Below are 72089 nucleotides of genomic sequence, written 5' to 3' on the forward strand. Positions count from 1 at the left end.
TGGAGATCATATCCCCCCTTATGTATTATACATGGAGATCATATCCCCCCTTATGTATTATACATGGTGATCATATCCCCCCTTATGTATTATACATGGAGATCATATCCCCCCTTATGTATTATACATGGAGATCATATCCCCCCTTATGTATTATACATGGAGATCATATCCCCCCTTATGTATTATACATGGAGATCACATCCCCGCTATGAATCCTGAGCTTGAGTGTATGGCGCATGCAGTGCGGCAGCAATGTGATCCAGCATGAAATCATCCAGCGGGTTCATGCGGGAGAAATAAATGAATGAGGAGCTTTTCAGGCTGGCCCGTGACAGATCATTAGCACCGCGAGGGGACAGATCGGAGAGGCGGTTTTATCTGGGGACCTGTCGGACCCCCCAGGTATATCGGGGAAGGAAGCAAAGTTACTGCTCAGCGTGTTGGAGAATGTTTGATAGCGGAGGGTGAGTTGGAACCCATCCCCCCTCAGGAACAGTGGCTAGATTGGGGATCCCAGGTGGAGAAGGAGGACGCTGGTGCCATGGAATTCGTGATTGCATTAGAGTCCCCCCTGCATAGATGGCAGTTCGCATTTTTTATCTGATGACAGGTATAGCTGCGGAAGATGAAGGGCAGTTATGACTGTGTGTGGAGCAACAAGCGACAGGCAATGAGACCCGAGCTAGACTTGCTGGAGCTTGTTGTCCGCCAGCAGAGCTCCCTTGTCACGTCTCTAAAGCAGGCAAGCGGGATCCTCCGCAAAAAGTATGTGAATGAGGACCGCTTCAGGCTTGCTCGGGAGTGGTCATTAGCCGCGGCCAGGGGGCAGCCTGGAGGAGAGACCTCATCCAGGGATCAATTGGATCCCCCTGGTGTGTCATCCCCTGCAGTGGAGTGTACCGGCGGGAGGAGACCAGCGAGCGTGGAGGAGTTGCAGGGATCCATCCCTGCTCATCAGCAGCAGCGGGAGAAACAGCCGCAGTGGGGGACCCAGGAGGATCCCAATGAAGTGGCGAACGGCTTACAATTCATTGCGGAAATGGAGTCCCCACTCAGTGGAAGTCAGTTTGTGTTCACTTCTGAGGAGTCCGGGGAGGATGAGGATACCTGCCCAAAGCCTGCCAAGCTGATTCCCAAGGACAAAGCGATGTTCGTGCGGCTGGAGTGGATCCCCAGCTCAATGATCCCTAAAGACCAGGCGATGGAAGTGGCTGCAAAGCCAGCAGGAGAGTCACATGCAGGGACTGTTAGTAATGTACCTGATCAGTGTGCGGTGCAGGTGGGGGCAGATGTCAGCATATCAGTTAGTGCAGGAGTCAGCTTGCCAGTAATTGCAGATGTCAGGCTGCCGGTGGGTGCAGGGGCCGGCTTGCCTGTGAGTGCGGACATTAGCCTGCCGGTCAGTGCAGGGGCCGGCTTGCCTCTGAGTGCGGACATTAGCCTGCCGGTCAGTGCAGGGGCCGGCTTGCCTGTGAGTGCGGACATTAGCCTGCCGGTTGATGCAGGAGTCGGCTTGCCTGTGAGTGCGGACATTAGCCTGCCAGTCAGTGCAGGTGTCGGCTTGCCTGTGAGTGCGGACATTAGCCTGCCGGTCAGTGCAGGGGCCGGCTTGCCTCTGAGTGCGGACATTAGCCTGCCGGTCAGTGCAGGGGCCGGTTTGCCTCTGAGTGCGGACATTAGCCTGCCGGTCAGTGCAAGGGCCGGCTTGCCTGTGAGTGCGGACATTAGCCTGCCGGTCAGTGCAGGGGCCGGCTTGCCTGTGAGTGCGGACATTAGCCTGCCGGTCAGTGCAGGGGCCGGCTTGCCTGTGAGTTCGGACATTAGCCTGCCGGTCAGTGCAGGGGCCGGCTTGCCTGTGAGTTCGGACATTAGCCTGCCGGTCAGTGCAGGGGCCGGCTTGCCTCTGAGTGCGGACATTAGCCTGCCGGTCAGTGCAGGGGCCGGCTTGCCTGTGAGTGCGGACATTAGCCTGCCGGTCAGTGCAGGGGCCAGCTTGCCTGTGAGTGCGGACATTAGCCTGCCGGTCAGTGCAGGGGCCGGTTTGCCTCTGAGTGCGGACCTTAGCCTGCCGGTCAGTGCAGGGGCTGGCTTGCCTGTGAGTGCGGACATTAGCCTGCCGGTCAGTGCAGGGGCCGGCTTGCCTGCTAGTGCGGACATTAGCCTGCCGGTCAGTGCAGGGGCCGGCTTGCTGGTGAATGCAGGTGATAGCTTGCCGGAGTGTGTAGGGAGGGGATGGTTTGCCGGTGTGTGCAGATGTCAGCCTACCGACTAATTCATATGTCAGCCCGCTGGTTAATACTGATGGTAACCTGCCAGGTAATACAAATGTCAGCCCGCTGGTTAATACTGATGGTAACCTGCCAGGTAATACAAATGTCAGCCCGCTGGTCCATACTGATGGCAGCCTGCCAGGTAATACAAATGTCAGCCCGCTGGTCCATACTGATGGCAGCCTGCCAGGTAATACAAATGTCAGCCCGCTGGTCCATACTGATGGTAACCTGCCAGGTAATACAAATGTCAGCCCGCTGGTCCATACTGATGGCAGCCTGCCAGGTAATACAAATGTCAGCCCGCTGGTTAATACTGATGGTAACCTGCCAGGTAATACAAATGTCAGCCCGCTGGTTAATACTGATGGTAACCTGCCAGGTAATACAAATGTCAGCCCGCTGGTTAATACTGATGGTAACCTGCCAGGTAATACAAATGTCAGCCCGCTGGTCCATACTGATGGCAGCCTGCCAGGTAATACAAATGTCAGCCCGCTGGTCCATACTGATGGCAGCCTGCCAGGTAATACAAATGTCAGCCCGCTGGTTAATACTGATGGTAGCCTGCCGGCTAGATTTGTTGAAACGACTTGCGCTTGCGGGAGACCTCCGGCGAATAATCAGCAAACAGTAAAAACTTGTGACCGTCAAGTTGCAGGGAACGTGAGTTGCGAAACGAATTAAGAATGGCCACTCGATCAGCGTAGTTAAGGTATCTGGCAATAGTAGACCGTGGTGTGCGTCTATCGTTCGAGGGGGCACCCATTCGGTGTGCCCTTTCAACCAGACAATGTGTTGTGATTCCCAATGCTGCGGGTATACGTTTAGCGCATATGTCTGATAACTGGCCTGGGTTGTACGATTCTGGAAGGCCCACCACCCGTAGATTATTTCTGCGCGAGCGGTTTTCTCAGTCGTCCAATTTTTCTAGGATGGTCTGTTGCTCGCGTTTGGCGTGTGTAGATCGCGCTTGCATAGCTTGGAGCTCATCCTCTAAGTCTGAGAGGCGATGTTCAACTTCGGTTATGCGCCTAGCGCTTTCTCCCAAATCTCTTCTAAGTTGTTCTATGCCCTGATTTACTGCTTTGTCTACAGCTTGTGTAATAGTGGGCAATATCAGAGAAGCAACAGCCTGTGCAATTTGTGTATACTGATCCGTGGCACTACTGTGCTCAGCATGTCTGCTCGGTAGAATATGAGGCGGCTGTGTTTCTCCCCTACCTTGTCCTGGCCTGGGATCCTGTGCTGGCTCCTGCTCTGTCTCCATATCAGCCAGCAAGGGAGTAGAGCTGGGGATGCCGTGTTGTGTGGCCGTGGCTGTGGGGCTGCTATCAGCAGCATGCTCTCCGGTGGCCATTTTGGCTGCACGGATGGGAGACCTGTCCCTCTGTGCACAGGGAGCGGGATCCTGGCCGGGTGCCGCAGGCCGCAGGTACCGTTCCATGGGTGGTCGGGAGCGGCAGAGGCAGGGGGCACTCCCATGCCCTATAGGTATCACCTCTGGTGCGGGAAGCTGGCTTTATAAGCCGAAGTGTTCCGGAGCCGCGGGATGCCTTCCCTATCTCATGCGGCGCCGGAACCGGAAGTCTGGTTGTACCTGTTACTTACATACACATATTAAAATTTTCCAAATAAGCTTGAAAATAATGCTGACATTTCTTATATCATTTACTTAAGACATCATAATTTCATCTACTTAAAGCATCACTCTAACTCTTATCACAATGCAAGCATAATGAACACAAAACGGTATACCTGAATCAATAGCCCTAGCTCATATTTCCCCACAAGTAAGGCACATGTACCAGCAGAGAAGATAAAGGAAATACCATCGATGAGACACAGCAAAAAACTAAGAACAATAATAATAGACAAACTAGGAACAATACAGTGGAGAACATAGGTATCCGTAAGGATATATACTTGGGAAAAACATCAATACCCAAGTCGTCCAGGCAAAGGACTGGACGGGATCGGGGACAACATGACAACCGGATCATAACAGTCATCAAACCCGGCTAGAAAAAAAAATGAAAAAAACCCTGACAAATGAAAGCACCCAGCACAGAAGGGGGAAAGGGAAGGGAGGGGGAGAGAGGAAGGGTAGAGGGGAGGGAAGGGAGAAAGAAGGATGGTGTAGGGGGGAGGGAGAAGGGAGGTAGGAGGGGGGAGAGGGGAAAAGGATATAACCCCGAAGGGACCACAGATGTACACCCCAGAAAAAATTCAGGCCGGGTCATCGCCAGGACAAGGGGGACGAGAACGTTGAGGTGTACGTGAAGGACGAACTGGTGTCCAAATCTTATTGGGGGTAACGGAAGGACGAGATGGAGTAGGTGGTAGAGAGGAAGCGTCGCCTGGTAGTGGAGGTAGACCCAATTGCTTCAAAAAGTAGTCCGCCTCGAGAAGATCACGTAGAGTAACTTGGGAGTTATCTTTGGAGGCGACCATCTTGAAGGGGAAACCCCAGCGATAGGGGACCCGGTGATGTTGAAGATGCCTGGTAATTGGCTTCAGAGCCCTCCGTTTAGCCAGGGTTTTAGGAGAGAGATCACAAAAAAGCTGGAGTTTGTCCCCCTTAAATTCCAGGAAAGGCTTGTTGCATACGGAGGCTACCAATGCTTCCTTACTCTCCAAAAAATACAAGCGAACAATGACATCACGCGGTCTGATGCCATCAGCAGGTCTGGGGCCCAGTGAACGGTGGACCCTGTCCAGGCGCCACTCCGCCTCTGGGACCATGGGGGCAGTTGCGGTGAAAAAAGACAGGAGATGTCGACGGAGGTGGGAATCTGCAATAGATTCGGACATACCGCGAATACGGATATTCTGCCAGCGTTCCCTGTTTTCTAAATCCTCTTGTTGGAGCTGAATTTGGGAGATGGTGCGCTTCAAATACGCGTTATCTTCTTCTAGGACATGGACGTATTGCACTAATTCATCAAATATATTCTCCAATTGGTCTGCACGTTCACCGATCTGGGCAATTTCCCCTCTATGATCCAAAGGCAATTTGCCCACTTCAGCGGATATAGAGGCGGTAATGTTGTGTAAAAATACCTGCAACTTTTCCTCCAACGAAGATACCGTGAGAGTTGCTGACACAAGCAGGCTGGCAGGAGCTGAGGAGGGGTGGCCCAATGAAGATTGCTCTGATGCCCCCCTTGTCAGTGTCAGGGGCTCAGCATCTGCCATCTGGGGATTGAGAGAGGATGGGGAGGCTGGCTGCAGATTTGTCAATGCAGCTGCAGTTCCTCCGGCCGTCACTGGGGACACGGAGCTCGTCCTCGGGGACGCGGCCATACTTGAGGCCGGACATTTGGCCTGTGGAGGAAGCGCTGATCTAGTTGATTCTAGTGCCCGATCTTCCCCATTTCTGTCCCCTTATTGTGCGGGGCGGACTGCAGGGCTGATGTAACTCACCCAGGGATGCCTGGAGGGCAGCGTAATCCCGTGGGTGAGTCGCTAATGCCGGGGGATGGACGGAGCTCTATTGAAATGCCATCGATCCAGGCCACGCATGCGCCCCCTGTTGCTGATGTTTGTTCCACATTTTGTGCAGTGTGTGCTAAGAAGTTGTCCTCAAGTTCTACAGTTCCTTGGGCATCCCACATACCCCTAGACCCCATCCAAGTTGTTGTAGCGCTACACATACATGATATATGGAAGTGATCACTTACCTGTGTATACGGATACAGACTGAGCAATTGGGCCATCGCATTATTCGTATAGAAAGAACTGTCACCAATAAAACCGGCCACTTCTCCGTCTCCCTTACAGTAATAGTTGGGAGCTTCCTTCTCTCCAGACAATATCTTCATGACATATCCCACAGATTTCATTGGATCATTACAAGTACTATATATATGATAGCCCAGGGTGACATTGGGCAGGAGATCGGGGTTCTGGTTTATCTCATCGACAGCAGTAATCATCGCCAAGATGCTTTTGTACTCTTCAATGTCAACACTGCCAGATAATGAGAGGTTTTAAAAATGAAAATGGTTACTTCTGAGAGTACAGTTTGGCCACAGCCCACAAAACTAAAGCCCCGTATACACAATGAGAATATTGGACGAACGATCTTCTGTTTTTTTTGGGGGGTTGCGTCCTAGTCTCATATCGAAAGTGAAGAGGCTGCCAACGTTACGAACATTCTTGTACAACAGAAAGAAATTTCGGGAGTGATGTCATGTATTTGTATTGTATTTTCGGATGAAAACTGTACTGATTAAATCTTATGATCTGATATCGTATGAGACACATTTCATCCCTTCATATAGCTGTGTACAGACGATCAGATTATCGTACGATCGCTTGAAAAGCAGGAATTTCCATACGATTTTCTGATCATGTGTGCTAAGCTTAGCACTTCTTAGAAAACCATAAAAAACATAGTTTGATAGGCAACTGCAGATCACATAAATGACAAACAGCAGACTGCAGATGATATCCTGTAAACATGTTCCAGTTCCCTGGAGGTGCAGAGTTGAAAAGTGCTGGAAGAGGGGTGCAGAGGGGGGAAGGGGAGAGCAGGGTTGCAAAACGAGCAATTTTGGAAGAAATTGCATGATGAGCAGTGCTGGATCAGGAGTACTCAAAGAGGATTTCAGGGGGGAAAATGGGACAGTATTGAAGGAACATTGCAGCAGGTGCAGAGGTGAGAAGCGTTGGAAGAGGATTGCAGGGGGAGCAGTGTGGAATTAGGGTTCCAGGGGGTGCAGAGGTGAGAAGCGTTGGAAGAGGATTGCAGGGGGAGCAGTGTGGAATTAGGGTTCCAGGGGGTGCAGAGGTGAGAAGCGTTGGAAGAGGATTGCAGGGGGAGCAGTGTGGAATTAGGGTTCCAGGGGGTGCAGAGGTGAGAAGTGTTGGAAGAGGATTGCAGGGGGAGCAGTGTGGAATTAGGGTTCCAGGGGATGCAGAGGTGAGAAGCGTTGGAGGAGGATTGCAGGGGGAGCAGTGTGGAATTAGGGTTCCAGGGAGTGCAGAGGTGAGAAGTGTTGGAAGAGGATTGCAGGGGGAGCAGTGTGGAATTAGGGTTCCAGGGGGTGCAGAGGTGAGAAGCGCTGGAAGAGGATTGCAGGGGGAGCAGTGTGGAATTAGGGTTCCAGGGAGTGCAGAGGTGAGAAGTGTTGGAGGCAGGAGGTACAAGGGCGAGCAGATTTGCACAGTACATTGCTGCTACTATTGTATGTTACATTCAGGTGTACCTCGGTTTACGAATTTAATGCGTTCTCCGGGACATTTAATTTTGCAAAAAAATTGTAAACTGAAATGTGGTTCCCATAGGAATGCAGTGAAAACCAATTAATCTGTTCCGGAGGTCAGAAAAAAGTAGAAAAAAGTTGATGTCACTATAGGTCAGTGCCGGTTTTTAAATGTAATTACTGCTTTTTTTTCCCTTCACTATAGCTCAGAGATTCAGCTGTCACTTCCCCCCAGCTAAAAGAAACAAAAAGTTTCCTTCTAGTTTATTTCTTGGAGTTGAAAGAAACAATGTTTCCTGTAACTCCGGGGAAAGTGACAGCAATTGCATTTAAAAATCGGCACCGACATACACTTCGTATTGTGAAAAAAATCCATAAACAATTTGTACACGAGGAGTTATTTTCAATGGATTTTCATTCATAAACTGAAAATTACACTAACCGAGGCGTTGGTAAACCGAGGTACACCCGTACTTCTATAAATTGTTTGGCATTTTTCCTGCTTCTGACCACAGCACTCCCTACACTGGGCTGAACATGACATGCTCCTGATTATTGCTTACTTTACATTATAGACAGGTGTGGTTCGTTTTGTTCTGAATCAAAATTCAGATCAATTAATCATTATTCGGAGATTCAGATGTATCCGAATTTCTGAACTACAATAGTAATGTATTTAAATGAATCCGAAACAACAATTCAAAATTTTGTCTGAAACTTGAATCCGAATACAAAATTGAATTTGAACACAGGAGTAAAGTCAAATTGAATAGAAAAGAATGGAGGAAAACAGAACAGAGTAGAACAGAAAATAATGAAACAGAATAGAAAATAATAGAATAGGATAGAGCATGAGGTTTTGATTCATTGTATAAATAATTTTGTTTTGCTAACTTTGTTTAATTTTTTTTTGGAATTAGTTTAGTTTATTCATTTTTAAGTTTGATTGAAGTTTTCCAAATTCGTTCAAACTGAATTTAATTCGACCAAATCGAAAAGCATTGAATTCTAATTTGAATGTATTCTTTTCAAAATTCAAAGTTCTATTTTATTCTGTTGTTTATTTCTCTTCTCTTCCACAAGGTATCACAAAGTTTCAAGACTAGTTTTGTAACACGCCAACAGATGGCAGCACAAGGCTGCACGCACAGTCACAGGGAGCACCGACCTTCATAAGTCAGTGTGCCAAAAGACATTGTCCTGTGTACATCGGGAGTTGTGCAACTGGTGCTATTCTGACCACGTGTGTTACCATGTCTGTTATTTCATCATGGATCATGACTTGATGTTTTGCTTTTTGAGATCTTTTATCATGCTTCACTTTGTCAGACAGTTTCTATTTAAGTGATTTCTTGATTCAACAGGTCTGGCAGTAATCAGGCCTTGGTGTGGCAAATGTAAGTCAGCTTTCCAAAAATGTGGTTAATCACAGTACATTCATGATTTAACATGGAGGGGGCAATTACCTTTTTTTTTACATAGGGTCAGGTGGGTTTGGGTATCTTTTTTTCCTTAATAAATGAAATCATAATTTAAAACACTGCATTTTGTATTTATTCGGGTTATCTTTGTGTAATATTAAAATTTGTTTTGATAATCTGAATAATTTAAGTGTGACAAATATGTAAAAAAAAATCAGGAAGGGAGCAAATACTTTTTCACAGCACTGTCGCTGTCACAGTCTAGCCTGTAGTTTCCAGTTTGTGAAATTCTTACCTCCTTGCTCCGGTGGTTCTGCTAAACCTGCGATTTCATTCACATGCGCTGCTGTCTTCTGTGTTCACCTATGGGCATCGCCTGCTCTACTGTGGATTTATATCCCCTTCCCTTCTATCACTTCCTGTCCTGCTTCCCCTGTATATAGGCATGTTCAGTGCAGCTGGCGTTTCCTGAGCGACTTCCTAGTTTCTCTGTGATTCTTGTTTTCCTTGTATCACTTGTACAGTGAGGAACAGAAGTATTTGAACCCCCTGCGATTCTGCAAGTTCTCCCACTTCTCCATCATGGAGGGGTCTGACATTCACATTGCAGGACATTCCCACTCTGAGAGACAGAATTCAGGAAATCCCATTGTATGATTTGTAAAGAATGTATTTGTCTCGCACGGCTGAACAGAAGTATTTGAACCCCTGAGAAGATCCGTGTTAATATTTGGTACAGAAGCCTTTGTCTGCAATTACAGAGGTCAGACATTTCCTGTAGTCCTTGGCCAGGTTTGCACTGCAACAGGGATTTTGGCCGACTCCTCCACACCGATCTCCTCTAGATCTGTCAGGTTTCGGGGCTGTCGCTGAGCAACATGGAGTTTCAGCTCACTCCAAAGATGTTCTATTGGATTTTTTTTTTTTTCCAAAAAGAAAGCCTTTATTAAGAAAGAACATAATGGTACAAAAGACATGTACAGGGTGCCTAAGCGAAACAGCAGGCACAATCTACAGCGATACAGCAGTAACTCAAACAAGAAAATACAGATAATGATAATGCAATAATACAAAACCCGAGTACAATAAGGTTATGCTTGCAACAAACCGGAGCCAATATAGTATAGTATGGGGTGTAATTGCATCATATAATATCCCCTGCGCTCGTGCTTCGCCAAGCAGGGCTGTAGCGATAGGAAGAGTGGTCATGGCATCTGAACGTAGGAATTGGACAAAAACTTATGGCAAGGTGGAGAGTTACAAAAACCGGCATACGTTGCGGTAGGAGCCGTTGATGGAAGTGGGGAGAGTGAAAGGATGGCATGTCTAGTGTTCCAGGTAGCATAGCAAAGCGAGAGGCGAGAAGAAAAGAGAAAGGAGAAAAGAGAGAAAGGGAAATAGAGAGAAAAGTGATAGAAACAGAAAGAGGGGGATGGGGGTGGAAGGTGAAGAAAAAAAAAAAAAAAAAAATTCCAAAATAAATTAATAGTGGGGGGGGGGGGGACATATGGGGTGAGAAATGACAGCAATATCTGGGGTTACTCATGCATGGGGATAGGAGTTAAGCTAACGCCAGAGTCGCGTGGGAAGGGATACATTGTCGAAAAGAGTCTCAGTGCCTATCACAAAAACTACTGTAAAGAAGTAACATCAGCAGGAAAGCCGGACCAAGTCAGACCTGATGGTCCATAAGAGACCTGTACGTAGGAGTAGTTGTGAAGTAGATCCAGCAGGCCCAAATGTGGGAAAATTTAGTGGGAGTGTCAAGGGCCGACGCAATTAGTTCCTCCATGTCTGCCATTTTACCCACACGGACAAGCCAATCACGAACAGAGGGGGGGCGAGAAGAGCCCCAAAGGACGGGAAGGCAGAGTCTGGCCGCGTTGACCATATGCATGGCCAAAGATCTATGATATTGTCCCCTCGGAAGGGAGGAATGATGGAGGAGAAACTGGGCCGGAGACAGATCCAGAAGCACGGTCGTCACCGATACTACAATCCTATGGACCTCTTGCCAAAACGGTTGAATGCTCGGACAGGACCACCAGATGTGTAAAAATGAACCGTCCGCAGCCCCACACCTCCAACAGGTATTGGGATAAGAAGGATTGAAATGAGAAATTCGTGAAGGGGTGCGATACCACCTCGACACCAATTTGTAACCGTTTTCCTGCGTCGAGACATTAAGGGAGCATTTATGAGAATATTTGAATACACGTGCCCAGTCGGAATCCGCCAAATTATCATCCAAATCTCTATTCCAGGCCTGACAGGAGGGCAGGGAGTTATAGGCCCTATTCTCAATTAAGAGAGGGTAAATTTCTGAAATCAAATGCTTACGCGGTTCTCCTTTCGAGCAAATATCCTCAAAAGGGGTAAGAGGGCGGGTCCAATCACGGAAAGGTTTATGCGAGAGCAGATAATGCCGTATTTGCAAATAAACCCAGAGAGGAAAATTGCGGGTACCCAAGCTGTCACGCAGTTCGTGGAGTGATTTCATCTTGCCTTCGTGGAGAAAGTGTTTGGCCAAAATCTGATCATGCGGCCAATGTTCAGATAGAAAGTTCTTGTGCATTCCAGGGGGGAAGTCAGGGTTGAGTCGGATGGAAGTGAGACAATTCGGAGACGCAGAAATAGATGCTGATTTGCAGGTATAGCGGAAGGCTTTCAGGGTAGGGCCTACCAAAGGGTGAGTAAGAAGGACCTGAGGCGTATGCTTCAGCGGCAGCCAAGGGATCGAAATCAGGGGTGCGGACGAGAAGGCGTGTTCTAGTTGCACCCAGTCCTTAGAAGCAGAGTGGACATGCCAATCCACTACACGGCAGAGCTGGCACGCCAAATAGTAACGGTGAAGGTCAGGAAGGCTAATACCACCACTAAGTTTAGGGAGAATCAGTTGGGAATAAGCAATGCGCGGGCGTTTATGGTTCCATAGGAATAGAGAACAGAGCCTCCTACAGGATGTGAAGAAGGCAAGCTGTATGTTGATGGGCAGAGTTTGAAAGAGGTAGAGAAGGCGAGGAAGGATGTTCATTTTAATTATCGCAGCTCTTCCAAACCACGAAAAGCAAGGACGGTGCCATTTATTCAGATCCCCTTGGAGAGAACGAAGAGTGGGTAAAAAATTCTTAGCATATAAATCGTCGGGGTTGCGGGTAAGCTGTACACCTAAATAAGAAAGTGAGTCCCTTTCCCAATGAAACGGGAAACGCGACTCACAGTCAGAAACTACTTCCGAAGGCAAGGTGATGTTGAGAGCGAAAGACTTGGAAAAGTTAATCTTAAAGTTCGACAAATAACGAAAAAATGCAAAGTCCTTTAGTAAGTTCGGCAGAGTAATATGTGGTTCGGCAAGGAAAAGAAGAATATCGTCCGCGTAAGCCGCAAGCTTATATTCCTTATCCGAGACCGCAATTCCTTTGATGTCGGGGTTAGAGCGCAACTTCCGTAGAAGGGGCTCCAAGGAAAGGACGAACAAGAGTGGAGGAAGGGGGCAACCCTGACGCGTACCGTTGCCCAAAGGAAAAGAGTTTGACAAATGGCCATTGACCCGGACACGCGCAGTAGGGCCTGAATACAGGGTCATTATAAAATTGAGCATCTTCTCACCCAGACCCAATTGCACCAAAGACTCCTGCAGATAGTCCCAGGCGATCCTATCAAAGGCCTTCTCCGCATCCAGGGAAAGGAAGAAACCGGGAAAGTTAGATTTACAGAGCCAATGTTGGAGGTTGAGGGCCTTAATGGTATTATCCCTGGCCTCCCTACCCGGGATAAATCCAACTTGGTCCAAATGGATCAAGGAGGGGAGCAGAGGAAGAAGTCGATTGGCAAGGATTTTCGCAAAGATTTTAATGTCCACATTCAGCAGGGAGATGGGTCTATAATTAGAAACCTGTGTGGCATCCTTGTCACCTTTAGGAATAACTGTGATATGGGCTTCCAGAAGGCGATTTTGAGGTTGAGGGTCTTGAGAGAAAGTGTTGAATGCCGATAGGAAAGGGGTACCCAGGATGTCAAGGAAAGATTTGTAATAGGCCGCCGAAAAGCCGTCCGGGCCCGGACTCTTACCCGGTTTCATCCGTTGCAAAGCACACTGTACCTCATTTAGTGTCAGGTCTGTTTCCAACGATGCAGCCAAGTCCTCCGAGAGGGCCGCCGGGCCGTGACGGCGGAGAAACTCGGAAATCAGGGAGGCCCTGGAATTGTCAGTGGGCAGAGGGGGATGTTCCGGAGGGAGATTATATAAGGAAGTGTAAAATTGTTCGAAGTGGGTGGCAATGTCAGGGTTAGATGTGGCCATAGTGCCATCAGAACCCCTAATTCTGTGCACCGTCATGCTGGATCTTTGTTCACGGAGAGCTCTGGCGAGAAACTTCCCACTCTTATTAGCAAATTCATAATACAGCTTTTGTGAAAGAATGAATCGTTTCTTAACCACTCTACCCAGTTCAGTAAGAAGTTGTGAGCGTAGACTCGTTAGTTCAGATAAGGTCGACGCGGCCAGAGACCGTTTATGCGCCCTCTCCAAGGAGTGTATCCTGTCCGTGAGGAATTTCAAATGTTCTTGTCTATCTCTTTTGCGCTTTGTCGCCGCTGCAATGAGGAAGCCACGGATAACACACTTGTGGGCTTCCCACAGCGTGAGGGGGGAGATATCAGGAGAGGAATTTAGGGAAAAATATTCCGTCAGATTGGAGCGTAACTCCTGTAAAATAGCGGGATCTGCAAGAAGGGAAGCATCCAGGCGCCAAAATTTCAAGCGAATGAACACATCAGGGAACCGCAAGGTCATGGTGATGGGGTGATGGTCGGAAAGAACCATAGGTTCTATCGAAGCAGCATGGAGGAGTGGGAGATCCGATTGCAACAGGAAGAAATAATCTATCCTGGAATATTTATTATGGGGAGCAGAGTAAAATGTGTAGCCTTTCACAGAAGGGTGAAGGGTTCTCCAGGAGTCATACAATTGTAGATGTTGTAGTTGTGTGCGTATTTGTTTAAGGGCCTTGAACGGCAGAAAGGAGCTACCTGAAGAGGAGTCTAACAGCGGGCTAAGTGGGACATTCAAGTCGCCCCCTAAAATCAACATTCCGGATTGGAACCCAGCCAGGGCGGTGGTAATTGAGCGCATGAAAGAAACCTGCTTGGTGTTAGGAGCATATACATTGGCCAGTGTAACAGGCCGCTTAGCACAAAAACCCTTTACAAACAGGTATCTGCCTTCTGGATCAACAAGGGAGTCCGACACCGAGAAAGGACAATGTCTAGCGAGTAAGATGGCAACACCCTTTGATTTGGCTAGAGGGTTAGCAGCATGGATAACTGTAGGGAAATGGAAATTGAAAAGTTTGGGTATAGAATCCTGGCGAAAGTGCGTCTCTTGGAGGAAGACCAAATCCGCTTTTTGTTTACGCACGTAGGAGAGCAACATGGAACGCTTCTCGGGCACGTTCAGGCCCTTGGCATTGAGTGAAAGGCATTTCAAGGACAATGGTCCTGAGACTGAGGTGGAGGCCGACATGGTAACCCGTCAGTAAAATGCACTAGGGATGAGGGGAAAGGGAAGGAAAAAAAAAAAAAAAGGGGGGGGGGAGAATAAGAAGAAAAAGTGGAAAAGATAAACGGCTTGGGGAAGAGACCCGCTGTTCCCTATGAGAAGAAAAAAAAAAAAAAAAAAGGGGGGGGGGGAAGATAGCTAGGAAAGAAAGTAAGAAGGAGGTGGAAAGAGAAAGAAAAGAAAGAGAAGCAAGAAATGGAAACAAACTATATAGTGAAACGCGCCGTATAGACGATCAGTAGGAGCTCACAGAGCCCACTGTGTGGGGAACGAGGAGGACGCCGAAACGAGAATAAACGCCACCGCCGGCCGGTGGTCACGCCAAAATATGGAATCAGGTGAGAAAATATGTGAAGAGGCGGGAGGAGGTCGGTAGTGACAGAAGGTTTAGGAGGTTCTAGAAAAAACGCGCATAGGAAGGGTCGCATACCAACTCCATGAAGTGGCAAAGTGTAAGTCATGTGTGGGGCACTAAAGCGCAGGCTGGGACAGGAATAAATTCTGAGAGGTATAAATCAGGTCAAAAAACCGTCCCCACGCTGTCCAAGCCCGAGTGTCTGGTTAACTCCAGAACACACATATAAGGGAAGGGTTGGAGAATGTGGAGACGGTCGCAAGGCCTGAAACGAGGGAAGACAAATGTAGGAGAGTGGAGGGCCAAGACGAGTATTGCAAGCATCTCCTTAACAAAAAACAAAGTTATCAACGGGTTAGCAGAGGCAAAACAAACGAAAATCAAGGCATTAACAATGAGAAACACAATGGAGCCCCAAGTGGTTAGCAAATACAGACTAAACATCCCAGGGTCAGCACCAGTGAAGCCGATACTAAACAAAACACTGACCCTATACTGCAAGTGTTTATAAGTAACATAATCAATGCCCCCATCATCACAAAAGGGACGAGCATCACCTCCCCCACAACCGCACGGCAACTAAGATCCTTAGAGCAAAGGGGAAATGAACCTCAAAGGGGACCCCGCCCAAGCTATGATCCCTAGAAGCCGCTTGACAGCAAGAGCAGGAAGCAGGAATAACCCAATGAGAAGAAGGCAAGGCCAGGTGGGACAACCCTATAGGAAGCAGGGAAGGGGATGCTCAGTCATCTAACCACAGGCAAGAAGCATTAACCCCAGGAGCCACCCCACAAACTCCCCCCACCACACCCAACCACAAACCCACCCCCCATCCCGCCACCCGCCCACCTCCACAGACCCAAATACAGTGCATAGAATATTCAGCCCTCTTGCGCCAGCACTGAAGAAATCAACTGGGCATAGCCGATCACAGAACGCCAGGGAGAGGCTGAGTTCAGCTGGGAGCTTCTTCAAAGATAACAGAGCGTCAGACATTGAGGCAGGATGAGGACCCTTGGGTACGAAGAGGATGCAGCAAAAGGAGGGCGGACAATCCGGAAGCTGACCACTAAGGCGGATACTTGAGCGACCAGTTCACTGGGCGGGTTCCAGGTGAGGAGGGGACAGAAGTTCAGCTGGGGGATCCGGGGAGCCAAATCGCAGCAGTAGAGAGCGAGCCGAGGGTCAAGAAATCCACATCGGAGCAACCGACTATCACTCGCAGCAGGTTCTAGAACCAATGAGGCAGGGGTACAGTGGAGACACCCGCAGCCCTAAACCTAGACAGGAACAAATTGCGCACTATTCTACTGCACACCTATGACACTAATCTCCAAAAAACGAGGACTAAATTCTATGCTCTCAGCAACAAAGCTAACTCACTTCTCGCTAAAACTGTTAAACAAAAGCGACTTAAAACCAAAATTTTCACAATTCAGCACCCCACCACACACTCTCTCCTTACAAACCCCCAGGATATAGCTAACGCCTTTGTGTCTTACTACCAGAACCTCTATAACATAAACGACGACCCTAATACTGCCCAACCTACAGTTCTCCATTGAAAACTTTCTACTTAATACCATACTGCGTTCCTGTTCCTGTTCCTGTCTTGTTGCTGACCCTGCTTGATCCTGACCTCTGCTGACTTCTCCTGTTCTGATCCCTGGCTTGTGACCCTGACCATTCTCTCCGCCTGCTCCTCCTGTACCTACCTGCCCGATAGTTATCGACCCGGCCTGCCTGATCACGTTGTGCTCTATATGTGTATGTACCTGTGTATCTGTATCAGTTTAGGTTCGGGTTTGTTTTACCTTGTATGTATTTGTGTTAGCTTGGGGTTTGGTGCACTGCGTTTATGTTTGTATTGTTAGTCTTTAATAAATGATATTGTTTATAACTTATCTGAAGCCTACGTTTCCCTGCGTCAGTCACATACCTCTGGTCATACCCTGGAGCCCTGACATTACACCAAGGCCAATCCTGACCAGAAGTGGCTGCACAGGGAAGCCATCTTGGCTTGTTGCTGGGAAGGATGGATCCTGATGAGGTTGTGTATTTATCTCTGCTAGTGTTTGATGACAGAGAGTATGCTTATCAGGCTCTGAGGGAGTATACCCGGGATGAACTACTAGAATGTATACGGATCGCTCATGTTCTAGTAGATCAGGGCACAGAATTCTCTGAGGTGCAGCCATTGATTCAGGTTTGTGCTGAGATGGTTTCATCTGGTACCCCCGAATGCAGGGATGAATTTTTGCCGCCATTTAGTGCCGACCAGGTAGAGTCCCTGGTATGGTTATTAGAGGATGATGTGGATTACTTTCTGGAGCGTTATTCTGCATGTTCACCACAGGTACTAAGAGATTGCATAAACGCAGTGCAGTCATTGGTCAGACAGGCTTTGTGTAAGCTGAGATTTGTTCAACCCATACTGCAGACATGGACAGATTTGTTGCACCCAGCCTCAGTCAGCTTACAAAGACCCAGTCCTGCTTCTAATCTATTTCCTCAAAGCCCTATTCCTGCATTCCCAACAGCACCTCCAGTTACAGCCCAGTATACCCTGCTATCTACCGCATGTCAGTACCCTGTTCCCTGCACCTATCCTGCCTTTAACCCTGTAAAAAAGCCCTCTGTAGCAACTGTTCCCTCCCCTGTTCCATCCTCCAGCTCTTCTCTGTCTCCAGCTGCTCCATTCGTTTGCAGACCTGCGTTTACTTGCAGTGCTCCAGTAGTTAAAACCAGAAAGAAGCGAAAATTCTTTCCAACCAATACCATCCTGCCTGTATCCAAACCGGTGAGCCTGCCATCTGAGAACCTGCCTTCCGTGGTTCAGCCTGGTGCCTCGGCACCCGCACTTCAACCTGATGTCTCTACCCAGCCTGATGTCTGTACCCAGCCTGATGAACTGATCCAGCCTGATGATCCTATCATGCCTGATGCCTCGGTGCCCGTTGTCATGCCTGGTGACCCGATGCCCGCTGTCGAGCCAGACGATCCAACGCCTGATGACCCAGTGCCCGCTGTCATACCTGGTGACCCGATGCCCGCTGTCGAGCCAGACAATCCAATGCCTGATGACCCAGTGCCCGCTATCATGCCTGGTGACCCGATGCCCGCTGTCAAGCCAGACGATCCAGCACCAGATGACCCGGTGCCCGCTGTCGATCCAGACGATCCGGTACCTGATGACCCAGTGCCTGCTGTCATGCCTGGTGACCCGATGCCCGCTGTCGAGCCAGATGATCCAATGCCAGATGACCCGGTGCCTGCTGTCGAGCCAGACGATCTGGTACCTGATGACCTGGTGCCCGCTGTCGTGCCAATTGACTCAGAGCCCACTGTCGTGCCTGGTGACTCGGTGCCCACTGCCTTGCCAGATGACGCGGTGCCCGCTGTCGAGCCAAATGACCTGATGCTTGGTGACCCGATGCCCGCTGTCCAGCCAGACGATCCAATGTCTGACCCAGTGCCCGCGGTCATGCCAGTTGACTCGGAGCCCACTATCGTGCCTGGTGACTCGGTGCCTGTCGCTCCGCCTGGGGGCCCGAGACCTGTCGCTCCGCCTGGGGGTCCGGCGCCCGCCGCTCCGCCTGGGGGCCCGAGACCTGTCGCTCCGCCTGGGGGTCTGGCACCCGCCGCTCCGCCTGGGGGCCCGAGACCTGTCGCTCCGCCTGGGGGTCCGGCGCCCGCCGCTCCGCCTGGGGGCTCGAGACCTGTCGCTCCGCCTGGGGGTCCGGCGCCCGCCGCTCCGCCTGGGGGCCCGAGACCTGTCGCTCCGCCTGGGGGTCCGGCACTCGCTGCTCCGCCTGGAAGCCCGAGACCTGCCGCCCCGCCTGGGGGCCCGGCGCCTGTCGCCCCGTCTGGGGGCCCGGCGCCTGTCGCCCCGCCTGGGGGTCCGGTGCCTGTCGTCCCGCCTGGGGGCCCGAAACCTGTCGCTCTGCCTGGGGGTCCGATGCCTGTCGCTCCGCCTGGGAGCCCAAAACCTGTTGCTCCGCCTGGGGGTCCGGCGCCCGCCGCTCCGCCTGGGGGCCCGAGACCTGTCGCTCCGCCTGGGGGCCCGGCGCCTGTCGCCCCGCCTGGGGGCCCGATGCCTGTCGCCCCGCCTGGGGGCCCGAGACCTGTCGCTCCGCCTGGGGGTCCGAGACCTGTCGCTCCGCCTGGGGGTCCGGCGCCTGTCGCCCCGCCTGGGGGCCCGATGCCTGTCGCCCCGCCTGGGGGCCCGAGACCTGTCGCTCCGCCTGGGGGTCCGAGACCTGTCGCTCCGCCTGGGGGTCCGGCGCCTGTCGCCCCGCCTGGGGGCCCGATGCCTGTCGCCCCGCCTGGGGGCCCGAGACCTGTCGCTCCGCCTGGGGGTCCGAGACCTGTCGCTCCGCCTGGGGGTCCGAGACCTGTCGCTCCGCCTGGGGGCCCGGCGCCTGTCGCCCCGCCTGGGGGCCCGGTGCCTGTCGCTCCGCCTGGTGGCCCGATGCCTGTCGCTCCGCCTGGTGGCCCGGTGCCTGTCGCTCCGCCTGGTGGCCCGGTGCCTGCTGCTCCGCCTGGTGGCCCGAGACCTGTCGCTCCGCCTGGGGGTCCGGCGCCCGCCGCTCCGCCTGGGGGCCCGAGACCTGTCGCTCCGCCTGGGGGATCCGGCACTCGCTGGTCCGCCTGGAAGCCCGAGACCTGCCGCCCCGCCTGGGGGCCCGGCGCCTGTCGCCCTGTCTGGGGGCCCAGCGCCTGTCGCCCCGCCTGGGGGTCCGGTGCCTGTCGTCCCGCCTGGGGGCCCGAAACCTGTCGCTCTGCCTGGGGGTCCGATGCCTGTCACTCCGCCTGGGAGCCCAAAACCTGTTGCTCCGCCTGGGGGTCCGGCGCCCGCCGCTCCGCCTGGGGGCCCGAGACCTGTCGCTCCGCCTGGGGGCCCGGCGCCTGTCGCCCCGCCTGGGGGCCCGATGCCTGTCGCCCCGCCTGGGGGCCCGAGACCTGTCGCTCCGCCTGGGGGTCCGAGACCTGTCGCTCCGCCTGGGGGTCCGAGACCTGTCGCTCCGCCTGGGGGCCCGGCGCCTGTCGCCCCGCCTGGGGGCCCGGTGCCTGACGCTCCGCCTGGTGGCCCGATGCCTGTCGCTCCGCCTGGTGGCCCGGCGCCTGTCGCTCCGCCTGGTGGCCCGGTGCCTGCTGCTCCGCCTGGTGGCCCGGTGCCTGCTGCTTCGCCTGGTGATCCGATGTGCCTCTGCCCGGAGTCCGGCCCGATGTGCCGCTGCCCGGAGTCCGGCCCGATGTGCCGCTGCCCGGAGTCCTGCCCGATGTGCCGCTGCCCGGAGTCCAGCCCGATGTGCCTCTGCCCGGAGTCCTGCCCGATGTGCCTCTGCCCGGAGTCCTGCCCGATGTGCCTCTGCCCGGAGTCCAGCCCGATGTGCCTCTGCCCGGAGTCCAGCCCGATGTGCCAGTCTTTGATATCCCGCCAGTTACCAGACCCGGGCGGTGGAACATTTTGCCCAGCTAGGACTGTTTGGAGCGTCCTGAGGCCGCTCCTTGAGGGGGGGTACTGTCAGGAATGGACTTGCCAGTAATGGTGGGACTCACCTGCCTTGTGGGCTGCAGTACCAGGGCTGGCCAGCGGGTGCTCCCAGCAATCAGAGACTCAACCCTGCAGCCAGCCAAACACCTGAAACTGCTTATGCAGGTGTATTTAAGTGATGGCCAGACCTGCAGTCTTTGCCTTGGTGTGTGTGTTTTTCCTGGGCCCTGTATCTTGTAAACCTGCGTTCCTGTTCCTGTTCCTGTCTTGTTGCTGACCCTGCTTGATCCTGACCTCTGCTGACTTCTCCTGTTCTGATCCCTGGCTTGTGACCCTGACCATTCTCTCCGCATGCTCCTCCTGTACCTACCTGCCCGATAGTTATCGACCCGGCCTGCCTGATCACGTTGTGCTCTATATATGTATGTACCTGTGTATCTGTATCAGTTTAGGTTTGGGTTTGTTTCACCTTGTATGTATTTGTGTTAGCTTGGGGTTTGGTGCACTGCGTTTATGTTTGTATTGTTAGTCTTTAATAAATTATATTGTTTATAACATATCTGAAGTCTGCGTTTCCCTGCATCAGTCACATACCTCTGGTCATACCCTGGAGCCCTGACAGTTAAAATGTGCATACTTCCTAAAATACTCTACATTTTCCGTACACTTCCTATCCAAATTCCCTACACCTTTTTCTTTAAACACCAAGCGATATTGAACAAATTCCTATGGAATTCGAAAAGACCTAGATATACCACAAATCTCCTAATACACCCACCCTCCAGAGGTGGAGCCGGTCTTCCACACCTAAAATCATACTACCAAGCGGTCCTACTGGATCAACTCTTTTACTGGTGGCACCCCATCGCTGAAAAATCTGGACCGTCATGGAAACATCCCTGTACCTACCACATACTATAACTGATTTGCTATTCGTACCCCGATCAGCTCAAGCTAAGACTCTATGTAAACACCCCTGCATACAAGCCTCCTTAATAGCCTGGCATGACTTCGTCACCTACAACCAACTACATAAAGATAATCTGCAAACCTCTACTCCACTCTCATCCCTCCACTTTCTCATTCCCCATTTAAACCTGACAAAGTGGGAAACCCTCGGCATACTCCACATTCAAGACATTTTCACTTCTTTTAAACTAGACTCTTTCCATGCTACTCAAAGGAAATTTCATCTCCCTGACACTGAACAATTCTCCTATATGCGCATAGCCCACTCACTCCATAAAACGAGTATACCACTCAAAATGGGAATCCCTGCAACCGCACACCAATTTTTTCACAGGACTACCTACCCTAAGAAGGGAATTTCAACTTTTTACACACTTATTACTGACACAAAATTAGCTACACATACTTCCTCCCTAACCAACTGGGAAAATAATTTCCTTCAACCGCTAACCCCGCACATATGGGAAAAGACTTTCACCATCACTTTCAAAGCCTCGAAATGCTCCTCCCATTGGGAAACATACTTGAAAACCCTCCATCAATGGTACTTAACCCTCGCCAAACTATCCTTATTCTACTCGCAACAATCACGGGCATGCTGGAGACTCTGTGAAGACACTGGCTCACTTCTCCACTCACTAAATCACTCAAATCCTATTGGAACAAGGTTTTCAAAATAATCTCCTCAATTACGGGAACGTCTGTAGCCCCAAATCCTGCCCTAGCTCTTCTACACATCGGCATTGATAAATTCCCTGCGAACTCACATATCATTATTATACAAATCTTAGCAGCCGCCAAAACCAATATTACCAGACTATGGCGCTCTACCACCACTCCTTCATTACCCCGCCTCTTATCAGATCTTAATCTCCAATGTGAGATGGAAAGAAGAATAGCCTTCCACAACTCCTCCTACCATAAATTTACGGTCCAATGGTCTCGATGGCTAAAAAACCCCAATTGCACAATAGATTCATTACGGATACATACCAAGATAAAATACTCTACCCCTTACTGCACCGGTGCCTTCCCTCACCCCTCCCGTTTCCCCCTATCTCTTATCCCCCCCCATTTACATGTTCCCAGTTTCCAGTAAGGTTCACAAGACACCGAGTATACCTCTCATATAAATATAATCAAACCTTATAGTTTCCCTAGCCAGTTGGTGGGGATCCTTCATTATCGTTTTTCCCTCTGTTATGCATTACGCCTATCAAATATGAACCTTCTCATTTCCATATCAATGTCTATATACCCTTTTTTTCTTTTTCTTTTTGTATGTTAAAATCCTTCAATAAAAACTATTTGAACTAAAAAACCTTCATCACCCCCCACAAGTAGTACATTGTGACACTGTACTGCTAGGGTGACAATATGTAAAAAAAAAAAATGAATAATAATATAAAAACATAAAATGAAAATGTAAAAAAAAATTAGAAAAATTATAATTTTTTGTTATAACCTAATTTGTTTTTTTTTACTAAAAAGATAATTTAATATATTTTGGCCAAGATTTCTGAAGAAAGATTATTTATTTGCAAACTTTTATAAGAAAAACACTTTTTTTCAAAATGTTTGGACATTTTCATTTATATAGCAAAAAAGAAAAAAAAAAATCCCAGTGGTGAATAAATACCACCAAAATAAAGTTTTATCTGTCTCAAAAAAATGCTAATATGCTCATATGAGTACAGTGTTGCATGACCGCGCAATTGTCATTCGAGCTGGTGGGAGGAGCCAGACATCATATCCACAGAGCATCCGTACACCTCGACAATGGGTTCGGGGAGCAACAGTGCCAGATCGGCGTCATGGGAGGCCTCCCAGCGGATGTTCTGCTCGGCAACGACCTAGGGGAGCTACGATGCCAGTACATCAGGGCGGTGACCTGGAGCCAATGGCTCCAGCATGGACTCGGTGAGTAAACCCCCACCTGACCCCGACCTGCCCCTGACCTGGAGACCTTCAAGCGGGAGGTAGCCACAGACCCCACCTTAGCTAAGTTTAGGACACAGGCTGCCGCAGGGCGGCAGGAGGGGGGTGGAGACCAGCTTTGGTGGGAGCAGGGGCTGTTGTACCGCGAGGCAGGCCCAAGCCACCCGGGTCAACCCTCTGCTAGCTCCAAACAACTGATAGTGCCTAGACGGTTCAGGTTCCCGCTACTCCAGATAGCCCATGACATTCCAGTAGCAGGCCACCTGGGTAAAAGGACAACGGGGCTGCGGCTGACCCAAGCCTTCTACTGGCCGGGTATCACCCAGGACGTAGCCCACTTCTGTCAGACCTGTGACATCTGTCAGAGGAAGGGATGCCCAGGGGATCACCCCAAGGCCCGCTCTGCCCCTTACCTATCATTGGCGAGCCCTTTCAGCAGGTAGCTGTAGATATCCTGGGACCCCTGGCCCGACCCAGTAAGTCCGGAAAGCGGTACATTCTCTTGGTGGTGGATTACACTACCCGCTACCCCGAGGCTGTTCCCCTATCCAGCATCTCTGCCCCTAAAGTGGCCGAGGCCCTAGTCACCGTTTTCTCCCGGGTGGGTTTCCCCAGCGAGATCTTGACCGATCAGGGAACCCAGTTCATGTCCGAGGTGGTCCAATCCCTCTGGCGCACATGCGGGGTACGGGCGATCCGCACCACTCCCTATCACCCCCAAACCAATGGCCTCTGCGAGCGCTTCAGTGGCACACTGAAGAGCATGCTGAGGTCCTTCGTTGACGGGGAGGCGGACTGGGAGAAGCTCCTCCCTCACCTGCTGTTTGCGTATCGGGAGGTACCGCAAGAGTCAACGGGGTTCTCCCCCTTCGAACTCCTGTATGAGCAGAAGGTCCGTGGTCCCCTAGTCCTGCTTTGGGAGCATTGGGAAGGGCATATAGAGGACATGGGTACCCCCGTCGTTCCCTACATTCTCGAGCTGCGGGGAGGCTGACCCACCTGGCCACCATGGCCCACAACCACCTCCGGGCAGCCCAGACACGCCAGAAGGTATGATACGACCGCAAGGCATGCGGTCGCGAGTTCACTGAAGGGCAGCAGGTGCTCAAGATCATCCCCAACCCCCAGAACAAGCTCCAGCACACCTGGGAAGGGCCCTACAAGGTCCTTCACAAATTAGACGAGACTAGCTACGTCATTAGCCTCGACGCCCGCGACTGCAAGCAGCGCACGGTCCACATCAACATGTTGAAAGAGTACCACGACCGGACTCTACCCATGCTAGCCATCTGCCCTGCCTCCACAGGCGAAGAAGCTGAGGGAGCCCTGCCCGATCTCCTACAAACCACCAAGGTCACCACTCCTCTAGATCAGATTCACACAGGAGCTCAGCTGAACCCCCGCCAGATGGACCAGATGCAGACCGTGCTAGCGGACCGGGCCGTCACCTTCTCGGCCACCCCGGGCCGCACTGGGCTAGCCCTCCACCACGTGGAGACCCACAGTCAGAAACCCATTCAGCAGGCCCCATACCGGGTCCCCGAATCTGTGAGGTCGGCCATCCAGGCCGAACTCTCCGAGATGCTCCAGCTGGGTATCATCCGACCCTCCCGCAGTCCTTGGGTGTCCCTGCTGGTGCTGGTTCCAAAGAAGGATGGGACCACCGGCTTTTGCGTGGACTACAGGAGGTTGAATGACTACACTGTCAGTCACGCCTACCCCATGCCCCGCATAGACGTCCTGCTGGACCGTCTAGCCGGGACCCGCTACGTTAGACCTCAGCAAGGGTTACTGGCAAATCACCCTCACAAAAGAGGGTGTTGAGCGCTCCACCTCTATTACCCCGTTCGGCCTGTACAAATTCCTCGTCATGTCCTGCGGCATGAAAAATGCCCCCGCCACCTTCCAACGGGTTGTGGACCAGCTACTAGAGGGATGTCAAGGGTTCACATGCGCCTACTTAGATGACATAGCCATCTTTAGAGACATGTGGGAGGAGCACCTGGCCCACGTGGGGGCCATCCTAGACCGCATCTGCAGGGCCGGGCTGACAGTGAGACCAGACAAGTGCCAGTTGGGAATGGTTGAGGTACAGTACCTAGGGCAAAGAGTAGGGGGGGGGGACAATGAAACCTGAACTAGCCAAGGTTCAGGCCATTTATGACTGGCCCACCCCCCAGACCAAGAAGCAAGTTATGGCCTTCCCCGGCACTGCCAGCTATTACCGTAAATTTGTGCCTAATTTCAGCTCCACGGCCCAGCCCCTGTCCGACCTGACCCGAAAGAACAGTCCTGTGAATCTGTCTTCCGTGACCTCAAAGCTGCCCTGGCGAGCAAACCCATCCTGGCCGCCCCTGACCACAACAGATGCTTCCTTGTGCAGACAGACGCCTCCACCTATGGCCTAGGGGCTGTCCTCAGCCAAGTCAACGAGGCTGGGGAGGAACATCCCGTCGCTTTCCTCAGCCGCAAAATACTGGACCAGGAAGTTGCCTATGCTACGGTGGAGAAGGAATGTCTGGCCATAGTCTGGGCCCTAAAGAAACTACAGCCCTACCTGTACGGCCGGGAGTTCACCATCGTCACCGATCACAACCCCTCACATGGCGGAACCGAGTGTCCGGGGACAATGGTGGAGCCTCGCCATCCAGCCTTATAATTTCACTATTCGATATAGACTGGGAAGCCAACACCAAAATGCAGACGTCCTTTCCCGCCAACAGCATCCACAGTAGCTAAGTCAGGGCCCACAAGTGCCTTCAAAGGAACCCGGTTGGGTCCCCCTTGCTGGCACTTGTGAAATGGAAGGGGGAGGAGTGTCACAGCTGCTCCCCCCACTCAGCCCCTTGCTCTGTCCCTGCTCTCTCTGCCGTCTTTCATCCGTGCCCCTCTCTCCTCCTGCAAACATGAAAGGCATCCTAAGACAAGCTGGAGCTACGCTACCTCCGGGGCTCCCCCCTCCCCCGGTTGCCTAGGTGACTAGGGGGTCCGACCAGTTTTAAGAAGCTGATGCCAGAGCTCCCGAGGTATTCACCGCTGTGTAGCTACCGAAGTAGACTGGGCTGCGGCTGGGACCTTTTGTAGCCAGAGACTCAAGGCTGCCTAGGACCCCCCTTCTCCCAGAGCTGGGGAAGACTCTCTGCTAGACACCTGAGATCCGTGAGTACATGCTCCCTGCCTGCTTCATTTGAACTGTTCTTGTGCTGACCTCACACCAGCCCCCCTGTTGGAATACTTGCTACAGAGACTCACACCAACCTCCCTGTTGGATTACTTGCTACAGAGACTCTGCCTTGGCTCTCGGTGTTGGACTTTAAGTGTGTTGGTCCTTCCATGTCGCCCTGGACTGGCATATTCGCCCTCCCTGCGAACTCCCTTATTCGGTGACTGTCATCTGTTTGCCTCAATAAAGCTTTGTGCATTTACTCTGTGTGTTCTGTCCTGTTTACGCTTCTGTCATAATCCCATACACCTCGTACATCTTATACATCCCACACAGCCCGTACATGCTCTACTCCACATACAGCCCATACACCTTTAACATCCCTGTACACCTTGTACATCCCCCACACCCCCATACATCCCATACATCTCCATATACCCTGTACATCTCGTACACCTCATACATCCCACACAGCCCGTACATGCTCTACTCTATGTACAGCCCATACACCTTTAACATCCCCGTACACCTCGTACATCCCCCACACCCCATACATCCCATACAGCCCGTACATCCTGTACTCCACGTAGAGCCCATACATCTTTAACATCCCCGTACACCTCGTACATCCCACACACCCCATACATCCCATACATCTCCATACACCCCATACATCCCATACACCTCCATACACCCCGTACACCTCGTACATCCCCATACATCCCCGTTTATCCCCATACATCCCCGTACATATTATACATCCCCGTACATCCCATACATCATGTACACCCCGTACATCCTGTACATCCCATACACCTCGTACATCCCATACACCCCATACATCCTCTACACCCCGAACAGCCCATACATTCTGTACACTTTGTACATCCCCGTACACCTCGTACATCCCATACACCTCATACATCCCCGTACATCCCATACATCCCATACATCCCCCTACATCCCATACATCCCCGTACATCCCATACACCTCATACATCCCCGTACATCCCATACATCCCCCTAAATCCCATACATCCCCATACATCCCATACATCTCATACAACTCGTACATCCCATACACCCCGTACACCCTGTACATCCCATAAATCCCCATACATCCCATACATCTCATACACCTCGTACATCCCCGTACATCCCATACATCATGTACACCCCATACATCCTGTACATCCCGTACACCTCGTACATCCCGTACATCATGTACATCCGATACATCCCTGTACACCCCCATACACCCTGTACATCCCCATATACCTCGTACATTCCATACATCTCATACATCCCGTACACCTCATACACCCCAACACATCCCATACATCCCCATACATCCAGTACACCTCATACATCCCCCACACCCCTACATCCCCGGTTACGTCCAGGCAGGGGATAGATACAGGCAGATTCACGGGGACAGCAGAAGATTCCTCCACAGTGCAGGGATTCCAGGCAGCACAGACAGTCCAGTAGATGAGGAGGAGGACGGGGGATGGTTGGGGAATGGTCGGATGAGAGAATCTGGCACACTCAGCACAGCCTTCCCTCACACACAGCCAGGAGAACAGGGAGGGGGGGGCTATAGAGCTATGTGCCTAGTTGGTAACTGGATACTTCCTGTCGGGTTACCATGGCAACGGGCCCTGTCTCCAGACCTGCCCAGGGAGCTCAGAAATTTGTGCATGAGGGGGAAGGGAGGAGGGGGCCTGTTTGTGAAGTCCTTCAGCAGGAGGTCAGACTGCAAACCAGGGGGGTGAAGGGCTGCTGAGGGCTGCCTGTGTCAGGGACACGGAGGACTGGAAGTCCCAGCATGGACGGGACAGAAGAGTGAGGGGCTGCTGAGGGGTGGGAGGTGGCAGCCAGCAAACCTGGAGGATGGGGTAGGAAGGACCAGCTCCGTGACAACCCCGTACACCCTGTACACCCAATACATCCCATAAATACCCGTAATTCCCATACATCTCGTACACCTCGTACATCCCCGTACATTCCATACATCGTCTACACCCTGTACATCCTGTTCATCCCATACACCTCGTACATCCTGTACATCCCATACATCTGTGTACACCCCCATACACCCTGTACATCCCCATATACCTCGTACATCCCATACATCTCATACATCGCATACACCTCATACATCCCGTACACCCTGTACATCCCATACATCCCGTACATCCATACATCCCTGTACACCCCTACATCCCCATACATCCCTGTACACCCCTACATCCCCATACATCCCCATACACTCTGTACATCCCACACATTCTCATACATCCCCGTACATCCTGTACATCTCATACATCCTCGTACATCTCGTACATCCTGTACATCCCATACATCCCTGTACACCCCCATACACCCTGTACATCCCCATATACCTCATACATCCCATACATCTCATACATCCCATATATCCCTGTACACCCCCATACACCCTGTACATCCCCATATACCTCGTACATCCCATACATCCCCATACATCCCCGTAGATCCCCATACATCACGTACATCCCCATACATCCCTGTACATCCCCATACATCCCCGTACATCCCCATACACTCTGTACATTACATACATTCCCGTACATCCCGTACACTCCATACACCGTGTACACCCCGTACATTCTCATACACCCTGTGAGTACGTAGGACAGAACACACAAATGGTAAACACACAAAGCTTTATTGAACTATGAAAGACACTCAATCAGGACAGTTCATGGCACTCCGTGACATGCGGCCTATAGGGACACCCATGGTAAGCAGGCTCACGGGGACTCAACAGGACCTTGGTGATGGGGTCTGACCTAAGCACAACCCCCACACAGCTTTCTAGGGACAACATCAGGCTCACAGGGACTCAACGGGACCTTGGCTGTGGAGTCTGGTCTCAACACAGCTCCCACACAACTTACTAGGGACAACATCAGGTTCACAGGGACTCAACGGGACTTTGGCTGTGGAGTCTGGTCTTAACACAGCTCCCACACAGCTTAGTAGGGACAACAAGCTCACAGGGACTCAGCTGGACCTTGACTAGGGGGTCTGACCTCAGCACAGCTCCCACCCAGCTTTCTAGGGACATTAGGCTCACGGGGCTCAACGGGACTCTGGCTGTGGGGCCTGGCCTCAGCGCAGCTCCCACACAGCTTTCTAGGGACAACAGACTTACGGGGACTCAGCAGGACCTTGACTGGGGGGGCTGACCTCAGTACAGCTCCCACCCAGTTTTCTAGGGACATGGGGCTCAATGGGACTTTGGCTGTGGGGCCTGGCCTAAGCACAGCTCCCACATAGTTTTCTAGGGACATCGGGCTCACGAGGCTCAACGGGACTTTGGCTGTGGGGCCTGGCCTCAGCGCAGCTCCCACACAGCTTTCTAGGGACAACAGACTCATGGGGACTCAGCAGGACCTTGACTAGGGGGGCTGCCCTCAGCACAGCACCTACCCAGCTTTCTAGGGGCATTGGGCTCATGGGGACTCAGCAGGTAGCGATGGCTCACGCACTCAAGGGGGCAGTCCATGTAGCTATACCCTGGGCATGCCATGGGGCGGTTCAAACAAGGGTAGTCTGAGCACACAATAGGGGCAGCTCATGACAAGGGTGGTCTGTGTGCACAATAGGGACAGTTCATGACAAGGGTGGTCTGTGCGCACAATAGGGACAGTTCTTGACAAGGGTGGTCTGTGCGCACACTAGGGACAGTTCATGACAAGGGTGGTCTGTGCGCTCACTAGGGACAGTTCATGACAAGGGTGGTCTGTGCGCACACTAGGGACAGTTCATGACAAGGGTGGTCTGTGCGCACAATAGGGACAGTTCATGACAAGGGTGGTCTGTGTGCACTCCAGGGACAGTTCATGGCTTCTAGGTACACTCACGGTAGGCGTCTTGCAGATGCTCAGCAGCAGGCGGCTTCCAGGGGGGGTATGCGACTTGCGGAAGCTCAGCAGCAGATGGCTTCTAGGGAGGTAGGTGAATTGTGGACGTTCAGCAGAAGGCAGCTTCTAGGGTGGTAGGTGGCTTGCAGACGTTCAGCAGCAGGTGGCTTCCAGGGAGGTAGGTGGCTTGTGGACACTCACGGCTCTGACAGGAAGGTCCTGGCTCACAGCAGGCGACAGGAACACAAAAAGGGGGGGCAAACTTCCTCAGCACACAGCATAGAGGATAATCCAGGCCCCAGATAATTAGGGGGATGGCAGCAGATACCCCCACCCTGGGCTCTTGCAGAGTGGCAGCGGGTAACAGTCCTGACCTTTGGGGTCTTGTAGAGTGCTCAGCAAGGATGGCTGCGGAGGCCCGGTCCCCACCCAGACCTCCCATGACAGCGGTGGCCCCAGGAACAGCAGCGGGAGGAAGAGAGCTGCCAGCTCCCGTGCCGGCCTTTTAAAGCTCCCAGGACGCTTCCGAGTTGCCCCATCAACGGCTGGCCCAGCGCCGCGTTGCCAGGGCAATGAGGCACGCCCCCTTGACTCGGCTGCGCTTTTCATGAGCGCGGCCTTTGTTACTGCGGGGCGCAGAGCATGGGAAGCCCCAATGCCCACGCTGCGTCCACCAGAGGCGCGCAGAGACATCTCAGCGATCTGCCGCTGGGGTCTCCTGGCAGGGGTCAAAGCTCCTCCGCCTAGATTGTCGGATGAGCTGAGATCCTTGCCGCAGGGGTCCCTTCCCCCCATCCTGCACAGCCTGGCTTCAGAGGCTGTGTGCAGGATGAAGATGCGGCAAGGGGGAGGAGGGGGAAGGGTGAAGGCACACCGTGACACACCCCGTACATCCCGTACACCCTGTATATCCCATACACCCTATACATCGTGTACACCCCGTACATCCCCATACACCCCGTACATCCCGTACACCCCGTACATCCCATACATAGTGTACAACCCGGACATCCCCATATACCCCGTACATCCCATACACCCTGTACGGGCAAGCAAATAATACTGGCAAATCTGTATCAGACCTGCACCACCATGGTGTAATGCTTTCTAAGCCCCTGCAGACAACAATAATAAATGCACATTTTTTTACCTGCAAAATATGTGCATTTATTATTTTTTACTAAAAGTTGAACTTATCCTTTAGAATTGCTGGCAAATTACATTTCATTTTCAGCTTCTTAAAAAAAAAAAAGCACAAAACCCAAAAGGCATGCTATGTATTTTGGAGACCATTGGAAATGTCTTAAAATAAGGAGAAAGGAGGGAGAAGATTGATAGACTTTTAAATGATATATTCGATCTGGAACAGGCTCATAAAAAGAATACATCTAAGGAGATAATGCAGAGAATTATAGAGAAGAAAGAAGAATTAGAGAAGGTAATGGAGGAGAAAAAAAGCAGAGTTTTCAATAAAGTAGTAAGTGAAAGGTATAGATGGGGAGATAGGCCGGGAAAATATTTAATGAGGGCCTTGAGGAAAAAGAAAAATAGGAATTATATAGAAAAAATAAGAAACTCTAAGGGTGAAATGGTACATTCAACTAAAGATATTTCTAGAGTATTTAAAGATTATTATAGTGAACTATATAACATCATGCCCCAGGATACTCTCAATAGTGCTGACACAGTGAATAAAGAAAAAAGAAGAACTTTTTAAAAAATGCAGGTTTAACAAAATTAAGTGAAACCCAATTGAATTCTTTAGAGACAGAAATTACGTCAGAAGAAATAGAAACAGCATTAAAAGACACCGCGGTGGGGAAAAGCCCGGGCCCAGACGGGTATACTGTAAAATACTATAAAAAATATAAAGAGCTATTAATACCCAAACTGAAGACATACATGAATGCTTTGGGAGGAGAGACTGAAATAAGGGGAGAGTCCTTACAGGCTAATATAGTTTTAATTCATAAGGAAGATAAAGATCCCTCTCAATGTGCAAGTTATAGACCAATCGTGCTGTTGAATGTAGACACCAAACTATATGCAAAGGTCCTGGCAAATAGACTTAAGGTCTGGATGCCAAAATGGATACATGGGCACTAGGTGGGGTTTGTCCCGGGAAGAGAGGGTAGAGACAACGGATTGAGATCACTGTTGCTCATACAGGAAGGGAAGAAAGGGAAAACCCCAGTAATATTACCGTCAATAGACGCTGAGAAAGCATTTGACAGAGTGTGTTGGAGATTTATGATGGACACCCTGGAGGAGATAGGACTGGGGGATAGAATGAGGAAGTGGATTGGTAATTTATATAGAGGACCTACTGCCACTATTATGGTTAATGGGGGAAGATCAGAGAATCTCAAGATGTCAAACGGAACAAGACAGGGATGTCCTCTTTCTCCACTGCTGTATGTCTTATCGTTGGAGCCACTGCTGTCTATGATAAGAAAGAACATAAATATAAAAGGAATAAAGATAGGAGATAGAGAACACAAGATAGCGGCCTATGCGGATGATTTGATGTTCTATGTTGGAAACCCTCGGATATCACTGTTGACTAGAACTAAAGAGAGAGGTGGTTTAGGACTCCCAGATTTTAAGAGATATTATAGAGCGGTAATAACTGGGAGAATTTTTGACTGGACCCATAACCCAGGGAAAAGCTGGGTTAAAATAGAAAACACACTGAGTGGGACAAATTTAAGTAGGATTTTATGGGTACCTGCACAATATAGAGGATTAGATGTTAATACAAGTGTGTACACTATTACTGTTTTGAAAGTTAGGAAATGACACTCAGACAAAATGGATGGGTTTTTAACTCACAGTTAATGCCACTAAGAAATACAGATTATTTCGCTCCTGGGAAGGAAGATATTACAGGGAAATGGATCATAAAAAAAATGCGCAATTATGAGATATAACGGTGGGTGAGGAAATAGGAACATATAGAGAGTTGGAGAAAAAAAAGGGGGAGGTTTTTAGTAGAATGGACGAGATACAATATTATCAATTGAAACATTTCTTTGGGAGCCTCCCAGAACCTGTGAGAACTAGAAAGGAGTGGAATCTATTTGAAAGATTACTAGAAACATGCGGAGATGGGAGACACGGTGTTGCAAAAATATACAGAATATTAACGAATTAGACACGGGCACAAAATTAATGTTGAGAAATGGGAAAAAGATATAGGAAGGGAAATAGATGAGGAGCAGCAGAGGAAAATGTTTAGAATAATACACAAACATTTTAGCATGTGGGAAGTGGAGTGGAATTATAAGTATTTGGTTAGATGGCACATTGCACCGATTGTGGAACACAAATTGAACGGGGAGATATCACCACTGTGTTGGAGAGGGTGTGGAGAAGCGGGTACGACATATCATATATGGTGGGAGTGTCCAAAGATACAGGTGTTCTGGAATAAAATTCTTGATTGAATAAGAAAAATGACTGAGATCGATATTAGACTGGATCCAGAGTTCTGTCTTCTCCATATTACCGAGCTATCAGTGAGGTCATACAAGGATTCAGGGATAGGGCATATCCTGAGCGCAGCGAAGAGTCTGATACCTAGGTTCTGGAAACAAAGAGAGGTGCCAACAGAGGAGGATTGGATGGTCAGAATGAATCAGCTTTGCGGGTTGGAAAGATTATATTATATGCACATATAGATAAGATGGAGAAGTATTATATAAAATGGAAAAAAATGGGAAGAGTATAGAGAAAAAGTGAAATATATGATAATGTTTTATACCCCTTGAAATAAATTTTGATTGTAGAAATAGTTTTTTGGGTTAGAAGAGAAATGCAGAGTGGGGGGGGGGTAGTTGCGAGGGCGGGGGGTAGGGAGGGGAAGGGATAAAGGGATAGGGTTGGTTGGGGAAATAGATAAAGTATGTTAATAGGAAGATATTGATTTTATGTTCATCTATTTTTATCCTTTTGATAAAGGAGAAAATGATTGTGATTTATACTTGTATGGAAAATTAATAAATATTTATAAAAAAAAAAAAAAGAAGTCAGTATCGAAACGTCATCAACCTGCAATTTAACTTTTTTGTTTTATTTGTAGCGCACCCTACACAGTGTTTGAGTTTGGTGTGGATTTTAAGGGGGACCTCACACCTAAAAAAATGATTGGGGTTTCCCCTAAAAATCAATTTCAGACCCTTAATCAAAGCATGCAGCCTGGTTGGCCAGGAAAGGTGGTGGGAGCCCTCCTGAACCATACAAAAGAGAGTGGGCCAGAACAATACCACCCTCTGGCAAAGTATCTTGTCACCATGTTGATGAGGACAGGGCCAACGATTCCTAGGAAGGTGGCAGGAGCCAGCACCCACTGCTTCCTTAGTGACCATTAACAGAGAGAAGCGGCCATATAGAAGCAATAGAAATACCACGTCTGTGTATGATGCTTGGCTCCAGCTGACCAGTCTGAACCTAGATTTGCTCATCCATAGTGAAAGCAAATAGTGAGCATGAGGAACAAGAAGCCATACTTATAAAGCAGTAAATGTGACTTTGGCAATCTTTCACCGCTGGTGAATCAATCACTATCATTTAAAGCAAATTTAGCAGGGAGAATCACCTGCAGTGAATATTTGTTGAATGTCATATTCATTGCTTTATATGTATACCCCTAAGTTTGCACCAGGCTGACTTACTGCTGTGTTGTGAATAGGTTTGACTGTGACCATGTCAAACAACAAAAAAGACAAATTCCCGGCTCTAAGTTACCAGCCAGCCTGCAAACAATCCGAATTAACCTGTCTAGCAGTATGTGTTAGAAACAGGGGTTTAGTTATCACACATTTGCAAACACATGCGTAAGCTACAGAGGCACGTCACGGCACCCCAGTATTCTTTAGTTCATAACTCTAAAATTTTAAGAGCCCCCATAGTAGAGGCACATGTATTCAATTTATAGACCAAGGCCACTGAGGGAGCCCACCTTAAAGGTACAGGAGCAGACTGGACACCCAGCATGTAGAACAATGGCAGCCAAGGTGTCCAGTGCGCCCCATCGACCAACAATTCAACAGTACAAACAGTAAACTACAGAGCCTCATCATGGCACCCAGTATTCTGTAGTTCCTAACTCTCTGATTTTAAGAGCCCCCATAGTAGAGGCACAGGTATTTAATGGATTAACCAAGAGCAGATGGACCTGAGGGAGCCCACCCCACCTTAAAAGAATAGGAGCGCACTGGACACCCAGCATGTAGCACAATGGCAGCCAAGGTGTCCAGTGCGCCCCCTCGACCAACAGTTCAACAGTTCAACAGTACAAACAGTAAGCTACAGAGCCTCGTCATGGCACCCCAGTACACCTGACCTTGGTCTATCCATTAAATACATGTGCCTCTACTACGGGGGCTCTTAAAATTGGAGAGTTAGGAACTACAGAATACTGGGGCTCCATGACGTGGCTCTGTAGCTTACGCATGTATTTGCAAACATATGCTAACTAAACCCCTGTTTCTAATGCATACTGCTAGACAGGTTAATTTGGTTTGTTTGCAGGCTGGCTGGCAAGTTAGAGCCGGGAATTGTTCTGTTTTGTTGCTTGACATGCGTCACCCTTCCATGTGCTCCTTGCTGTGAAGGCCAATTATAGACTGGGGCAGCGGCCATTTTTTGTACTGTTGACTGTGACCATCCCTGAATAGTAGGAGACTATACAAATAGGCTATTAAATGACAGCACACCTCCCTCCCTCCTGGCAGAAAGAGAGACATCAAGATTTTCATTCTGCTGGAGCCATCAATAGGCACATGACATGACTATCTATCAGAAATCCCAGCACAGCCTGAAGACAAAGTATTATGCAAGCCATAGTTATCACATTTATTTTTTGGTGAAACACAGACTGGACTCAAGTAATCAGAAAATGTATAAAACATCATTAGAAACATTTGTACATTTTCATAAAATATTACAGTGAAAAGGAAGACAAAGCATTATTTTTTCTCTTTGTTGAGTCATACAGACAGAGCAAAGATGATGAAAAGAGACTTACAAGTAACAATAAGTGCTCCATAAAAATGAATCAAAATAATCGCTTTCATTAAAATATGTCAGAAATTGACTAGTAAAGTGAGCAGAAATCAGTCCTCCGATAATCACATCTCCCTTCTGGTAATATTCATACTCAAACAATGGCTTTTGCATGTTAAGTCTACAACGAGGTGCTGAGCTCCGGGTCAATACGATGCCATAGTATGTGATGTGAAGGATGAGGATGAGCAGGTAACAGACACAGAAGAGCAGAGAACATCTCATGGCACACAGCAGATCCTCTCAGTCACCGGCAGATCTGCCCAGGAGGAGACACAATCACCAGAACTTTATACACATCGACTGAGACCGATTTACACTACAGAACAAAGAACGGAAGAATAGAAACATCGACTGAGACCGATTTACACTACAGAACAAAGAACGGAAGAATAGAAACATCGACTGAGACCGATTTACACTACAGAACAAAGAACGGAAGAATAGAAACATCGACTGAGACCGATTTACACTACAGAACAAAGAACGGAAGAATAGAAACATCGACTGAGACCGATTTACACTACAGAACAAAGAAGGGAAGAATAGAAACATGGACTGAGACCGATTTACACTACAGAACAAAGAACGGAAGAATAGAAACATCGACTGAGACCGATTTACACTACAGAACAAAGAACGGAAGAATAGAAACATCGACTGAGACCGATTTACACTACAGAACAAAGAACGGAAGAAAAGAAACATCGACTGAGACCGATTTACACTACAGAACAAAGAAGAGAAGAATAGAAACATCGGCTGAGACCGATTTACACTACAGAACAAAGAACAAAAGAATAGAAACATCGACTGAGACCGATTTACACTACAGAAAAAAGAACGGTAATAGTAACATCAATCTGAAAATATGAAATCTATATCCAGCAGTGTAGCTGATCTAACAAAGTTGGTTTATTCTTATATTTCTTACTCAGTACACCTTCAGTAGTTCAGAATTACAATTATTCAATTATAAGATATATTTCCCAAGAAATATATATATTTTTTCTAGTAAAATATTTTACATCCCAGGGTGGGGATGTTCAATAGGGGTGAATGAGTCGTATATGATTTGATTTGTTGGGTGTTTGGACACAAGAACCACTCTTCTAGGGAAAATCCACAACAAAAATTGGTCAGTAGAATGAGCTATGGTGTTTAATGAGTTTGAGGGACATGCTGATTAGGATCTGTATTGGTACAGAATTATTGATCCCCTTAGCACTCCGTTGTACAGGATTGGTAGATCCTTTCTGCAGTCTTTTTAGCTGTTTCAAAATGTTCTCACCAATTTACCTTTACTCTCTATTTCATTAGCAATGCTTATCGGAACACGATATTCAGAAAACTCCCCAACAGGGGCAAAGCACTAAAACATTTCACGATTGTCTACACCAGCCTTTCTCAACCTTTTCAACATAGAAGAACTCTTGAAGTAACTTTCCGGTCTCAGGGAACCCCGGCTAAAAATGACTATATCTACAACTCATGATACATTAGTGTGATGGTCAGTGGGAAGAATGCTCCTCACACCTGAGGTCATTGGGAAGAATCCCCCCCCCCCCTTACAGGTAGCTAAAGATCAGCGGTGTCAGTGGGAACTTATCTGATAGGCAGCAATTGCTCATTGCTCAACCTTTGAAGGAACCCTGTGGTTCCATGGAACCCTGGTTGAGGAACCCTGGTCTATACTATGAAAAAATGGGTTTTCATTGCTGTCCATGTCCCTGTAGGAGTGATTACCTTTCTCTTTATTTCCCAATCATCATTCTCACAAAGGCAGAAAATAAAGGAAAATTCCCCAACTAGGACTTGGAAAGAATTAAAACCTGACAGAAGGGGACACCTACGGTACATGTGATGGAGCATGGCAGACATGTGACTCCATATCTCGACTACATTCCAGCCATAAAACCTGGCAGAGACACTTCATAGGGACCCGTGGTGTTACAGACAGAGCTTCCAGCAGATCATTGTATGGTGAAAGTGGTTCTAAAGGGTGAAGGTTTCTTACTTAAAGGCATTCTATGCATTAAGGTAAAACACTTTCTGTATGCAGCCCCCCAGCCCCCTCCTTATACTTACCATTGGCTCCCGCTGCTGTCAATCACAGGCCATGAGATGTCTATTGACACACAGAGCTAGCTTGGGAGCAGGCCCACACAAGTGCCCCCATAGCAAGCGACAGCAGACAGGGCCGTTACAAGGGGTAGGAAGAAGGGGTGGCTGCCCTGGGCACAGACGCTGCCCTGCTGGAACAAGGGTCTTGACGAAACAACGTACCTCTGTGTGGTGGTTAAACAAGTGCCTGCATAGGGTACATCATTTTATTAAGGAGATGAGGAGAGAGGAGAGAGAAATTAGACATGGCTCAGGCAGAATTGTTTCACTGGTAACAAATCTCACACTATCTACAGTAAATGGTTTATTGAAAGGCCACAGGTCTATGTGCTATGACAGCTTTTGAAAACTAGTGTGTTACCTGGGCTCTGGGGGAAAAATTTTTGCATCTTATACCCAGAAAGTTAATTCTCCCAATTGGCTATCACAAGTAGAGATGAGCGAATCGAACTTGGTGAAGTGGAATTCGTTTGGAATATTAGGAAAAATTCGATTCGCGTCGAATCCGAATATTAGCAAACTTCGGATGCACAAATCGAATTTTTCCCGATCAGCTGGCAAAAAGTGTCCCTGCAGAGAGCTCCGGTATTTCTGACAGTTCTCTGACAGTTCCTTCACATGTACAGCGGTTGAAACATTGTATCTATTTGTTTCCATTTAGGATACAGATGTTTTTATTCGGAAACAAATAGATACAATGTTTCAACCGCTGTAAATGTGAAGGAACTGTCAGAGAACTGTCAGAAATAGCGGAGCTCTCTGCAGGGACACTTTTTGCTGTACTGGAATACTTCTTCTTTTCATTCTTCTTTTCATTCTTCTATTCATTCTTCTATTCATTCTTCTTTTCATTCTTCTTTTCATTCTTCTCATTTTTCTTTTCATTCTTCTTCTTCTTCTTTTCATTCTTCTTTTCATTCTTCTATTCATTCTTCTATTCATTCTTCTATTCATTCTTCTTTTCATTCTTCTTCTTCTTTTCATTCTTTTCATTCTTCTTTTCATTCTTCTTCTTCTTCTTTTCATTCTTCTTTTCATTCTTCTTCTTCTTCTTTTCATTCTTCTTCTTCTTCTTTTCATTCTTCTTTTCATTCTTCTTTTCATTCTTCTTCTTTTCATTCTTCTTCTTCTTCTTTTCATTCTTCTTCTTCTTCTTCGTCATGCCCCGTGACTGCCCAAATGAGTGAAGTGTGCGGTGATTCTAAGATCGACGGCACTCATCTGCATGTCATACTGACTGACAGTATTATTTCTCTTCCCCAGCAGACTCCAAGGGCATTTAAATTAAAGGTACAGTGTTCTGCACTAATATAAAGGCTCTCTGAAGCCTAGAAACCCTTTTAATAAGTTAAATTCGCAGCGAATAAATTTGCATCGAATCGAATTTCTTCCGCAAATTCGGCGAATCAGCCGAATCAAATTTTTGAATAATTCGCTCATCTCTAATCACAAGCTTTTAGCATCAGAGCAGGAGTTTAATACCATTGTGGAACAAGAGGACGGGTCCAAGTGGAGAGCTAGAATGTCTTAAAACAGTCCCTGGTGGAAGCAAAACATTTTCTCTAAATGGTAACTGGTACCAACTAAACTGGGGAAATATTTCCCGACTCCTCCCTCAGTTGCAAATGACAGTGCAACTAAAAGGGGATGTGTTAAATGTATGGGGATGTAACAGAAAGTAATGTTATTGGCGCTGCAGGACTCCCTTTCATCCACGAGATGAGCAGCAGGAGGTGTGCTTTTTAGCTTGTGATTGTCTTTGGGCTGTGGCATTCTGGGAGATGTAGTTTGGAGGGGGATTAGAATCATTGACTACAGTATCCAGTGATGCCTGGGATCAGGAAACATTTTAATAATAGAAAAGCCCATGAAAGAGTAAGGCAGTTGTGGAGAACACCAATCAGTGCCTGAAAAAAGACTATGCTGTGTCTCGCTGGGAGTGGTAAGAGCCGCTGATCTGCAGTATGTTGATCACTGATGTTCCCTGACCCAGCAAGCTCGAGTAAGCTAGGCTTTGTTGCACCATCAGCTGTTCCAGTACCCTTTCTGGATCTCCAGTCTGTGAACCAGGCTGCTGCTATTCAGACCCACTTAAGGAATCACAACGGTGAACTGCCAGAGTGTTGTCATCTTTCCTGCCACAAGTAAGAGTCAGCAAATAAAGGAGGGCCCCTCCAACACTTCAGCCAACCGATACAGGAGGATTTCAGACAGAGAGAGTGGTGAGTGGGTCACAGACCTACAGTTAGTCTGAGCCTTTGATGGTGTCCAATTGCAAGAAGTTGACATGTCCTTCTCCCAATGTCTTCAAGGGCCCCAACCTAGCCGGTAGAAGATTCACTTTAAGGACTATAGTTAGACAACTTTATCCTGAAGGCAGACTTGTGTTTAACTTTAAATTCTTCTCCTCAGGACTAACCCTAGTCCCCTTGTCTGAGAGCTCTCAAGTGGCATAGCCTGATCTCTGTTATTACTTTTTTGGTCACTTGGGGCAAATCATCTCATATAGAGAGCTATTGTAAGGGATTTCCAGCAAGAAGGATCACGATCAGGAACGTGCATGCATGAAAGAGACCCTGCAGAAGAATTCCCGGTTGTGCGCAGGCACGCAGGAATGAGCGATTGCGCACATGCACGTACACGTGCACACACACGGTGAAGATTGGCAGCAGACGGGCTATTTAAGGTGCACCTCTGCCCAGATTCAGTGCTGACTGGTCTTCAGCTCCCCCTGTGTCCTGCTTGTTCCTGTGCGTTTCCTTTGGTGCTGACCCGGCTTGTTCCTGACCCAACTCTGAGTACTCTCCTGCCCCCCGGTTCCTGACTTCGGCTCTGATCCTGACTTTGGCTTTTCCTCCTGATTCTGTACCGCGCTGCCCGACTGTTATGACCCTGGCTATCCTATGACTCCGCTCCAGTCCTGTGTCCTGGCTGCATACCTGGCTCTGCTGTGCATCTGGCAACCCACTGTACCTGCCTGGTCTATCACCACAGTACCCAAATCAGAGGATATCCTGCCTATCAAGGTCATCATCTGCAAGAGCCGCAAGCAAACCTCTGGCGCTCTTGTCCCCCTGGTCTCTAGACGCCCTCTATCCCAACTTCAGCGGGGTCAGGGCTAGTGATACAAGTGAGGCCAACCTCGTCAATTCAGTCTCCCATCAGGTACGTGACAGTACCAGTCAGCCAATGATGGAGTCTGAAAGGGAGGCCTCACAACCTGGGGACATTCGCCAAGCTGTGACTTCCTTGTTCAACGTGATACACAACCTACAAAGAAATTTCAAGCACCTGGAGAGTAAACTGCGAACCGACTCTAATGTCCTCCCAGACACTGTAACCTCTGGCACAAGTACTCAAACAGCAACCAATATGTTCCTTGAAACCTCTGTCCTACCGGAACCCCAGGTACCTATGCCTAAGTTCTTTACAGGAGATCGCCAGAAGTTCAGGACTTTTTGTAGCTCATGTGAATTATATTTTTCCCTACTTCCCAGGACTTTCTCCTCACCAAATACAGTCAGGTCCATAAATATTGTGACATCAACACAAATCTAACATTTTTGGCTCTATACACCACAATGGATTTGAAATGAAACAAACAAGATGTGCTTTAACTGCAGACTGTCAGCTTTAATTTGAGGGTATTTACATCCAAATGAGGTGAACGGTGTAGGAATTACAACTGTTTGCATATGTGCCTCCCACTTGTTAAGGGACCAAAAGTAATGGGAGAATTGGCTTCTCAGCTGTTCCATGGCCAGGTGTGTGTTATTCCCTCATTATCCCAATTACAATGAGCAGATAAAAGGTCCAGAGTTAATTTCAAGTGTGCTATTTGCATTTGGAATCTGTTGCTGTCAACTCTCAAGATGAGACCCAAAGAGCTGTCACTATCAGTGAAGCAAGCCATCATTAGGCTGAAAACACAAAACAAACCCATCAGAGAGATAGCAAAAACATTAGGCGTGGCCAAAACAACTGTTTGGAACATTCTTAAAAAGAAGGAACGCACCGGTGAGCTCAGCAACACCAAAAGACCTGGAAGACCACGGAAAACAACTGTGGTGGATGACCGAATTATTCTTTCCCTGGTGAAGAAAACACCCTTCACAGCAGTTGGCCAGATCAAGAACACTCTCCAGGAGGTAGGTGTATGTGTGTCAAAGTCACCAATCAAGAGAAGACTTCACCAGAGTGAATACAGAGGGTTCACCACAAGATGGAAACCATTGGTGAGCCTCAAACACAGGAAGGCCAGATTAGAATTTGCCAAACGACATCTAAAAAGGCCTTCACAGTTCTGGAACAACATCCTATGGACAGATGAGACCAACATCAACTTGTACCAGAGTGATGGGAAGAGAAGAGTATGGAGAAGGAACTGCTCATGATCCTAAGCATACCACCTCATCAGTGATCATGGTGGTGGTAGTATCATGGCGTGGGCATGTATGGCTGCCAATGGAACTGCTTCTCTTGTATTTATTGATGATGTGACTGCTGACAAAAGCAGCAGGATGAATTGTGAAGTGTTTCGGGAATATTATCTGCTCATATTCAGCCAAATGCTTCACAACTCATTGGACGCTTCACAGTGCAGATAGACAATGACCCAAAGCATACTGCAAAAGCAACCAAAGAAGTGGAATGTTCTGCAATGGCCAAGCCCATCAGCTGACCTGAATCCAATTGAGCATTTCACTTGCTGAAGACAAAACTGAAGGGAAAATTCCCCAAGAAAAAGCAGGAACTGAAGACAGTTGCAGTAGAGGCCTGGCAGAGCATCACCAGAGATGAGACGCAGCGTCTGGTGATGTCTATGCGTTCCACACTTCAGGCTGTAATTGACTGCAAAGGATTTGCAACCAAGTATTAAAAAGTGAAAGTTTGATTTATGATTATTATTCTGTCCCATTACTTTTGGTCCCTTAACAAGTGGGAGGCACATATGCAAACTGTTGTAATTCCTACACCACCTAATTTGGATGTAAATACCCTCAAATTAAAGCTGACAGTCTGCAGTTAACCCCTTTGCGCCGGCTGCACACAAATGTGCAACCTCCCGGCGTCTGGGCCTAAACACCGAGCGGCCGCACATTTGCGTCCATGTAACTAAATACATATGTGCTGAGAGCGTGCGCCCTGCGCGCTCCCAGCACACATGTGTGGTACTCACGGAAAGGTCCCGGTCCACTCTTTCGATCGGGACCTTTCCCGATCATGTGACCACCGTGACGCGTCATCACGGCGGTCACATGATTCCTAAAACATGCCCCAACCGCCTCACCTCCAGGCGTCTGAATCTCTTAAAGGGCCGGGAGATGCTGGCAGGAAGGGGTTAAAGCACATCTTGTTCGTTTCATTTCAAATCCATTGTGGTGGTGTATAGAGCCAAAAATGTTAGAATTGTGTCCATGTCCCAATATTTATGGACCTGACTGTACTAAAGTGGGGTTTGTCATCACCCTTCTTAGAAATGAACCCCAGTCCTGGGCATATCATCTTCGTGAACAGCATGATCCAGCACTAACCTCTGTGGATTTATTCTTTGCAGCAATGGCACAGATCTATGCAGATCCCTTTCAGCGCCAAGCTATGATCAGTAAGCTACAACAAGGCCAAAGGCCTGTGGAGGATTATGTCACTGACTTCCGTATCTGGAGTTCCGATACTTAATGGAACGAATCTGCTCTCCGTTATCAGTTCCGCCTTGGTCTTTCTGACACACTGAAGGATGAGCTGGGACGAGTGGGGTACCAACCAGATTGGAAAGTCTGATAGACCTAACAATCCATATCGACCTTCGGATCCGGGAAAGGTCAAATGAAAAGGTTAGTGGGAAACTTCTGTTATGCCCTGAAGTAGGGCTCACTACGAATGCTGTCCCATCTGAATCACCCACCAATCCAGCTAGGAAGAACTTTTGGAGACTCCAGTTATCCGTAGCAGAATGCCTCCGACGGCAGAGGTCTAAGTTCTGCCTCTATTGTGGCGAAGCAGGACATTTCATGGCTACCTGCTCGATTAAACCTCACAAACCTTCTCCCAACTGCTTCTACATGATGCATCCGCAGGAAACAAGCCGGACGCACCTCTTGTTCCATCTGCAACTACAACTGGCTGAAAGGACCATCACGGTCCCGGCCATCATTGACTCAGGTGCCTGTAGCTGCTTTATGGACTCTCGCTTCGCTACGCAGAATCAGATTCCCCTCTGCATGAAAACACAGAGGCTTGCAGTTCATCTGGCAGACAGGTCTGGTATCAGTTCTGGTCTGGTAACACAAGAAACCATACCAATATTTTGCTATTCTCTCTCAGGACACCAAGAATTTCTATGTTTGGATATTATCACCTCCAATTATTCTCGGTATGCCTTGGCTAAAAGCACACAACCCAACCATCAATTGGTTGTCTGGAGAGATCTCTTTCCCTTCGGAATATTGTCGGTCTCACTGCACTCTCAAAGAGACAGGTGTGACAAATCCTCTTCTCAGCATCCACTCTGATCCCGAAACCATGAAGCTAGTCCCTGCGGCATACCATGAGTATCTGGATGTGTTCAACAAAAAGAGTGCCAGCACCCTTCCTCCGCATCACCCCTATGACTGTCCTATTGAGCTCCTGCCTGGGGCTGAAATTCCTTTCAGTAGAATTTGCCCTCTATCCGAGGTTGGGGGGTATATTGACGAAAGCTTGGAAAAGGGGTTCATTCGGCCATCTATTTCACCAGCAGGAGCCGGCATATTCTTTGTGGAAAAGAAGGATGGCACTTTGAGACCCTGTATAGACTATCGGGACTTGAACAAAATCACGGTCAAAAACCATTACTTTCTTCCTTTGATCTCCGAATTATTCCAAAGGTTACGAGGAGCATGTTTTTTCTCTAAGTTAGATCTCAGGGGCGCTTACAATCTGGTGAGAATCCGGGAAGAGTGAAGGAAAGCCGATTGCTGGGCCCACAGATTCAGAGGGTACACTATGCCACACAGACACAGACAGCGGTTCTTTTAAAACAATTACGTTTACTGAACAGTTATAGTGATCATGTAGCTGAGCATACGTAAACAGAATGATAACAGCGCATAACCATACAGTAAGAATAATACTGTCTAACACTAACCCCGTACTTGTGGACTTTTCCCCAATGTCCAGAAAGCAGCCTAGCTGCGCCTGAATGTTCCTGAGCAAGATATAATGGCGCACCCTAAGTATTGCCCAATACTATTTGTAATCCAAAGGAAAGCGGAGTGTGTCTCTTATAACTTTCTGGTATATCCAAAATGTCACTGACCACGTGTGGTGCGATGTGCTGAGGCCAAGCCGCACTTACAGTTCCCTGGCAGGCTCTTGGTGCTTTTTCCTGATCCACTCCAGAACCGGACCATACAGTCACTTGTTTCCTGGTCTCGTCGTGGTGAATCTTCTCTAGGTGCCGTCACGAGACTCCACTGTGAGCCGTAAATCCTCTTCCAGGTCCCACACAGATTCTCCAGACGTCCTAAGCATACACCAGCCAGACACAGACTTCCTGTCACTTCCTCCTCTGCACAGGAACTCCTCCCTTTCCCATAGAGTTTGTGATGCAGTAAGTCATTTCTTAATTGCAGCCTCAAACCTGCATTTACAGTTCACTATGACCCTTCTGAGGGTCCTACGCGGCCCCTAAATTAGTATTCATTAAACTTTATAGGGTAAATAAGCATTTATCTTGTCTTAGTAAAAGTCATGGCAAAATCGATTCTTGTACTTTGCTGCCATCTATTGACCAAAGAGCATATTGCAGGCATATTACAGTTTAACATTACACATCAGTATTTCATGCCTCCACACCCTTACATGCCACCCCACTAAAATATTGGCGTCCCCACAACACTACCAAATAAACTCATCTGTTGCATAGCGCTGAGGGGGAACACCTGCCAGGGGAGCGCTCCAACCTGCGAAGGACTGGGTTCTCTGTAGTTGGTATAGCAATAACTCGACCCCTCCCGGGGTGGTAGCGCATCTTCCGGAACAGTGTGCGGTAATGTACCATGGGGTGCGGATGACTCGTCAGTTTGTAAAGTCAGCGTAGGGATCAGCCACCAGTCTATGTCTCTTGGGCCCACAGGCTTTGATTGTCTCCTCTGAGCATCTCCAGAATTAACTGTCGTGGGGCGACTCTCTGAGAGACAAGGTCTGAGCATGTTACGGTGTAATCTTCGAGTCGGCCCATCATGGCTTTCCTGTTGGACATCGTAGACTGGGCCTTCCGAGAAGACCTGCTGTTTCACAATATATGGCTGCGGTTCCCAGCGATCATCCAGTTTATCTGTGGGCCATTTAGCACGCACCAACACTCTATCACCTGGCAACAAGGGTGTAGGTTGGTGATCCCTAGGGCTTTGCTGTTGCAACTTCTCGTTGACCAGCCGATGAACAGTCCTCAGTTTGTCTTGGTGTTCCTGCACCCATGAGTCAGCTGTCCTGGGGAACTCCTCCGAAAGAGGCCCAAAGTTCATTTCGGCAACTTCTTGCCCTGGATGACCAAACAGCAGCATGTGTGGAGTATAGCCGGTAGTGTTATGAACACGATTATTATATGCCCAGAGTAGTTCAGGCAAATACTCGGGCCAGTGTAGCTTACGGTCTTTCTCCAGAGTACGGAGCATCTGTAACAGCGTCCTGTTGAATCTTTCACAGGCCCCGTTGCCCTGCGGGTGATACGGCGTCATCCTTGACTTCTCAATCCCATACAACCGACACAGCTCTCCCATTAACTTTCCTTGAAAGCAAGCTCCTTGATCGGAATGAATCCGCTTCGGACATCCGTACACCTGGATGAAGTGTTGACACACTGCACGGGCAGCTGACTCTGCCGTCTGGTCACGGGTAGGTATCACCACGGAGAACTTTGTAAAGTGGTCAGTCATCACCAGGCAATATTGGTGACCCCTCACCGACTGGCCAGTCAAGATGTAATCAATCATTAGTATCTCCAATGGTGCAGACGTTTTAATTACTTGAATTGGGGCTCTCTGTTCAGGAGGCTTCGCCAGCTCACATGTTCGGCACTTCTGGCACACTTCTCGAACAATCCGCTCCAACTGCGGACAATATACGAATCTCTGTACCCACTTGTATGTCTTCTCCACTCCGAAGTGGGCACCCTTTTCATGTCCTTCGAGGGCCACTCTATAGGCCAGGCTACTGGGTATCACTATTTTCCACCTTTCTTCAAGGTCCGTAGGTAGAAACACCCTCCGGTGCATTATTCCATTTCGGATTTGTAGCCTATCCCACTGCTGTAGCAGCTTCCATCCATCTGAGGACAAGCGACTTCTCTCTTCTAGCTTGGGCCATGGGCTAGTCTTCACCCAATGTTTGATCTTCTTTAAGTCAGGATCATCTTCTTGCACCTGAGCCCATTCCTCTTCAGTCTTCCCCAGTAACACTGTGTTAAGGGTGGCCACCCCACTTGAACTGGCCAAGGGGTGACTGCTGAGGCACTCTACCCAGATCGGGTATCTCAGTCCCTTCATTCTCTTCATCCACCTCACCGGCTGGGACTTTCCAGGTGACTCTAGACAGTGCATCCGCATTTGCGTTGTCCTTACCTGCACGCTATTTGATGGTATAATCAAACTTTGCTAGCCTTGCCATCCACCTTTGTTCCAAGGCGCCCAGCTTCGCATTCTGCAGGTGAGCCAATGGATTATTGTCTGTCCTTACTAGGAATTGTGCTCCGGTGAGATACCCGGAGAACTTTTCAGTCATTGCCCAGACCAATGCCAACAACTCAAGTTTGAAAGAGCTATAATTGTCTGGATTGCGTTCAGAGTCCCGTAGGGATCGGCTAGCATACGCAATGACTCGTCTTGCTCTTGGGCTAGCACTCCTCCCAATCCATGCAGACTTCCATCCATGTAGAGTGTGAATGGTCTGTCATACCGAGCATATGCCAGGATGGGGGCACTAATCAGGGCTTTCTTCAACACATCGAATGCTTGCTGCTGAGGCAGTCCCCATGATATGGGTCATGTCTTCGGACCCTGTGCGGTCCCTCTCAAGAGTTTGTGTAGTGGTCCAGTGGTCTTCGCTAGAGATGAGCGAATCGAACCAGGCGAACCGGAATTCGATACGAATTTCAGGAAAATTTCGATTCGCGGCGAATCCGAAATTTTGCCTACTTCGGGTGCGCGAATCGAAATTTTCCCGATCAGCCGGCAAAAGTGTCCCTGCAGAGAGCTCCGCTATTTCTGACATTTCTCTGACAGTTCCTTCACATGTACAGCGGTTGAAACATTGTATCTATTAGTTTCCATTTAGGATACAGATGTTTCAACCGCTGTACATGTGAAGGAGCTGTCAGAGAACTGTCAGAAATAGAGGAACTCTGCACATACACTTTTTGCCGGTTTGGAATTCATATTTTCATCCTACTTCTTCTTCTTCATCCTCATCCTCAGAAGAAGAAGAGGATGAGGATGAGGATGAAGAAGAAGAAGAAGAAGAAGTAGGATGAAAATAAGAATAATTCCAAGCCGGCAAAAAGTGTATGTGCAGAGTTCCTCTATTTCTGACAGTTCTCTGACAGCTTCTTCACATGTACAGCGGTTGAAACATCTGTATCCTAAATGGAAACTAATAGATACAAATTGTATCTATTAGTTTCCATTTAGGATACAGATGTTTCAACCACTGTACATGTGAAGAAGCTGTCAGAGAACTGTCAGAAATAGAGGAACTCTGCACATACACTTTTTGCCGGCTTGGAATTATTCTTATTTTCATCCTACTTCTTCTTCTTCTTCTTCTTCTTCTTCTTCATCCTCATCCTCTTCTTCTTCTGAGGATGAGGATGAGGATTAAGAAGAAGAAGAAGAAGTAGGATGAAAATAAGATTAATTCCAAGCCGGCAAAAAGTGTATCTGCAGAGCTCCTCTAAGTGTATCTGCAGAATGTCATTTATGGAAAAAAAATAGATACAATGTTTCAACCGCTGTATGGAGTGAATGTCCCAGAACTGTCAGAAATAGACTATTTCTGACAGTTCTGGGACACTCACTCCATACAGCGGTTGAAACATTGTATCTATTTGTTTCCATAAATGGATCCATTTATGGAAACAAATAGATACAATGTTTCAACCACTGTATGGAGTGAGTGTCCCAGAACTGTCAGAAATAGTCTATTTCTGACAGTTCTATGACATTCCCTCCATACAGCGGTTGAAACCGCTGTATGGTGTGAATGTCCCAGAACTGTCAGAAATAGTCTATTTCTGACAGTTCTGGGACACTCACTCCATACAGCGGTTGAAACATTGTATCTATTTGTTTCCATAAATGGATCCATTTATGGAAACAAATAGATACAATGTTTCAACCGCTGTATGGAGTGAATGTCCCAGAACTGTCAGAAATAGTCTATTTCTGACAGTTCTATGACATTCCCTCCATACAGCGGTTGAAACCGCTGTATGGAGTGAATGTCCCAGAACTGTCAGAAATAGACAGAAACTGTCACAGAACTGTCCTTCTTCTCATCCTTCTCCTTCTTCTCATCCTTCTTCTCATCCTTCTCCTTCTTCTCATCCTTCTTCTCATCCTTCTCCTTCTTCTCATCCTTCTCCTTCTTCTCATCCTTCTCCTTCTTCTCATCCTTCTCCTTCTTCTCATCCTTCTCCTTCTCCTTCTTCTCATCCTTCTCCTACTCCTTCTTCTCATCCTTCTCCTTCTCCATCTTCTCATCCTTCTCCTTCTCCTTCTTCTCATCCTTCTCCTTCTCCTTCTCCTTCTTCTCATCCTTCTCCTTCTCCTTCTTCTCATCCTTCTCCTTCTTCTCATCCTTCTCCTTCTTCTCATCCTTCTCCTTCTCCTTCCTCATCTCCAAGGGCATTTAAATTAAAGGTACAGTGTTCTGCACTAATTTAAAGGCTCTCTGAAGCCTAGAAACACTTTTTATAAGTCATCTTCGTAGCGAATAAATTCGCATCGAATCGAATTTCTTCCTGGAATTCTTCCTGGAATTCGCCGAATCAGCCGAATCAAATTTTTGAATACTTCGCTCATCTCTAGTCTTCGCAAAGCCTTTGATAAATCTTCGATAATACCCAGCCAATCCAAGAAATGCTTTCACTTCTCGAAGCGTCTTAGGTTGTGGCCACTTGTTCACTGCTTCTATCTTACTCTCCACAGGACGAACTCCCTCAGCTGATTAGACATGTCCCAGACACTCTGCGCTTGTTTGGAAGAGATGACACTTCCTCAGTTTGACCTTTAGACCATGAGCACGTAGCCTACTTAACACTTGCCATAATCTTCTCAAATGTTCTTCAAACGTAGGGGCATGGACTACTACGTCATCCAGGTAGATCAGAATCGACTGAAAGTTCAGTTCTCCCAGGCAGTGTTCCATTAGGCGTTGAAATGTACCCGGAGCATTCGTCAGCCCGAAGGGCATTCTGTTGAATTCATACAGGCCCATGGGTAAGATAAAAGCTGTCTTCTGTCTATCCTTCTCTGCCACAGGTACTTGCCAGTAACCGCTCGCCAAGTCTAGAGTGGAGAAGTACTTGGCCCGCTGTATTGTCATCAATGACTCTTCAATCCTGGGCAGGGGAAAAGCGTCCTTTACTGTGGCAGCATTTAACTTTCGATAATCCACACAGAATCGCAAGGACCCATCCTTCTTCCACACCAAGACCACTGCAAAATTCTTGTACTTTGCTGCCATCTACTGACCAAAGAGCATATTGCAGGCATATTACAGTTTAACATTACACATCAGTATTTCATGCCTCCACACCCTTACAAGGGGACGAATGGAAGACTACCTTCCAAACCAGATTAAGGCATTTGAATATATGGAGATGCCTTTTGGTCTTTGTAGAGCCCCAGCAACCTTCCAACATCTGGTAAATGATGTCTTTCGAGACTCCCTGGACCTATTTTTGATTATCTATCTGGATGACATCTTGGTTTTTTTCATGTTCCATCGAAAGTCATCGTGACTATGTGAAGAAGACACTAGATAGACTACGCCAGCATCACCTCTAAGCAAAAGCTGAGAAATGCGAGTTCGAGAAACAATCTATCCAATTTCTCGGGCTGGTGATCACTCCTGAAGGTATCTCTATAGACCCTCAGAAGGTGTCCGCCGTCTTAGAATGGCCTATCCCTGAAGATAGGAAAGCAGTGCAGTGCTTCATAGGATTCGCAAACCTCTATAGGAAGTTTATTAAGGATTTCTCTGGAATCCTAGCACCAGTGACATAGCTCACCAGACAACACATTCCCTTCAAATGGACTCCTGAGGCCCAAGCAGCCTTTGAGCAGTTGAAGACCATGTTCACGACCGCACCCATCCTGAAACATCCAGACCCTGCTCTGGCATTCATGCTTGAAGTTGATGCTTTGGAGAATGTGGTAGGAGCCATCTTGTCACAAAGGCAGGGGCCCAAATCCCTCCTGCATCCAGTCGCTTTCTTCTCTCGGAAATTGAGTGTTTCTGAAAGGAACTACGATGTAGGAGACAGGGAGTTACTTGCCATCAAGGCAGCATTAGAAGAATGGCGCTACGTACTAGAGGGAGCAGCCCATCTTATTCTTATCTTTACCGACCACAAAAACCTAAAGTAACTGAGAACAGCAAAGCGACTCAGGCCACGACAAGCAAGATGGGCACTATTCTTTTCAAGCTTCGTCTTTCATCTGACTTACCGTCTGGGATCAAAGAATGGTAAACCCAATGCACATGTTTCCTGACCCAGTTGTGCAATCTGAACCTGACACAATCTCGCCTGCCAAGAACTTTCTACTTCTACAGACCGATCTCGTAACTCAGATAAAAGAAGCCGTAGATCAGCTTCCACCTCCCATAGATATACAATTGTAATCGAAGGATGGCCTATACTCCCACAAAGGACAGATCTTTGTGCCCGAAGAACTTTGAGCGCTCATTCTCCAGAGATGCCATGACCATCCCTTAGCAGGTCACTTTGGGATTTGCAAAACATCTGACTTAGTCTCTCGCTCCTTTTGGTGGCCTAACACAGTAAAGGATTGCCAGGATTAAGTGAGATCTTAAAAATACCTTTTTGTGTAAAAATTAAAGTACATATAACCTTCAATAAATCAACAATCCCCCAAAAAACAAAATGCAATCATAAAGTGTCCAACTCAATTACAATCCCAAATGTGTCCAACAAAGTCCAGAAGTCCAAATTCCCCAACTTCCATCCAGTAAGAAGGATTGTAATCCTAATTTTTCAACGAAAAACCTCAAAAAAAAGGAAACAATCTATAGTGCATTACCTTTAAATATGTAAGTATTACTCTAAGTAGTGCAAATCACAAACCATTCAATTATAGTGGGGAAAAAAAAAAATTGTATATATATAATAAATAAAATATATTTTACACTGTGAGCATTCCGTGATTATTTCCACACTGTGTACACACTGTGACCCAACAAGCAATAGTGCTCAATACTATTTCCCTCTGTGCATATTCATACACATATTCAATATTCTGGAATCAAAACTCTTCCCAATCTTTTGCTTCATGGATTGATCTTGCAAGGTCCTCACAAAGATAAGAAGACTCTTTTAGACGGATCTCAAAATTATAGGGACAAATTTATTAGCAACTTACATCTAAAAAGGGAACTTCCAGCTTCTTTTCTCAATGGCTCTGTAAAATCCAACAAACCATGGTTGAAACCATATGTTTCCAACCAACGAAATGGCCGCGGCGACACTTCCGGTTAGCATGCGTACGTCTTGACGTCACCTCCCCTAACGCGTTTCGTCACTTCCAGACTTCGTCTGAAGGGATACGGACGTCTCTTCAGCCGCTCCTTATATTCTCATGCCTCTCAATAGCCAGAGGCTACAACCGCCATTTTTAATAAGGGAAAATCATTGCTATTACAAGTTCCTCTCCCACTCTCATATTAAAACCACTCCATACCAAACCTTTATGGATCGGTAACACCTTATCTCATAATACAAGTACATAAACCATAACAGGACATAAAATCTCAAAATTACATAATTACATTAGTACTAAAAATCACTCTTCTTAACTTGTGATTTGCTCTATTTAGAGTAATACTTACATATTTAAAGGTAATGCACTATAGATTGTTTCCTTTTTTTTGAGGTTTTTCGTTAAAACATTAGGATTGCAATCCTTCTCACTGGCTGTCAGGAATGGACTGGCCAGCAATGGTGGGACTCACCTGCCTTTTGATCTGCAGTACCAGGGCTGGCCAGCGGGTGCTCCCAGCAATCAGAGACTCAACTTTGCAGCCAGCTAACACCTGTAACTGATTATGCTGGGGTATTTAAGGGATGGCCAGACCCACAGACTCTGCCTTGGTGTGTGTTTGTCCTGGGCCCTGTATCTGTCCTGCATCCTGTTTCTGTTCCTTTGCTGACCCTCTGTACTACGCTGCTTGCTACCTGTCCTGATCCCTGGCTTGTGACCCTGACCATCCCTCTGCCTGACCCTCTGTACTACGCTGCTTGCTACCTGTTCTGATCCCTGGCTTGTGACCTTCACCATCCCTCTGCCTGACCCTCTGTACTACGCTGCTTGCTATCTGCTGAACCTGGCCTGTGACCCTGACCATTCTCCGCTTGCTCCCCCTGTACCTACCTGCCCAATTGATATTGACCCGGCCTGCCTGACGACGCTTGCTTGTATGTACTGTTATCTGTGGGTGGTTGGTTGGGTTTGTTTGCACTGTATTATGTTTAGTATTGCACTGCGTTTATGTTTGTATTGTTAGTGTTAATAAATTACATTGTTTATCCCATATCTGAAGTCTGCGTTTCCCTGCGTCAGTCACACATCTCTGGTCATACCTGGGAGCCCTGACATTACACCAAGGCCAATCCTGACCAGAAGTGGCTGCACAGGGAAGCCATCTTGGCTTGTTGCTGGAAGGATGGATCTGGATGAGGTTGTGTATTTATATCTGCTAGTGTTTGATGACAGGGAGTATGCTTATCAAACTCTGAAGGAGTATACCCGGGATGAACTGCTAGAATGTATACGGCTCGCTCATGTTCTAGTAGATCAGGGCACAGAGTTCTCTGAGGTGCAGCCTTTGATTGAGGTTTGTGCAGAGTTGGTTTCATCTGGTACCCCCGAATGCAGGGATGAATTTTTGCCACCATTTAGTGCAGACCAGGTAGAGTCCCTGGTGTGGTTATTAGAGGATGATGTGGATTACTTTCTGGAGCGTTATTCCACATGTTCACCACAGGTACTAAGAGATTGTATAAACGCAGTGCAGTCATTGACCAGACAGGCTTTGTGTAAGCTCAGCTTTGTTCAACCCATACTGCAGACATGGACAGACTTGTTGCACCCCGCCTCAGTCAGCTTACAAAAACCCAGTCCTGCTTCTAACTCTTCTCCTGTATTCCCAACAGCTCCTCCAGTTACAGCCCAGTATACTTGGCTATCTACCGCATGTCAGTACCCTGTTCCCACTCGCTGCACCTATCCTGCCTTTAACCCCGTAAAAAAGCCCTCTGTAGCAACTGCTCCCTCTCCTGTTCCATCCTCCAGTTCTTCTCTGTCTCCAGCTGCTCCATTCGTTTGCAGACCTGCATTTACTTGCAGTGCTCCAGTAGTTAAAACGAGAAAAAAGCGAAAATTCTTTCCAACCAATACCATCCTGCCAGTATCCAAACCAGTGAACCTGCCTTCCATGGTTCAGCCTGATGCCTGTACGCAGCCTGATGCCTGTACACAGCCTGATGCCTGTACGCAGCCTGATGCCTCTCCTCGGCCTGAAGCCTCTACTCGGCCTGATGCCTCTACTCGGCCTGAAGCCTCTACTCGGCCTGAAGCCTCTACTCAGCCGGACGCCGGCATTCAGCCTGATGCCTCTACCCAGCATGATGAACTGATCCAGCCTGACGATCCTATTAGGCCAGTTGACTCGATGCCCGCTGTTGATCCAGATGATCCGGTACCTGATCCGGTGCCCGCTGTCGTGCCAATTGACTCAGAGCCCGCTGTCGTACCTGGTGACTCGGTGCCCACTGCCTTGCCAGATGACGCGGTGCCCGCTGGCGAGCCAAATGACCTGATGCCTGGTGACCCAGTGCCCGCTGTCATACCTGGTGACCCGATGCCCGCTGTCGAGCCAGACAATCCGGTACCTGATGACCCGGTGCCCACTGTCGTGCCTGTTGACTCGGAGCCCACTGCCTTGCCAGATGACGCGATGCCTGCTGTTGAGCCAAATGACCTGATGCCTGGTGACCCAATGCCCGCTGTCCAGTCAGACGATTCAATATCTGCCCCAGTGCCCGCGGTCATGCCAGTTGACTCGGAGCCCACTGCCTTGCCAGATGACGCGGTGCTCGCTGTCGAGCCAAATGACTTGATGCCTGGTGACCCGATGCCCGCTGTCCAGTCAGACGATCCAATGTCTGACCCAGTGCCCGCGGTCATACCAGTTGACTCGGAGCCCACTGCCTTGCCAGATGACGCGGTGCTCGCTGTCGAGTCAAATGACTTGATGCCTGGTGACCCGATGCCCGCTGTCCAGTCAGACGATCCAATGTCTGACCCAGTGCCCGCGGTCATACCAGTTGACTCGGAGCCCACTGCCTTGCCAGATGACGCGGTGCCCGCTGTTGAGCCAAATGACCTGATGCCTGGTGACCCAGTGCCTGCTGTCCAGTCAGACGATTCAATGTCTGCCCCAGTGCCCGCGGTCATACCAGTTGACTCGGAGCCCACTGCCTTGCCAGATGACGCGGTGCCCGCGGTCGAGCCAAATGACCTGATGCCTGGTGACCCGATGCCCACTGTCCAGCCAGACGATCCAATGTCTGACCCAGTGCCAGCAGTCATGCCAGTTGACTCGGAGCCCACTGTCGTGCCTGGTGACTCGGCGCCCGCCGCTCCGCCTGAGGGCCCGAGACCTGTCGCTCCACCTGGGGGACCGGCGCCCGCCGCTCCGCCTGAGGGCCCGAGACCTGTCGCTCCACCTGGGGGTCCGGCGCCCGCCGCCCCGCCTGGGGGCCCGATGCCTGTCGCCCCGCCTGGGGGCCCGATGCCTGTCGCCCCACCTGGGGGCCCGGTGCCTGCTGCTCCGCCCGGGGGCCCGGTGCCTGCTGCTCCGCCCGGGGGCCCGGTGCCTGCTGCTCCGCCCGGGGGCCCGGTGCCTGCTGCTCCGCCCGGGGGCACGGTGCCTGCTGCTCCGCCCGGTGACCCGCTGCCTGCTGCTTTGCCTGGTAATCCGATGTGCCTCTGCCCGGAGTCCAGCCCGATGTGCCTCTGCCCGGAGTCCTGCCCGATGTGCCTCTGCCCGGTGTGCCTCTGCCCGGTGTGCCTCTGCCCGGAGTCCAGCCCGATGTGCCTCTGCCCGGTGTCCAGCCCGATGTGCCTCTGCCCGGTGTACCGCTGCCCGGAGTCCTGCCAGGTGTGCCAGTCTTTGATATCCCGCCAGTTACCAGACCCGGGCGGTGGAACATTTTTCCCAGCTAGGACTGTTTGGAGCGTCCTGAGGCCGCTCCTTGAGGGGCGGGTACTGTCAGGAATGGACTGGTCAGCAATGGTGGGACTCACCTGCCTTTTGATCTGCAGTACCAGGGCTGGCCAGCGGGTGCTCCCAGCAATCAGAGACTCAACTTTGCAGCCAGCTAACACCTGTAACTGATTATGCTGGGGTATTTAAGGGATGGCCAGACCCACAGACTCTGCCTTGGTGTGTGTTTGTCCTGGGCCCTGTATCTGTCCTGCATCCTGTTTCTGTTCCTTTGCTGACCCTCTGTACTACGCTGCTTGCTACCTGTCCTGATCCCTGGCTTGTGACCCTGACCATCCCTCTGCCTGACCCTCTGTACTACGCTGCTTGCTACCTGTTCTGATCCCTGGCTTGTGACCTTGACCATCCCTCTGCCTGACCCTCTGTACTACGCTGCTTGCTATCTGCTGAACCTGGCCTGTGACCCTGACCATTCTCCGCTTGCTCCCCCTGTACCTACCTGCCCAATTGATATTGACCCGGCCTGCCTGACGACGCTTGCTTGTATGTACTGTTATCTGTGGGTGGTTGGTTTGGGTTGTTTGCACTGTATTATGTTTAGTATTGCACTGCGTTTATGTTTGTATTGTTAGTGTTAATAAATTACATTGTTTATCCCATATCTGAAGTCTGCGTTTCCCTGCGTCAGTCACACATCTCTGGTCATACCTGGGAGCCCTGACACTGGCTGGAAGTTGGGGAATTTGGACTTTTGGACTTTGTTGGACACATTTGGGATTGTAATTGAGTTGGACACTTTATGATTGCATTTTGTTTTCTGGGGGATTGTTGATTTATTGAAGGTTATATGTACTTTAATTTTTACACCAAAAGGTATTTTTGAGATGGTGTTTTCTAGGGAGAAAGTGTGACTTTTTGTTGGGTATAAAGTTTAGGAGGTCATTTTTATTTATTTTATGTGAGATCTTGCACGGTCTGTCTGAGGAACAAATCTGATAGAGCCAAGACCTAGGGCCTGTTGGAATCCTTGCCCGTACCAGAAAAACTTTGGAGCATGATCTCCATGGATTTTATTGTGGAGCTCCCCCCATCTGAGGAATTTACCACTATACTGGTAGTAGTTGATCGCCTGTCCAAAATGGCCCACTTCATTCCCTTGAAAGGGACTCCTTCTGCTACAGAAACTGCTTCCACTTTCATCCAGGAAAACGTAATGCTACATGGCACTCCCCTGAATATCGTGTCGGATCGAGGGGTGCAATTTACATCCAAATTTTGGAAAGCTCTGTGTGAGGCATTAGAGATCGAGTTACGCTTCTCCTCCGCTTATCATACACAGACAAATGGACAATCAGAAAGGACAAATCAAACTCTGGAGCAATACCTCCGATGCTTCTCCTTGTATTCACAGGACGATTGGGCATCATTCCTTCCTCTAGTGGAATTCGCATATAATAATTCCATCCATTCCGCCACCAAAAAATCCCCCTTTTACTCTAATATGGATACCATCCCTCCTTTCTTCCAGAGATACCAGTGGGGGACGCTGTTCTGGCGGTACAAGAAAGGATGGAGTTCCTCAGGAGGAAAGGTAAAGTGTTACAAAAGACGATTTCCGAGGTTCAAGTGAATAACAAAAAATATTTTGATAGAAAGAGAAGGGGCAATTTGAAATTAAAACAAGAGGATAGAGTCTGGCTGTCCACGGCCAATCTGAAATTAAGTTGTCCATCAAAGAAACTTGGTCCAAGATACCTGGGGCCATTTACCATCAAGAGAAGGGTTAACCCTGTGGCATTTGAATTGGAATTACCAGCTAACTTGAAGATCCACCCGGTATTTCATTGTTCTCTATTAGAACCGCACGTTCTGAGGCACCTGTTCCACTGCTGGTGGAGGGAAATGAAGAGTACGAAGTAGAGGCTATCTTGAACTGTAGAAAGAGGAGCAGACAGACCCAGTTCCTTGTCAAATGGAAAGGTTATGGACCAGAGGATAACTCCTGGGAACCGTCCACTAATGTCCATGCCCCACGGTTGGTTCAAGGCTACCTCCGTCGTCATCCTGAGAAACAAGCCCTAGTGGTCATCCGGACGCTGCCCCTAAGGGGGGGGCAATGTAAGGGATTTCCGGCTAGAAGAATCGTGATCGGGAACGCGTATGCGCGAAAGAGATCCCGCAGAAGAATTACCAGTTGTGCGCAGGCGCACAGGAATGCGCGATCACGCACATGCACGCACACGTGCACACACACGCCGAAGATTGGCTCCAGACGGGTTATTTAAGGTGCGCCTCTGCCAAAATTCAGTGCTGACTGGTCTTCAGCTCCCCCTGTGTCCTGCTTGTTCCTGTGTGTTTCCTTTGGTGCTGACCCAGCTTGTTCCTGACCCGACTCTGAGTACTCTCCTGCCCCCCCCCTACCTGACTTTGGCTCTGATCCTGACTTTGGCTTTTCCTCCTGATTCTGTACAGCGCTGCCCGACTGTTATGACCCTGGATATCCTACGACTCCGCTCCAGTCCTGTGTCCTGGCTGCATACCTGGCTCTCCTGTGAATCTGGCAACCCACTGTACTGGCCTGGTCTATCACCACAGTATCCAAATCAGTGGATATCCTGCCTATCAAGGTCATCATCTGCAAGAGCCGCAAGCAAACCTCTGGCGCTCTTGTTCCCCTGGTCCCTAGACGCCCTCTGTTTCAACTTCAATGGGGTCAGGGCTAGTGATACAAGTGAGGCCGACCTCATCAATTCAGCCTCCCATCAGGTACGTGACAGCTACAGTTTATGCCGTTGGGGATCACAGTATATGCTGGAATTTAAAATCTCTGCAAGGGACCCTGTGAATCTAATTGTGTGCTCATTATTATGTTTATGCTGGTTGACTTTAACTTTTCAATACATTCGATTATTCTTTCATAGAGTTGTAAGTCTAATTCTTGTGTGCTTGTTAAGGTTCACAGAAAGATAAACTGGTGGTGTCAGTGGGACTGAGGCCTCACATAGGGCTAAACAAGAGCAGAGCACCAAAATCAACCATTGGCTCCTGAGGGTGAGGCACTACATATGGGAGCTGGTCCAGGATTCCTCTGCTGTATGTGCCAGTAAGTCATTTAATGAGCCAGAAGAAGATAACCATGGAACCCACAGCAGCTGATAAGTGGTCCCAAGAAAAAATGGGTAACTGGAAGTGTGTGGTGATTGGTATAGTGTACCTGGGGGCACATGGTCTGCAGAACAGGTGTGACAGACACCAGTAGCATTGGTCCCTGGCCAACAAGTATTCATCCTTAACTGTGAAGAAAAATCCATATACTCGTCACACCTGTGTCCTGACAGAATGGAAGAAAGGGATTCCTGCTGTGCTGCAAGAGGGAAGTCTCCAACTGGCTGGTTCAATTGAAGTCCAGTTAATCCAATTAGGCAGACCAAGACCAAATCCAGAAAGCTCTGGGCGAGCCACATCTGACCCAAAAGTAGCCACCTCCGCTCCTGCCATGACCATTAAAGGTCTCTCAGTTTCTCTTGTGGCTGAGTTTGGGAAGCTATTAGAAGGTCTTCAATTCAAGCCATCGAGGAGTGGTAAGGGGCTGACAATGTCAAGAGTCAGAGAGTGATCAAGAGCCTACGGGCTCCAGATTCAGACACAATCTAGAATCTAAAGAACAATAAGATGCACTGCACCTGAATGCCTTCGAGAAATCTATGTGAGTCAAAAAGTTGATCTATCTCTCCAAGCATACTTGACAACAAGAGAATGAGAAGCTGTCAGACTATGTCAGGTGACTAGGCAAAATTCTTCACCAAGTTATAGTGAAAGGTGGTATGGAAGTGGAAGCTGCCATTAAGGTCTTTTATAGCACGTTCAGAAAGGGGCCCAGTCTTTAGTAATAAATAAATATAAAGTCCACACAAAAACATTTTTTTTTTTAAATATATGAATTGTGCTCAATTGCAAAAGAAACCGTGCTCCAAAATTCTTCAAAAAATGTGCTCACATCATCCGTGATTAATGCTCTATCCGCACTCACCGGATGGGGTGAACTCTTTGCTGATATGGTAAAAGAGTCAAACAAGCTGAAAGTGACTGGGCGTGTCCTCCCAGAGAACTCTGTACTCAATACCCTCCAGAAACGACTCCCACGATTGGATGACAATGGAAAACAAAACAAATAGTGCAAGACTGTAAAATATCATTAACCCCTCGCCCTCCCGAGGATTTACCCCCCTTAATGACCACGCCTCTTTTTGCTACTCGGTGCTGCACTAATTCAACTGATAATTGCGCGGTCATGCAATGCTGCACCCAACGAAATTTACATCCTTTTTTTCACACAAATAGAGCTTTCTTTCGGTGGTATTTGATCACCTGTGCACTTTTTATTTTTCATGCTATAAACAAAAAAAGACCAAAAATTTTGATGCTTTGTGTGAAAGTTATACAAAACTATGGTATAGATACTGCAATTTACGCCATTTTTTTGCTATACAGCGCTGTGCTAGTTTAACGGACAATTGCGCTGTCATGAAATAGGATTCATAAATGTAATTTTATGTCCTTTTTTTCACACAAATAGAGCTTTCTTTTGGTGGTATTTGATCACCTGTGCACTTTTTATTTTTGGCGCTATAAACAGAAAAAGTTTGGAAGAAAAAATTTTTTTTAAAAAACAATATTTTCGCATTTCGGTCGTAAAAAATATAAAAAAAAACTAAAATTCCGTCATAAATTTAGGCCAAAATGTATTCTGCTCCATGTTTTTGGTTAAAAAAATCTTAATAAGTGTATATTTATTGCTTTGTGTGACAGTTATAGCGTCTACAAACTATGGGAGAGATAATGGAATTTACACAGCTTTTACTTTCTGACTGCCCATCACATTTCATGGGGTGCTAAAATACCAGGACAGTACAAACACCCCCAAATACCAGGACAGTACAAACACCCCCAAATACCAGGATAGTACAAACACCCCCAAATACCAGGATAGTACAAACACCCCCAAATACCAGGACGGTACAAACACCCCCAAATACCAGGACAGTACAAACACCCCCAAATACCAGGACAGTACAAACACCTCCAAATACCAGGACAGTACAAACACCCCCAAATACCAGGACAGTACAAACACACCCCAAATACTAGGACAGTACAAACACCCCCAAATACCAGGACAGTACAAACACCCCCAAATACCAGGACAGTACAAACACCTCCACATACCAGGACAGCAGGACAGTACAAACACCCCCAAATACCAGGACAGTACAAACACCTCCAAATACCAGGATAGTACAAACACCCCCAAATACCAGGACAGTACAAACACCCCCAAATACCAGGATAGTACAAACACCCCCCAAATGACCCCTTTTCAGAAAGTAGGCACTCTAAGCTATTTGCTGAGAGGCATATTGAGTGCATGGAAGATTTATTTTTTCCACAAGTTTCTGGAAAATCACAAAAACATTTTTTTTTTACATAAAGTTGTCATTTAAATGATTTATTTCTCGCACAAGCCATGGGTATACACTGGGGAACAGAAGTATTTGAACACCCTGCAATTTTGAAAGTTCTCCCACTTAGGAATCATGGAGGGTCTGAAATTCACATTGTAGGTGCATTCCCACTCTGAGAGACAGAATTTCAAAAACATTTCAGGAAATCCCATTGTATGATTTTTTAAAGAATTTATTTGTCTTGCACTGCTGAACAGAAGTATTTGAACACCTGAGAAACAGCAAGAATTCTGGCTCTCAAAGACCTGTTACTGCGCCTTTAAAAATTCCACCTCTACTCCACTCATGAATCTAACTTAGTAGCACCTGTCTGAGCTGTTAAAAGACACCTGTCCACCCCACAGTCAGTCAGACGTCAACTACTACCATGGGCAAGACCAAAGAGCTTTCAAAAGAAACCAGAGACAAAATTGTGGACCTCCACAAGGCTGGAAAGGGCTACGGGGCAATTGCCAAGCAGCTTGGTGAAAATAGATCAACTGTTGGAGCAATTGTTAGAAAATGGAAGAGGCTAAAGACGACTGTCAGTCTCCCTCGGACTGGGGCTCCATGCAAGATTTCACCTCGTGGGAGATCACTGATGATAAGAAAGGTGAGGAATCAGCCCAGAACTACAAGGGAGGAGCTGGTCAATGACATGAAGAGAGCTGGGACCACAGTTTCAAAGGTCACTGTAGGTAGAACACTATGCCGTCATGGTTTCAAATCATGCATTGCACGGAAGGTTCCCCTGCTCAAGTAATCACATGTCCAGGCCCGTCTGAAGTTTGCCAATGACCATCTGGATGATCCAGAGGAGGCATGGGAGAAAGTCATGTGGTCAGATGAGACCAAAGTAGAACTTTTTGTTTTAAACTTCACTCATCGTGTTTGGAGGAAAAAGAAGGATGAGTTGCATCCCAAGAACACTATCCCTACTGTGAAGCATGGGGGTGGTAACATCATGCTTTGGGGGTGCTTTTCTGCAAAGGGGACAGGACGACTGCACTGTATTAAGGAGAGGATGAATGGGGCCATTTTTTGTGAGATTTTGAGCAACAACCTCCTTCCCTCAGTCAGAGCATTGAAGATGGGTCGTGGCTGGGTCTTCCAACATGACAACGACCCAAATCACACAGCCAGGAGAACCAAGGAGTGGCTCCGTAAGAAGCATATCAAGGTTCTGGAGTGGCCTAGCCAGTCTCCAGACCTAAATCCAATAGAACATCTTTGGAGGGAGCTGAAACTCCATGTTGCTCAGCGACCGCCCTGAAACCTGACAGATCTAGAGGAGATCTGTGTAGAGGAGGGGGCAAAAATCCCTGTTGCAGTGCAAACCTGGTCAGGAACTACAGGAAACGTCTGACCTCTGTAATTGCAAACAAAGGCTTCTGTACTAAATAATAACACGGATCTTCTCAGGGGTTCAAATACTTATGTTCAGCAGTGCAAGACAAATACATTCTTTACAAATCATACAATGTGATTTCCTGAATTTATTTTTTTTAATTCTGTCCTCAGAGTGGGAATGCACCTACAATGTGAATGTCAGACCCCTCCATGATTTCTAAGTGGGAGAACTTGCAAAATTGCAGGGTGTTCAAATACTTCTGTTCCTCACTGTATATGAAGTTACACCCCAAAATACATTCTGGTACTTCTCCTGAGTATGGGGATACCACATGTGTGAGACTTTTTGGGAGCCTAGCCACATACAGGGGCCTGAAATCCAATGACCACTTTGAAAGCCTGAAGGTGTGTAACTTCCTCATTTCACTTCCTCACTACCTATCACAGTTTCGGAGGCCCTGAAATGCCAGTATAGCACCAAACCCCCCCAAATGACCCCTTTCTGGAAAGTAGACACCCCAAGGAATTTAAAAAGAGGCATGATGAGTATTTTGCAGATCTAATTTTTTCTCAAAAGGTTCTGCAATATAAAAAAAGAATAGAAAAAATATGTTTTTGTTTTTTTTCTTCATTTTCTAAAAACTTGTGGCAACAAATGAGATCTATAAAATACTCACCATGCTTCTTATCACATTCCTTGGGGTGTCTACTTTCCAAAAAAGGGGTCATTTGGGGGGGTTTGGTGCTATCCTGGCATTTCAGGGCCTCCGAAACTGTGATAGGTAGTCTGGAAGTGTAATGAGGAAATAAAGCCATTTAAAAGCCTCATGGTTCTTATTGGATTTTGGGGTCCTGTAGTTGGCTAGACTGCCAAAACGTCTCTCACATGTGGTACCCCCATACTCGGGAGAAGTAGCAGAATGTATTTTGGGGAGTAATTCCACATATACCCATGGCATGTGTGAGCAATAAATCATTTAAGTGACAATTGTGTGTAAAAAAAAAAAAAAAATTGTCATTTTTCAAAAACTTGTGGTAAAAAAATAAATTCTTCTATTGATTCAACGTGCCTCTCAGAAAATAGTTTGGGGTGTCCATTTTCCAAAAAGGGGTTGTTTTGGGGGGTGGGGGCGTTTTATGCCCAGCATTAGAAGTTTATGCCACACATCATTCACTCTTCTAACCACCTGAAGACCAAGCCTTTAATGACACTTTTTGTTCACATGAAAAAATCTGTATTTTTTGCTAGGAAATTAATTTAAACCCCAAACATTATATATTTTTTTAAAGCAGACACCCTAGTGAATATAATAGTGGGTGCTACAAATTTTTATGGCACATAGTACTCGCGCAATGATTTTCTAAGCAAATTTAAAAAAAAAAATACACTTGTTTTACTTTTAATGAACAAAACACCATATATTGGCCAATTGTTTGGTAAAATATAAAAGATAATGGTATGCCGAGTAAATAGATACCAAACATGACATGCTTTAAAACTGTGCATGCCCCATTCAATGGCGACAAACTGCAAACATTTTTAATATCCATAGGCAGCACTTTAAAAGCCTTTAAAAGCCACCATTTTAGATTTACAGAGGAGGTCTAGTGTTAGAATTACTGCCCTTCATCTGACGTTCATGGCGATACCTCACATGCATGGTGCATAACGGCACAGGGTCAAGGCTTGTGCACACAGGTGTGCGTGCATGGGAGGGGCAATTTTTTTTTTTTTAGTTATTTCGATTTTTTTTTAAATTATTTTTACATTGTACCTTTCATTTTTTTTTTTTTTATCGCTTTTAATGCTATAACAGGGAATACAAATATCCCCCATAACTTCAATGGGCATTGTCATATATTCTTTTTTGAGAAATCTGGGGTCTATCAGACTCTAGATATCTCCTCTGTCCTTACATTATCTCATGTCACCAAGATCGGTGATCAGATGCTTTCCCAATTTACAAATGGCGCTGTTTATATCCTGCGAGACTGAAGTGATGAAATGCTCGGAGCTTCCGAATTCTTAGACTATAGAGATGATTGGCACCATTCTGGTCTCCAATCAGCTCTATGGTCAGCTGGCAGAAACACCGGCTGCATTCTCAGGTTCCCCCGATGGCACAGGACTGCCCGAGAAGGCCGTGGAAGGCAGCGGGGGAGGGGGGACATCATCTCCCACTGCTTGTAAAAGCAATCTTGCAGCTAATTAGCCACTAGGATTGCTTTTACATGAAAGCCGATCACCGGCTGAAATAAAAAGACACCAGGATGATGCCTGCAGCTGTAGCATCATCCTGGTATAATCATTCAAATCCAGTGATGTACCAGTACATTGTTGGTCCTTGTTGGGTATATATGCTATGTTCTTTTTTCTTTTTGTATGCAGCCTGTGGACTGAATGACAAAAAAGAGAAGAAATCTCTGCCAGAAAAAGTGTGTGGTATGCCCACCATTAGAATATACTGCCCTGCATCCACCCACTTCTAATGGTGGGCACACATTAGGTCACACGGTGCCACATGCGCCAGTTCCAAGATTGTACAAATGTCTAAATAGTGGCACGCTTGAATAAAACTTGTCCATGTATAAGTGGTACCCCATATGGAGAAATGATGACACCAAGTCCCAAACTATCTTGCCACTGCTCCCCATGTAGTCTGGGCATCTGGGGGGCTCCACGTGACTATCTTTTCCCTCATAAATCCGAAACTTATAAGTATAGCCTGTTGTCCTCTCACAGGTCTTCTACATCTTGACCCCATATCTGGCACGCTTGCTGGGGAGAAATTGTTTGAATGTAAGGTGGCCAGAAAAATTAATGAGGGACTCATCAACGCAGATGTTTTGCTGGGGAGTATAGACATCTGCAAATTTTTGGTTAAGGTGATTTACGAGGGGCTGAATTTTGTGGAGCCGGTCAAATTCAGGGTCACCCCGAGGATGACAGAGTGTATTGTCATTGAAATGCATAAAACACATTATACTCTCATATCTATGCCTGGCCATGGCAGCAGAGAACGCGGAATATGATGAATCGGGTCTGCGGACCAATACAACCGCAATTCATTTCTTTTAGTAATGCCCATGTTGAGGGTTAGGCCCAAATAAAATGTAAATACAGAAACCGTAACGAGTTTCCATGCGAATGGTCTGGCAAGGTTTGAATTTGGGTTGGCGGCGATAAATTGTTGTGCACATAAACTGCTTTGATCCACAATAAATGCATACAGATCTTCCGTGAAAAACAGCTCCAAAAATCAAGGGGAGTATTTAAATTTGCTATTTCCACCTGAATTCCGGGTTTGGCAGTGAATGGGGGAAGTACGGGTGCTGCAGAATTTGTGGGCTGTCAATCGGGATTTGCAAGCACATCTGGAAGGATACTCGGAACTCTACAGGCCTGTGTGCAAATTCTTGGTGGTTGCAGGACAATACTTGTGCTCACCACCACTCCGGCTTGTACTGCACTTATGGGACTCACCACGTCACCAAGTCATACTGCAGTGCTGGTATTATTATTATTATACAGGATTTATGGCGCCAACAGTGTGCTCAGCGCTGTACAGTATAACGGGAGACAATACAGCAACAATACAGTTCAATACAAGAGGGTTAGGAGGGCCTGATCCTGGGAGCTTACAATCTAAGAGGTATGCGAAAGACCAGGATGTACTAGACTGCTGGTGCTTGCCAGTTCACCAAAAGGTAGCGCGGCACTAGTACTGGCACTCTGCTGCATATGAGAGTCCTCAAAATTTACCGGCAAGTGCTAACAGAGATCAGGCCTGATTCTGCCAACACTGCGGTTTTGTGTGCAATGTATCAGTGACAGTGACCTACTGACACTGCACTTGCTGGGAGAGAAGGGGGGGGGGGTAATCGTAGGGGCTAAATGCAGGTTCTGGCAGGTGCCGGGGCTGATCCCGCTAACGCTGCATTTTTGGGGACACTATACTAATGTGAACGCTTGTATAGTGCTGACCTGATCAAAGATATTGATCCGTTCAGACACTATACTAGCAATGGAGGTTTATTGTGTATGAGCGTGCTACTGGCAATCAAGGGGTTAGATGTGATGACTGGAGTACTGATGGGCAATCTGACGCCATCCGGGAGGGGCGTGAAAACCACTGGAGCACAAATCATGTATATGTATATATGTGATTTTGCTCACCCATGCCACCCTGTAGCAGTATTTCAGCTGTAGGGCGGTCAGGAAGCGGTTAAAGAAGCAGTTTGTGTTACATCGCTGCATTACTTTAACTGGCAATTACGCGGTCATGCAACACTGCATCCAAATTAAATCTACATCCTTTTTTCCCACAAATTGAGCTTTCTTTCGGTGGTATTTCATCGCCTGTGCATTTTTATTTTTTGCGCTATAAAAAAAAGGCTGACAATTTTGAAAAAAAAACAATATTTTGGACTTTTAGCTATAAAACATGTCCAGTAAAAAAATTTAAAAATCAAATTTTGTCATAAATTTCAGCCAAAATGTATTCTGCGACATGTCTTTGCTAAAAAAAAATCCCAAACGTATAAATGAATTGGTTTACATGAAAGTTATAGCGTCTACAAATGGCGGGAAAGATACTGGGATTTTTTTTTTATAATAATAATGGCGGCAATCAGGGACTTATGGTGGTGATCAGACATTTATGACAGTGATCAGTGACTTATAATGGGACTGCAGGACTGCGGCAGACATTTTGACACGGGGGGGGGGAACTGACTTTGGCTCACTGACATCCCCAGTGACACTAATACAGTGATCAGTGGAAAAAAAAAACACTGACACTACTAATGGCACTGGGGAGGAAGGGGTTAACATTTTATTAAATGAAAGGGTTAACTGTGTGAGGGGAGTGTTTACTAGTGGGCGGGGCTGTGTTCTTCACAGGAACACGCTGATCCCGAGAGCTAAACTCCGCTCTCAGGAACAGTGTGTTGCGAACTGACAGGGAGCAGAGCTGCAGTGTAAACACTGCAGCTGAGCTCCCTGTCAGTGATTACCGGTAATCACCAGGATCTGACGGGTAATGACCGGCCGGGACCCGGTGATTGACAGCCGCTGCCACAATTGGCGGTGCGGGTAGGGAGGGCACGCGCCTCATGCATGCCCCCTATCTGTTTTGCAAAATGACATTTTCAAAAATGATTTTGCGCATGGTGCCGCCCTGTGGCCGTTTTAATACAGTGGCTGGATGGCAAGCAGTTAATAAGCCAACTATTCTCTAATTAAGCATTTCAAATGTTCAAAACATTATACACCAAATTTAATTTTCTAACACCAGAACTTCTACTTACACATCTCTCATTTTTCTCCACTAGATTACCGCAGAAGTGTCTGCACTACCTTTGGACTATAAACCAGCCCAATACCTTTTATATTACGCTTCCTTATGTGAGGAATCCTACCATAAATCCTTAGCTATATTTATGGTTACCGCTGACAGACTCTGCATACCAGTGCACTGGCGTTCCACACGCGTTCCGACGGTCAGGGAATGCTTGACCAGATTGACCAACATTGAAGAAATCTTGTCTCCAAATGTCACCCAAACCGTACTCTCTGCTCCCCGCACGACCTCCTGCTCTGGAGCTCCCTTGTCCCCTACTTCCATGCTTGTCTCCAGGACTTCTCCAGAGCTTCCCCCATCCTCTGGAACTCTCTACCCCAATTTATCAGACTATCGCTTACTCTGCTCAATTTTAGGCAATCTCTGGAAACCGATCTCTTCAGGGAAGCCTATCCCGCCTTCAGTTAATAATGGAATCTTCTATTCCTCCTACCAGTCCACCCCCCACAGTTATTAACTTTTGTACCACTAGCCCCTCCCTCTTAGATTGTAAGCTCCCAGGATCAGGGCCCTCCTAACCCTCTTGTATTGAACTGTATTGTTGCTGTAATATCTCCCGTTATATTGTACAACGCTGAGCAAACTGTTGGTGGCAGGGGCGGACTGACCATTTGGGAACTCGGGCACTGCCCGAGGGCCTGGGGTCAGTAGGGGGCCCCTAGAGATGCCCCTGGCACTTTCTTTCATAGGCTTTTTTGGGTGTGCTTTGAGTGTGGGTGAGAACACAGGGGCCCCATGATCCCCTATTGCCCGAGGGCCCCATGAGTTGTCAGTCTGCCCCTAGTTGGTGCCATATAAATAATGTATAATAATAATAAGTCATTCATATGAGTTCCAAATTTGTCACCACATGGGCCAGCTGGATCCACTTTAAAACCACACCACAATACAAAACGTACCTATAAAATACCACACTAGACATGGCCCATTTCTTGCACGCTGGGATGACTCTTAGCTCCCCCGTCTGCAGGAGGGAAACAACCGGACTTCTCTCCCCCCACCATTTTGGAGGGTAGGAAGGGAAGACCAGAGCTGACCCATTCCCTCCCCCCCTCTCATTTGACACATCCCCCCTTTTTTTCTCCCTTTCTTATTTTTTTCTCTTACCTTTTATACAGTACATTTTCTTCTTTGTTCTCCTCCCGTTCAGGATTCTTTTTGGCTATTTGATACCTTAAGCGCCCTCTCTTCTCTGTTCAGTCCCATATAGATGGCCTTCTTACCCAGATCAGTCCATTCAGAGCTGGTAGTATACCACAAGAGGCCAGTGTATTGGGATACTGAATGCTGCTGAGATTCTGAGAGGCCTTGCTGTGTTATCCCTGTACAAGCTTTCTACAGTTTCTATATGTAATCCCTACTATGTAAACACGCTCACATTACTGTACTTTGTATAATATTGGATTCCTTTTGCTGGGATCTCGATAAACGGTTTTATAAAAAACCCTCACCATTAATATGTAGAACCTCCTTCCTTTGTATAGTCATTGTTCAATGATCAGAAGCACCACAAAAAAAGAAAATAATCTAAAATAATACAATACTAGGCACAAATGGGAAACCAAAATGGGCGGCTCTTCACCAAGGGCAACGGACATAGTCGCCAGCACACCATGGATCTCCAATATGGTCCAAAAAAGGTTTTTATTGCAATAAGATTACATCCCAAAACAAAGTGAATGGTGTGCTGGTGAATGTGTACGTTTGTCTAGGATGGTTCCAGTCCCAGCTGGTAGTTGCTACATCACCCACCATTGATGAGCCGTACTTCCGGGTATTCCCGGGGTTTTATCCTGCAACATTTGACTTTCAATGTATGATTTATGTCGTATTCCACATTTTTTACATGCTGGCACTTCTATACCCCGTGCCATTTGAAGCATATACCGACTAAGGTCTGCATATCAGTGGAAATCCACGGGGTTAATACCCGCAACATTTGACTTCCAGCGCCATTATTTCATCTGATCTCTATTACTGATCTTCACATGTGCTGGATAGTTTGAATTGCGTTTTTGTGGACTTAGTACTTGTCCATCTAACAATTCTCCCGTTCTGGGATGATTGGTACTATCTCGTACAAATGTTACGCTTTATTCCGTATCAGGTCACCATATGACACAGATGACTTCTTGTCAGTTTAATTCAGTCACTTAATGTGATGAGGCTACCTTGGTAGATACCCCAGTAATGTGCTCAGTATTAGGGCTCATGTACACTGCGGCTCACATTTAGGAGCTGTTCAGCGTTTTTTTCAGCACCCCTGAACTCCCCCTAATGTTCTCCTATGTGTCCATGTACACATCTTCGTTTACAGTCGTTTACAGGCAGTTGAGTTTACAGTCTTTTTTTGAACGCATAAAAATTGCGTTTAGCAGTTGATTTTATCAGCGTTTCAAACACAAAACACTTGTAAACGCTTGTAAACGCGGCAAATAGACTCTTCCAGTTCCCAATGCTGTCCAGAACCTTTTTTATCATGAAAAATGCATGCAAAGCGATTTCAAGGTACTCAGATGGACAAAACACTGAACACAGGATGTTCCCACCAAGCTTGTCACACATTGTAATGAAAGGGAAACTGATACAAATGAGCGCAGAGAGGCCACTCCAGGTGGAAACATGTGAACAGTTAATCATGAGCTCACCACTGCTGCCTTGTTAATCATTTGCATGATGAAGAGAACTGAATTAATAGGCGCTGTGGAAAATGCTCTCAGTCAAGCACCTTAATGAAGATGCATCTTTATTGGGTGAGACAAAGTAGCAAATATAATAAAATTTGACCAGCCTGAAGTGAACAGTGTGAATCCAACGGACGGCCCGTCCTCTCTGAAGAGAGCTGAGATCGGAGAACGCTCCTATTGGCTTCAAATCACAT

This window comes from Staurois parvus, unplaced genomic scaffold (genome assembly GCF_062004578.1).
Source record: "Staurois parvus isolate SC_StPar_1 unplaced genomic scaffold, SC_StPar_1.0 ptg000747l, whole genome shotgun sequence".
In the NCBI taxonomy this organism is placed as follows: domain Eukaryota; kingdom Metazoa; phylum Chordata; class Amphibia; order Anura; family Ranidae; genus Staurois; species Staurois parvus.